Source organism: Anolis sagrei, chromosome 5 (assembly GCF_037176765.1).
Source record: "Anolis sagrei isolate rAnoSag1 chromosome 5, rAnoSag1.mat, whole genome shotgun sequence".
NCBI classification, from domain to species: Eukaryota; Metazoa; Chordata; class Lepidosauria; order Squamata; family Dactyloidae; genus Anolis; species Anolis sagrei.
The window spans coordinates 122,882,372-122,945,669 of record NC_090025.1 but is presented as its reverse complement, the minus strand read 5'-3'; the positions used below and the strand labels follow the sequence as shown (position 1 = coordinate 122,945,669).

The following is a 63,298-nucleotide window of genomic DNA, read 5'->3' as shown; positions in this document are numbered from 1 at the left end:
ATTGATTGGAAACAGCCACCTAATATTTGTGTATATAGCATTGTAGTTGCATACCCACATTGTGCTTATGAGTCCCTGCGTTTTCTAAGTTGTGTTTGTCACCCTAAGTTCTTTGCAGATTGTTGCCATTGGACTGCCGAACTGATACACTACTGGCCATAAATGAACATCGGTACATACAAATCTTAAATGATATCCAGATGTCACCTTTAATGCTGCAAAGCAGGTGTTTATAAATATATCAGACAGTAAAATAAAAATTATAATAGGTCAAGAAATTGGTTAGTTTCGTAACTCATTAACAAAACTTAAACTGTGTTGTATTATTTTCACATCACCCCTCTCCTAAACCCATTTCAAGGTTATCACCATATGTTTTCTATCTATCCACACACATACATATGTACATATATACACACACACAATATCTGAGAATCTCCTACATCCCTCTGCTGCCTTTGATTTTATGATTTATGTTCTGATAGTGTTAGGCTAATGAAAGGCTTCTGCTCTTAGGGCACCCCATAACTGTCAGAAAGGGTTTTGAGATGACAGGTGCATCTCCAGTAAAGAATTACTGCAATCCAACACCACTTCAACTGCTATGCTTAGCCCTATGCAACTGAAGGGGTTGTAGTTATAGAAGGGCTTTAGCCTTCTCTGCCAAATAGTGCTGGTGTCTCACCAGACTCCAGGTCCCAGAATTCCACAGTTCCACCACCAATACCCAACACTTGAAAGGAAATCATACTTGGCCACAAGTGATAGCCTATGATGATGTCAATCTGCATTAATTCTACAGTGATGTCCCCTTAGCCCAGTGTTTCTCATCCTTTCTTCTGGCACTATCTCTCGTTTCAGTTTGAATTGTCCAATCATAGAGTTTTCATGGTAAAATTTATTTATTTATGACATTTATATGCTGCCCTTCTCACCCTGAAGGGGACTCAGAGCGGCTTACAAGTCATAAATAACCTTTAAAGTCCTAAAAGTTTCTGGCCCAGAGTACCTGTCCGAACGTATCTCCTGCCACGAACCATCACAAAGTTTAAGATCTTAAGGAGCGGCCCTGCTCTCCATCCCACTATCGCAAACACGGTTGATGGGGACGAGAGACAGGGCCTTCTCAGCAGTGGCCCCCTGCCTATGGAGCACCCTCCCTAGAGATATCAGATTGGCCACCTCCCTCTTGTCTTTTAGAAGGAAAATCAAGACCTGGTTATGGGACCAAGCATTTGAGCAATGAGCAGCAAGTGGAAGATCACAAACTTATGGCAATGCATTGACCCGGACCGGTTTTTGGATTTCCATTTTAATGGATGTGTCTTAATTAATTGTTTTATTTTTTAATATTTTGATTGTACTGTGGTTTTTATTATGCTTTTGTTAGGCTGCTCTGAGTCCTCCTTCGGGGGGGGGGGGGGGAAGGGCAGGGTATAAATATAGGAAATAAATAAATATGGACATACAACACACAATATTGGCATACAGAGGTGGCCCTAGGTAATTTTCAATAGTAAGCAAACAGTATTCTTCCCCCCGCCCCCCCAACCAATCACTGATATATACTTTCTGTTCGTCATGGGAGTTCTGTGTGCCATATTTGGTTCAGTTCTCTCATTGGTGGAGTTCAGAATGCTCTTTGATTGTAGGTGAACTATACATCCCAGTAACTACAACTCGCATATGTCAATGTCTATTTTCTCTCAAGAACGCCTCAAGAGCACACCTGGGCAAAATCAACTATACTGCAAATGCTTACTTTGTGTAATGGGTTGAGCCGCTCCTGTTAGCATAGTACTAATACATCATTCATAATATTAGTATTATATAATATTACATTGTTGCTGGAGGAGGGGCTCTGATGTCACAGAGGGAGTCTTCCCAGCTATATGTCAGTGGTTCTCAACCTGCGGGTGCCCAGATGTTTTGGCCTTCAACTCTCAGAAATCCTAACACCTGGCTGGGATTTCTGGGAGTTGTAGGCTGAAACACCTGGGCATCCACAGGCTGAGAACCACTGGATTAGTCTCACCATTTCTAATTTTAGTTCTTGTCTACTACCTCAGTTTCCCCCCCCCCCCACCTTATCTTACACAGGGGTCCTCAAAGTAAGGCCCGGGGGCCAGATGCGGCCCCCCAAGGTCATTTACCCGGCCTTCGCTCAGGGTCAACCTAAGTCTGAAATGACTTGAAAGCACACAACAATAACAACAGTCCTATCTCATCAGCCAAAAGTAGACTCACACTTCCCACTGAAATACTAATAATTTTATATTTGTTGAAATTGTTCATCATTTTAATTGTTGTATTTTTAAGTGTTTTTTGCACTACAAATAAGATATGTGCAGTGTGCATAGGAATTCATTCATTTTTTCTTTCAAATTATAATCCAGCCCTCCAACAGTTTGAGGGACTGTGGCCTGGTCCTCTGTTTAAAAAGTTTGTGGACCCCTGATCTTACATGTACATGGATAGGCAATATGTGGCAATGCGTAACTGCAGCTTTTCGTAATGACTGCTTTCTCAAGCAGACACGACAGCCCTCCACCCTGATCTCAAAGGAAGCCTACAATTACCCTTTCCCAAACTGGTAATTTGGTTTCACGACTGCGTTCCAGATGGAGAAGACTCGGGATCCAGTGCCTAGTTTCCGGGGGGGTAAATTTGCTGACATTGTGGGGCACATTGCTAAGAAAACGGGAGCGCAGTGCACTCCTTTGCCTCAGGATCCCAGGGTGGAATGGTGGACCCTTGAGTTCCATGGAACTCCGAACGCCCACGAGCGAGAACTATGAAACGTTCCTTTCACTCTCCCAGGAAGGCGATGTGGAAGGCGCTGTTTCCGAGCCGGTGTTTTGAAAGCCTTCAAATGGTAGCGTAAGACTCTCCTTTTTGTTTGTCCCAACTGTCTGAGAAAAAGTCGAGTCCCTCCTCCTCGGGCCAGAAGCAAACAAAACTCTCCGAACTTGACCGGCAGCTTATTACAGCCGGCGGGGAGGCGGGTCCGCGGAGAAGCGTCCCGGGCGGGGATTGGCTGGCGGGCGGGTTACGAAAGCGTGTGGGCGTGTCCTGTGGGGAGCCCGCGCTGGCGCCGCCCACAGAACGCGCGGAGGGAGTCCTGGCCAGGCGCTCGTGCTCGTCGCCGGGGCTGGGAGGTGCCTGCCTGCCTGCCTGCCTGCTGCTGCCGCCTCCGCTCCCGCCCCTCCCCCGCTCCCTCCCTCCCTGCTTCCCTCCCACCCCTCCCCCGCCGGCGCGAGCGCTGTGCTGAGGCCGCCGCATTGTTTGTGCCGAGGGGGGAGGAAGAGGAGGAGGAGGACGGGGAGGGAAGTGGCTCGGCCTCGGGAAGGAGCCTCCGCAGCCGGACTGCGGCCCTTCGCGACGCGCTCTGCCGAATGCGCGGACCCAGCAACCGCCACCTCCGCCGGGAGCGGTCTCTCTCGCCGCCGCCGCCTCCTCTCCCTCCCCGAACTCGGCAGTAGCAGCGCCGCCGCCGCCGCCATTAGTCTTCGCACGAAAGGAGGAGGAGGAGGGCCTGTCAGCCGCGTCGCTGCGGCTCCCTCAGGTGAGCACAGGAGGCTCGGAGGCGGCGAGAGCGCCGAGGCAGCTCTGGTGTTGGGCGGGCGCCATGTTTAGGCCCGCGTATTATTGTCCCGGGCGGGGAAGGCGAGGGCGAGAGGGAGGAAGAAGGAAGGGAAGGCAGGCAGGCCGCCCTCCTCCTCCTCCTGGCTGAGGGGAGAGCCAGCCAGCGAGCGAGCGGCTGGGCCTGGCGCGGAAGGAACCATTCTGCGGGGGGAGGGGTGCGCTGGGCCTGGGCAGGAACCATTGGTGTGCGTGGGCGGGGCCTGGCAGGGGGCGGGGTCAGGAGCCCTCCAGCAACTGGGGCTGTGTCGCGCGGGGCGGGGCCAGGCCCCTCTCCCCAGGGCGAGACCATTCTGCCAAAGGGGGGTGTTGGGAAGGGATCCCCGCAGTTTGGGCTGCTACTGTCCTTTTCACGTATTTTAACTTCAATGTCGTGCCCCCCCTTTCCCTTCATGTTTATTTCTCGACTTCTGGGTTATCTCAGCTCTCTTCCTGGATTCATTCCGGTCTGATGACGTCAGGGAGGGCGGGGTCATTTCTGGGTTGTTCACTTTCACTTTTTAAGTGGAATGAAACTTTCTTTCCCCTCCCCTCCTGCCCTTTAAGCTACTGTTTCACTTAGGTGTATGGCAGTGGTTGTCAGTGTTTTTGCCTACAACTCACAGAAATCCCAGTCAGTCTACCAGCTGTTAGGATTTCTGGGAGCTGAAGGTCAATTATTTTTTTTATTATTATTATTAACTTTATTTGTACCCCGCTAGCATGACTCGATGCAGCTTACAAAGGCCAAGGTCAAAACATCTGGGTTCCCACAGGTTGAGAACCACTGGTGTATGAAGAGTTTTTTTATTTACCAAACTTTTTTTAGGTTTCATTTTCTTGAGTTCCCTAATCCAGAGATTTCCAAGCATTTCATCTTGCTGGCACACTTTTGAGACATGCATGGTTTCATGACCCAGTGATTCTCCCTTACAATCTGCCCCACTCACTTAGGTCCTCTTGGAGGCAGTTCCTCCAACTAGCCAAAACCCGACTGGCAACCACCACCTAGAGGACCTTTTCATCTGCTGCTCCATGACTGTAGAATGACCTGCCCGTAGAGCTCTCAACAGGTGGATCAGCTGTCAGAATTTAAGATAAAAGTGAAGACCTATCTCTTCCGACAGGCCTATTCAGACAGTTTTAATAGTGAATTTTAATTTCCACTGTATGCCTTGGTTTTGTTTTGTACATTAACAAAATATATGGCAGCATGACGTGTCTCATGAAAACCTTTTATTTACTTTAAAAAAATAAATGATTTGTGAGATAATATACAATTACAACATTTCTGTTATTTCTTGTTCACACCAACGCACTGCAGCAGTGTGAACAAGAAATAACATTTCATTTCATTTTTGTAAGCCCCTGTTTATTAGTGGAATTTGCAAAGTACTTTCTTTGTTTGCTGTGAGAGAAATGAAGTAAGATGGTGACAAATGTATCTGACTCATGTTATATGCTCATGGGAAGCACAAAAGCTGTAGATCTTATTCTGTCAGAAGCCTGGCAACATTAGGCATCTCAGAAGGTGTGAAATCTTCGGGCCGATGCATAAAATTTACATTTTCAAGAAGCCTTGGATACATGGCTTGCACATCAGGAAAGATTTCATTCTCACTATTAGAGCAGGAACTCAACTCTTCAACCAGATTTTCATACAACTGTTATGTTAATTTTATGATAGAAGATGATACAGATGAAGCTACTTTTTTCAGTAATGATGCTGAATATGTGATTCATGGTAACATGCAATTCATGTTACCTTTTTTTGTATTACCTCTGTTACAACTGTTCTTATACATGTACTTACTTCTTCATTTGTCAAGCATTGTTTATTTGGGGCAGAAGATTTTGGAATGAATGAACAATTGCCAATTATGATGTCACTTCAGTTAATAATATGTATGACAGCCTGGCTTGTTTGAGGAAGTGTTGTTGTAAAATGAGGACAATAATGACTGTCCTTAGAAAGTTGTCATGGGAGCAGACTGTGACTAAAGCTGCAGTACCATGTTGCACACATCTGGAAATAAATCCCATTGAACTCAGTTCTGACATATGCCAGTGGTTGTCATCCTGTGGGTCCCCAGATGTTTTGACCTTCAACTCCCAGAAATCCTAACAGCTGGTAAATTGGCTTGGATTTCTGGGAGTTGTAGGCCAAACTACCTAAGGACCCACAGGTTGAGAACCCTTGCATTATGTTATAGGACACCTATCTTGTACTGTACTTAAGTTCTTCACTTTTAGTGTAGTTACTGATATATAAATGCATGTATGTTATACTTTTTATTTCTGATGTTACTATTTTAAAAAGTAGTGTCTAATTTCTAAGTTGGTTCTTTGAACTTGGTCAGAGAGCCAGTAAAACACCACTCTTGTCTAACCATATTGATTTATATGCAGATTCAAATAGAGACACTCTTCCATCTCTTCCATTTGAAACATAGAAACATAGAGTTGGAACAGACCACAAGGGCCATCCAGTCCAACCCTTAGCCATGCAGGAAGAAAGCATCTAATTTAATCGATCAACTGTTTGCTAGTTGATGTAATTTCACTAGATCTGTAGAAATCCACACTATTCTACATACTCTCTTTCTATCAATGTCTATGGTTAATTATTTGATGAAATTAAATAGCATTTACAACAGTCTCTTTCAAAAACATTTTTGAAAAGCAGGGATTTTCCATTCTCTGGAAGCAGGAGAACTAGGGGAATAATCCCTGAATAAAAATGTGAGAGGAAATTTGTGTAGTCAGTGCATTACCATGAAAAGTTCCTTTTCATGCAAAATTCATTAGGTATCTGCTGAGATTTGGTTGTAGGAAACACCCCCGGTACTAAAATCCATGGATGCTCAAGTCTTATTTTATACAATGGTGAAATAAAATTGTGTCATTTACATAAAATGGCAAAATAAATGTTTTTTTAAGTATTTATAAAAATATTTTCAAGCTGTCATTGGATAAATTGGGTTGACTGTGTTATTGTTACATCTTGTGAGTGCACAGCTGTCCTACTGTTTTTCTAAAAACTACTACCATTAATGAAAGAGAAACTGGTGATTGCTATCCAGTAATCTCTTGCTCATTTTAAAAGGTAGCTGTTATCTTTTGCATTTGCTTTTACAACTTGTTTTGATAGTTGGTACAGCTGTCTGAAGCAAGTAGTATTCCAAACAAGCTTGAGCAATAATTGCCTTCTGATTATCTTTTGTATCATACTTATATAAAGTGTTTGTACATAAGTGCTTTTTATACATATACTTTTTATATGGAGATTCCTATTACGGAATTATTGTTTATAATGGAATTTGTACAACATTAACTAAAATTTGTAAGTTAAAATCATTTCATGTACAGTCCTAGTGTGACTTGTGGATGTGAACTTCTGAAAGTATAATATTTGAATAAGGACTTGCCTGATACATTCTGCAAATCAGAGGCAAAGGCCATGAATCGTGAAGGCCTCATGTGCCCCCCTCATGTGTCCTTTGTTTTGAAAGTTCAGAATACTTCACACATGTTTTGCCCATTGCTTAGGCTACAAAAGAACATGAATAAGGAAGCAAATGGGAAATTGATTTCAACAAGAAAGCGACTGAGCCCTCCAAGTCTCTTGAAGTTATGTATGTGTGCCTTCAAGTCTTGTTGTCTTATGGCAGTCCCATTGATTTCCTAGTGGTTGCTTACGCAAGGAATACTCGAGGTGGTTTTACCATTTCCTTCCACCTCATAAATGTACCTTGCAGCACCTGGTATTCATTGATGGTCACCCACCCAAGTGCTAAGCAGGCCTGAGCATGCTTAGCCTCCAGGATCAAACAGGATCTGGTGCCTTTAGGGTACTTACGCATTGCAGTTGCCTATCAGTATCTCTATAAATGTATGCTCTGCCATTTGTGTATATAATGTGTATTTGGGACTTTTTTGGGATCTTTGATAATTGTTATCTGAGTAAGTCTTACTAACTGATTTTGTTTATGAGCTTTAAGTACTTGGATGGGTGATACTAGCTTTCATCTGATTTTCCAAGGTAGTGAATGAATATTGGACAACATTCTGTTTAGCACACTTCCATTCATTTAATGAAAATATTGTAGTTCTTGAGGAACTAGGGTTCTTTAGATTTGTTGACTTACTGTGACCATGCAGGCTGAATTCTGGCAGATTGTAGCAGAATCTTTGAAGCCTTAAACAATCTTTGTAGAAGCTAGGCACACACTGTTACATTTGATATTGTTACAGTGTAATGCTAGTCTGAAAAATTGCATTTCATCGTAAGTTTTTTGAGGTTTTCGTATCTATTCAGCTGCTGATTTTACATAGACATAAAAGGTTCTTCAAAATGTTGGACCCAATTTCAAAGCAGTATATATATTTTACCATGACAATATTTTATAATTGCACAAAAAGTTACAAATTGTGAATGAGTTATCAAGTTATATGAACCATTTTGAGCTAAAAACTAAGTTCACAAATGGCCTTATTTTGCGGGAACCATCACCTTGTGAATGACCGATGCTTGGTGCTATCATTGTGGTTGGAAAGGCATCTAGCAATAGTCATTTGAAACTCTATGCCCAACACTTTCAAGTGGCAAGAGTTTCATTCTTAGGTGGCCCATCGTTGCTGAGATATAGCGATTTTAAAACTTTTTCAAGCACCCTGTAGCTTTGATATGATTTTCATGGGGCAAAATCAATCATATGACCTAGGCCAGCCTTCCCCAAAATTATCCCTTCTCAGTTGCCAAAAAAGGGATAACATATTTGGATAACATAAAATGTATTGAAAAGGTTAATATTTTTACTATTTTAGAATTTTTTGTTAAATTCTAAAATAGTAAAGAGGTTTGTACTTTGTATAATAAAGAGACCTTCATTATGAAAACAACTTCCTCTATAATAGAAAAATAAATATGAGCAGGGATTTCAGCTGAACTATGAGGTCTACAGATATAGACTGTACTCAGTGGTTTGGATGTAGGCTTAAGTGATAGTCTTCTGTTTTTCCACTTTCCCACTGTGGGCTTCCCTCCCCTGTCGCTTGTTGCTTTCCTTATCTAATCCCATGACATCCAAGCAGGTTCTTAACTCCCAGGATCAGTCATGAGAGGACTGAAGACTGCAGCAAGAAACTTGGTTGTGTGCACCATGTGCACACATCTTAACCTTTGTATCCTCTGTTAGATGCAGAAGAAGTTGTTAAGGGCTGTCACATAGTGTAGTGAAAACTAGGATATGATGGAAGTAAAGCATGGCTGTTCACTTTATTCTACCTTACATTATATGTTTCACTGTAGAAAGCTTGTTGTAACATGCACTAAAGAGTCACTGTAATTTGGAAACATGTAATAACTGTGATGGATATAATATTTATACTAGGAAGTATTATGCCCTGTGACTCATTTATCTGTCTTGTCAAGTACTATTATGGAGCTTATTGTTTTGAAGGACATTGTTCATGTGCTATGCTGAGAAAAACTGGATGAATTTGAAGATTAGTTTCATCACATTTTTCCTGTGACTTACCTTTGATAGGTTTTTGTTAGGCAAGCAGGGCTACTTCTACCAACATTCAGAATCTTTTCATCCATTTTTCAAATAGTTGGGGGGGGGGAAAGTATATATGTGATGAATATAAATGTCCACGGATGTGTTCTCTGTCTTCACTTTTCATTCTTTATTTAAAATTTTGTTTTTTTTTAATTTTTCAGCCAAAAAGACCAACTAAACCAATAAAAATCAGATATTAGAGAAAAATATTTCCACCATTAGAAGGGGCTGAAATTATTGTGATTGCAGTAGGCATTGGAAAAACTGGACCCATTCTTTCCCTGCTGAGTTCCTGAAATAAATAGTATTTCCTCTAAATTTCATTATTCCCTTTATTTTTTTATAAAAATCATTTCCTGTTCTAGTTACTGATAAACATCTCAGTGTTTATTATTAAATACTTTTAGCCGTGTTTACTCCCTATTTAATCCCAGACAGCATGTATCATTTCTGCAAGACTTGCAGTGTAATCTTATGGATAAGTATACTTACAAGTAAGACATATAGTCAGCTGGTTATTCATGTTTAAGATAGCAGATATTATCCATTCATTGCTCAAGCATGCTATTTAGGTTTTAAAAATTATTTTAATGAAGTAGGACTTCCGTAACCATGAAAATCAGACCTGTGATTTCACTTACTTGGGGAAAATGGTTTCTTTGAGAATTTGCTAGGTCCTTTTGGTCATTCTGTGGAATAGTTCTCCTGAATGTTACACAGTGGTTCCCAACTTTTGATCCTCCGGGTGTTTTGGACTACAACTCACAGAATTCCCAGCCATCTTACTAGCTATTAAGAATTGTGGGAGCAGAAGTCCAAAACACCTGGAGGACCAAAGGTTGTAAACCACTGCAGAAGCTCTGGAGAATCAAGTATATCCCTAGAAAGGATACCACTCTAGGAAATTCTGGGTACTCCGAGGGAGCTATGGTATGCAGATAATTTAATGGCATTCAGTCTTATCCACCATTTCTGGTAACAGGCCCAGGCAGAAATATATATGAAGGCCTTACTTTATCTTCTACTTGTCAATGCATATCCTATGGTTACTTTTTATAAATTATTTTTCATACATTTCTTAACATTATGTTTCATACTTTTGAAATACCTTTTCAAAATTGATTTATTATGCCTACCTCTTAGAAAACAATGAGGTGAAAGGTTAATAATAGATTGCATTTTTATTGCTTTTCTATTAAAAGGTAACATTTCATTGAATAATCATGATTCTAATTTTAGGTAATCGGTACCAAATGAGGAGGAAAGGAAGATGTCATCGGGTACCCTCAACGCGACACTCGTCTTCTCCATGCAGTATTAAACATTCTCCCACTAGAGAAACCTTGACCTATGCACAAGCTCAAAGGATGGTAGAAATAGAAATTGAAGGTCGATTACACAGAATCAGTATCTTTGAACCCTTGGAGATTATATTAGAAGATGATCTTACAGCCCAAGAATTAAGTGAATGCAACAGCAATAAGGAAAATAGTGAGAGACCACCAATCTTTCTAAGAACAAAAAGGCATAGAAACAACAAGGTTAAAAAGAAAAATGAAATTCTTCCAAGTTCACATGGCATTCCATCTACAGCAAGTACTCTTCCTGAGCCCAAAGTGCATGTTGTTGATTATAGTCCCCCTTCTGCACCTAGAAGGCCTCCATCTTATTATAAATTCATTGAAAAATCTTCAGAAGAACTTGATAACGAAGTGGAGTATGACATGGATGAAGAAGATTATGCATGGTTAGAAATAATCAATGAGAAACGAAAGAGTGATGGCATCTCAGTTGTGTCACAGAACATGTTTGAATTTCTTATGGACCGTTTTGAAAAAGAGTCTTACTGTGAGACTCAAAAACAGGGTGAACATCAGTCTTTAATTGATGAAGATGCAGTTTGTTGTATTTGCATGGATGGAGAGTGTCAGAACAGCAATGTGATTCTTTTTTGTGATATGTGTAACTTAGCAGTGCATCAGGAGTGTTATGGGGTGCCATATATACCTGAGGGCCAGTGGCTCTGCCGGCAGTGTCTGCAGTCCCGCTCACGTCCTGTAGACTGTGTACTGTGTCCAAACAAAGGAGGTGCCTTTAAAAAGACTGATGATGATCGGTGGGGACATGTTGTGTGTGCTCTTTGGATTCCAGAAGTTGGGTTTGCCAATACAGTTTTTATTGAACCAATAGATGGAGTCAAGAACATTCCCCCTGCCCGATGGAAGTTAACATGCTACCTCTGTAAACAGAAAGGTGTTGGTGCCTGTATTCAGTGCCACAAAGCAAACTGCTACACAGCATTCCATGTTACCTGTGCTCAAAAGGCTGGTTTGTATATGAAAATGGAGCCGGTGAAAGAACTGACTGGCAGTGGCACAACATTCTCAGTGAAAAAGACTGCATATTGTGATGTACATACTCCGCCGGGTTCTATTCGGAGACCTCTGAATATTTATGGAGAACCTGAATTGAAAAATGGTCTCTGTAGAAAAGAGGGTGCTGCCAAAACAAGATCTGCAACAAGGATCAGGAAAAAGGCTAAAAAGTCAAAGAAATCACCGACTGAACCTTGTACACCTATGCCTGCAGTATGTACTCCATGCATCCCTCCTCAAAGGTAAGAAAATTAAAAGACATCTACTTTATTTCAATTTCCTAGGTGTTCTTGTATTTTTAGGTTTTTCAAGGGGATGAATTTTTTTTTAACTTTCCAAGAAATTTAGAACAGTGGTGTTATTATTCTAACAGTTTTTTTTTCTCAGCCTACTGAAAGGTCACAAAAATGCACAAGCTTTTTCCTGGTTAAAGCAGATTTTTTAAAGGGCGGTGGTGGCGGCTCTCTTTATATTGGAGTAATGAAATATGCATGGTAAGAGTCTTAAGATGAGGTGACCATGAATTTTATCTCAAGACACTTTTTTTCTTTTTTTTTCTTCCTCTCTCAACATTCAACTTCCTGGCTTTTTGTAACATCTTTCCTGATGAGAAGATCTCAGAGGCTTACACACTTTCTGTGACCTTTGAGTTGGCCTCATAAAGGTATTATACGGAATTTGTGGTTTTTAATAAGCCTGATACGGCTCTCTTTTCTTTTGTATTCTTCCAAATTTTTATCTGTATATAAAAAAGAGGTTAATTTTCATGTTTTTGTTGATAGATCCACATTCAGTTTGATTTCATTCACATCAAACAAATACTGCAAAAATTATGTAATGTTTAACCCAAGTATTGCTACTTTTGCACTGTTGTTGCACTGAGTCAGAAATGACTTTATCTCCTAGACTTTTTGTTTTTCATTTTAATATGCTTACATAATAATAGAATGTTACTATTGTAAATCTCAAGTCTATGCAAGAAAGAGTGCTGAATACATTTATTTCATTACATTTACCCATCAATCTGATCACTATTTTGAAAAATATATAAATAATGATCATTTCCTGGACACAGATTTAGCATGAGATTAATGCTTTATTGTATTGTATATAATTGTATATTAAGTATCAGATAAAGTGAAAAAAGATCTTGAACTACAGTGTGCATTATATCAAAATGGGTTTATATGCATATTATTTAAACTATATTGCACTTATATTCATTTCCTAAAGAAGGTTTTCATCTATTTGATCAATTACTTCTGAAGACATCCTTGAATATGTTGAATGTATTTTCAATAAAAGTACTTTTAAGAAAGGTTGATTTTATGCCCAGTTTTATCAGTCATCTGACTACTTCCTTCTTTGTAATTATTAATGAAGAGAAAATAAATTGTGATATGTGGGCTTGTCCAAGGTGAATGCAAAAATCCTCCATTTTTTGGAATTCTGCAAATAATGCAGCCCAGTTTGAGCAGTATTCCAGTTTGTGAGCGTCATTTTCAGCATAAATATCGGGACGTTGAACCCTCACAATCTTGTTTAAATTCACCTGAGTTAGAGCTATATCTTGTTGGTCTAGCACAAAATCTGCAGAAGCGACATTTACATCCCATGTTTCTTGATTAGCTTTTATGCTTTTCTTGGCATGCAGTGAGTTTTCCAGTGCTGTGGCTGTGTGTATAGGAAAGCAGGATTCACAGGTTTCCAAACTTTCATAAGCAGGGATGATGTTATCTGCACATTCAAACACACCCCTTTCTGGTCTTCTCTGTTCCTACGGAGCCGGTACACTATTTCAAACAGTGGATGGAGGCAGTGGATTGTCCTAAAAATAATACATTGTTGCTAGTTGTCTCTGCAGTAATGCAAATATTTCCAGGTTGTTTGTCTTGAATGTCTAATTATAATTAATTTATTTTACAAAAAAAAATAGAATTGAGTTAGAATTCTTAAAAATGTGTATTGCTTATAAGTTAACATAGCAACCTCTATCTAGAGGTATAGTTGCAGTGGCTGTCAAACTGTGAACTCCCATACTTTGAAATTTGCCGCTATCTTACCAGATATGGACAACTACATTGCAGTTGGTTTAACAATGATGTAATATGTTCTGCAAATAATTTTTAATAATTTCGCAATAAATAGATCTACGAGTTGAACAGTAAACAATCCATGTACTATCAATATAAACCCATCATATATAGTAAGCACTAATATTCTTCCAACATCTTCAACTTAGTCTTCTCAGTTCCCATCATCTTCATGAGTAATCAAGTAATTTTGATATGTACAATGGGAAGGTCTAAACCTCAATATTAAATGCTCAAATGGGATGTTTTCTTTTAGAAATCTTGAAAACCAGTGCCACAGCATCCTTTATTTCAATCCTTAAAACAGTTTTCAGATTGTGCTTCACATTATTAAGTTTTAATAATTGGAACATTTTCTATAAATACAAATTCTAATTTAATACTGATGATTTATTAAGATTATTAAAAACCACCCTTTCAGTGCTTAAGGCCCAGGGTGCAGCTATAAAATGGAAATTCTGTGGTGTTGCTCATAATACAGAAACAAAAGTAACATGAAGCTCTGTCCCCAAGTGTAAAAAAAAAAAATCTTTTGGCACCATAAAGATTAATGGATTCATTGTGACATGAGCTCTTATGGATTACATTCTGCTTCATCAGGTGCATGTAGCTATCCTAACTATTCATGTAGTGAGTATTTCTTAGTGGTTTGTGCCCTCAGGGAAAAATAATTGTCTATTTCAGAGATGCTCCAGTTCAGAACCAACAGTAGAACCAATAGTGCTTGCTTAAGATTGCAGCTTTAGTAAATGTTTATAAGTAATATGGCATACTGAAACACAGTGAAATATTTCTGAGAAATATTTATTTTTTAAAACTTTTCATATATGGGTTTTCTTTAGGTGTTGTAAATATAAAAACACAAAAATTAAAGCTACCAAACATTTAAAAACTATGTGAAGAAAGCTAAACAGATACATAGTCACACGGTAATACATAAAGTACACTGTAGATCAGTGATTAACTTCTGGCCTGCCAGATGTTTTTTACTTCAGCTGCTAGAACACTTTGATTATTGACTGTGTTGAATTTAGCTTGTCAGAGGAAAAATCAAAGACTTACATTTAGTTTGATTTCAGGCAAACTAGCCTCACTGACCTAGCATAGTTATAGAGTTATGGAAGTGAGATAGAATGTCATAGGCTCCATCCAGAAAGATGCTTCCCCTAAATTTGCAAAGTAAGATGATACACATATTTTGGGTCTTTACAGTGATTAGTTAATGTGATGTGCGAAAGTGATATATATGCATGCCAAAACTCAATATCTCTGGTTCAAAATTATCTGAAAAAAGCCCTTTGTTATAAGTGCAGAAGGAAGACTTGTTGTAATATGCTGTGAAGCTGTTGTCTTTGCTCATACATTTGCTAATGGATTGGAATTTGTTAGTATAATGCAATCCAACAGTCATTCTTTCTAGCCTTCCCTTTTAATTTCCTTGTTTTAAGCCTAACACACAAAAGATAAGACAGGAAGAGTGGTTTAAAAACTTACTTTGAATTGCCCAATAACTCTGTGTTTATGGCTAGCACTGATGTTCAAACTTGTGTGCATCCTGAAGTTTTGGTACATATAAATAAACCTACATCAGTCATCTCGAGATAAGGCAGAATATAAATAAAGTTATTATTATTATTATTATTATTATTATTATTATTATTATGTGTATTAAATACCTGTGATCCAAATGCAGACAGCTTTGTATATGAGAAGAAGTGCTTCTTTCATGGAGGTGGGTGGGGTTGTTACTCTTGGTTTTTGGATTGCAGCACTGCATGGTGCATTCAATTTTACTTTAAAATGCTTCCAACTTTGAGATGCAGCTGTTGTGAGGGAGCAGTCTATGGAGCTACTTTGAGCAGAGTGATCACAAAAGCTCTGTGTGCATGCAGCTGCTTAATACTGCCTACTGTTCTGGTCTCTCAATTGATAGAGTTAATGATTTTTAGTACATGGTGTTAATTAAAAACACATTACATTACATTTTTATACAGAAAACTGTGAAGCAGGTCATTGCTCATTAGTGATGTTATATTCCCCCCAAAATATTATCACCAGCTACTAGGCTATTTATACCATATATTTCATAATAGTATCTCAAATTATTCAGTATAGTTTGCTGTGAAGAAATAGGAGAAGGAATCAAAGTGTACCTGTTGGATCTCAGAGAAGCAAGCACAAGCGGCATTGTAATAGAAGGAGACTAATACATGACCACTTAGTTTCTGTATGAGTTGAGAATTACCCTTTATACTCATGTGCAAGTTTAGACATTTAGTCAAAAAAATAGACCCCAATACCTGGATTGGCTTCTCCACAGGTTGATGTGAGTACTGTACCTTAACCTTATATAAAAAGGAACAATTCTCTTCTATGAGTAGTGTTGTGAAAGGTAAGAGCTTAGTATGTACAAGGAGGATCAAACGAAGCACTGATCTCCTCTCTTTGCTGTGGTGCTGCTTCTGGGCTTTTTGAATGCCTGCACAGGAAAAAGGAAGCTGCCCCCCCCCCCCCCAATAGTATTGGTACTTATCTCCCTCTCTGCATAATCACCTTCAACTTATCAAAAGCCATAATTTTGACCCCAAACCTGCCCTCGACTTATATATGAAGTCGACTTATACATGAATATATACAGTATCTGTACATAGCCTAGTGGACAAACTGGAAAGCTTATGTTTGAATATGGTTGTTTTATTGGAAAAGGGTTGGTTTTCTTTTCCTTTTCTTTTTAGGCATTCAAATGACAAATATGTCAACATGTGGTCTAGCAGGTCTTTTGATGTTGCTTGCAGGCCTGCACTATATGACTTCAGTGACAAAACAAAGACACCAAAGGGGGGGAAAGCTGTGATGGTAATAATATCTATGTTTTAAAGGAGTATACAGGCATCCCGAAGTTACAAACATCCGACTTACAAATGCCTCATAGTTACAAATGGGGGTGAGACAACAAGAAGCAAGATAAATTTACCCATAGGATAGATTAGCTGAAATTACACTTTAAATGCATCTGTTCTGACTTGCATATGAATCCAACTTAATAATCTGTATAAGGACCTAGTAGCAACAGTAATAAATGACCATGGAACAACAGACTGGTTCAAGATTGGGAAAGGCATACGGCAGGGTTGTATACTCTCACCCAACCTATTCAACTTGTATGCAGAATATATCATACAATGTGCGGAGCTTGATTAATGCAAGGCTGGGGTAAAAATTGCTGGAAGAAACATTAACAACCTTAGATATGCATCTGATACCACTTTGATGGCCAAAAGCGAGCAGGACCTGAGGAGAATTCTAATAAAGTGAAAGAAGAAAGTGCAAAATCTGGGTTGCAGCTAAACATAAAAAACCAAGATTATGGCAACCAGACTGATTGATAACTGGCAAATAGAGGGAGACAACATGGAGGCCATGACAGACTTTGTATTTCTAGGTGCAGAGATTACTGCAGACGCAGACTGCAGCCAGGAAATTAGAAGACGTTTACTTCTTGGGAGGAGAGCAATGACCAATCTCGATAAAATAGTGAAGAGTAAAGACATCACACCGGCAATGAAGATCCGCATAGTAAAAGCAATGGTATTCCCCGTAGTAACCTATGGATGTGAGAGCTGGGCCATAGGGAAGGCTGAGCGAAGGAAGATAGATGCTTTTGAACTGTGATGTTGGAGGAAAATTCTGAGAGTGCCTTGGACCGCGAGAAGATCCAACCAGTCTATACTTCAGGAAATAAAGCCTGACTGCTCATTGGAGGGAAGGATATTAGAGACAAAGATGAAGTATTTTGGCTACATAATGAGAAGACAGGAAAGCTTAGAGAAGACGGTGCTGGGGAAAATAGAAGGAAAAAGGAAGAGGGGCTGACCAAGGGTAAGATGGATGGATGGTATCGTTGAAGCGACTGGTTTGACCTTGAAGGAGCTGGGGGTGGTGACGGCCAACAGGGAACTCTGGTGTGGGCTGGTCCAGGAGGTCCCGAAGAGTTGGAAGTGAATGAATGAATGAACAACAGCCCATAGGATGGGAAATTTGCTCCTGAAAGAATTATAATGAGAAAAGGCGTCTCAACTGAAGCTTGATCACCAATTCTTGTATCTACAACAAGCCATTTTTTTTCAGAATCCAATTATCACAGGCACAGAAAGTGAGCTGAAATCTTCTGAACTGGGGCATAGTCAGGAAAACAAATACCAAAGATGTTAACCATTCCCTATGCTATCTAAAACTATATATATGTAGCTGAAGTTACACTTAAAAATGCATCTTAAAACAAACCTACAAAACCTATCTTGTTCATAACTTGGGGGCTGCCCGTATATGTTATTGATGTTACTAAGTAACAAGTAAATATGATATTCTCATTAGGTTTTGTGCAACTTATATAATTGTTTACAGTATTTTGAAAACAAATAATTATGATTATTTACACATCCTCATGTGTTTGGTGGATTGAGCAGAATATCTCCATGGTGTATGATAACCCTTTTGAAACTAAAGAAAGCTCTGGGACAGTTTGTGGTGTGATTGTTTGCCATTCAAAAGATACACTAAAAACATCGTCTGTGTATGTACATGCCTAGATTCACTCTTCTGATATTTCATCCTACAAACATGTCACCATTTAAGAACAACTTTTTAGTGTGAGAGAACTCTTCTGAAAATGTTTTACACTTCATTACAGAAATATCTATTATTTTCCCCTCCCATATTGTAGGTTGAATAAAATTATGAATCGGGTGGCTATTCAGCGGAAGAAACAATTTGTTGAAAGAGTCCACAGTTACTGGTTACTTAAAAGGCTGTCCAGAAATGGTGTCCCTTTACTGAGAAGGCTGCAGTCCAGTTTGCAGTCTCAAAGAAACACTCAACAGGTATGTATCCTTTCTAATTCAAGTGTAGTTACTTCATGATTTGAGTTGGTAAAGTATGCCACAGACAGCTAGATTCACTTTAACTTCCTCCTCGCTCTGCAACAAAAAGAACTGCAGTATTTTATTGGTAGTCAGTTCCCAACTTTGTTGGACTGTTTATGAAATGCTTGTTTGAATTAAACATAGGAGTAGAATAACTACTGAGATGTGTGGTAACAGTGTAATAGCACATAAAGTACTTTTTTCTTGCTTAAGAGGGAAGATGATGAAGAAACACAAGCCTTAAAGGAGAAGTTGAAGTACTGGCAAAGGCTTCGCCATGACCTTGAGAGAGCACGGTTGTTGATAGAGCTTATACGAAAACGAGAAAAATTAAAAAGAGAACAGGTATGCATACCACTGCTTTTGGTTGGATTTTGAAGGCAAGATTTAAATACACAGAAAAGGGCAATTGTGATATGAATCAATTTTGTGCCCCGACACCCCCATCCCCTCAATTGAAAAGTGACTGGAAAGTGATTAGTTTTCATTTCCTGTATGTTTGTGGGTCGAAGCATGAAATGTAAGTAATTCTAAATTGCCTTCTTAAATATTAAGTAAACTTTAAATAAAATCCTAAGAGTTATATGTATGGCTCATTTGAAGGGAAAATGTACTTCGTTTTTTTGAGCATTTCAAAAAATAGTAGAAATTTCATTAAAAATGAGTAGACAACACTTGGTGTTTCAACTGATAAAAGAGAGAAGCTGCCACCCTGTCCTTATTGTTGACTGTGCCGGTCAAGGTATTGGGAGTTGCGGTCCAACCGCCCTGCCTAGGATGATGAAAGTTGTAGGTAAATAACATCTGGAGGGCCACTGTTTGCCTACTTTTAGAAAATTCTCATTTAAGAATGCAAGATACTGTCCAGAGGTACCTGCGCAGGCTATACTGTAAGAACCAAATTATTTTGAATTTTCTGCAATGAGAAGAAAATGACAAGCATTGATATAAGGCCACAGATGTTTCTACAGGCTAGGTCTGTGTTCGGCTATCTGCATCTAATTTTGTAGTTGATCTGTTAGTGACCAGATGATGATTAAACAAACAGTGCTTCAGCTGCATATGCCACTGTACCTTTATTATATTAATGCCAGAGTCCTACACAAGAGAAAATAATTTACTACTGCTTTGGACTGAGCTGCAAGGTTGATGTTAAACCTTGGTTTGTGTCATCATTACAATAGCTAAGTAGCCTGTAGTCATATTCATTAATGATCTGTATTTCTCTTCTATTGTGTAGATCAAAGTGGAGCAGGTTGCCATGGAGCTTCAGCTAACTCCATTTACTGTTTTGCTGCGGTCAGTCCTGGACCAGCTACAGGAAAAGGACTCTGCTCGTATATTTGCTCAGCCAGTGAATCTGAAAGAGGTAAACCCTAAACGTTTCTATTTGGTTGACAGTATCAGTATTGAACAATCCAATATAAATAATATTGTTTGGTAAAAATGACTATTTTTCTTTTAAAAATATCATTGTTGTTTACCATATAGTTTAATAGCTTTAATTTGAAATGATAAATTGTTACTTCCATTCATTTTCTGAAACACTGTATTTTTTCTTACTATTATTTTTATGAGCAAATGTGTACTCTATCATAATAAAAATTTCTGAAATTTACTTTTAGGTCATGGATGAGAGTGTTAAGGCCCTGTAGCTGTTAAACTGCAGGTTCCGGCCTCCCTCTCCATTGGCTATACTAGATAGAGTTGGTTGGAATTTGCAGTTCAACATTTGAACAGCCACACAGTTCCCATCCACATTTTAATTTTCCAAAAAGTGTTGTTTAAAAGTAGTGTGGGAGAAAACAGAAAAAAAGAATTACCTTTAAAATTATTGTTGGAAAAAAAAGTTTCATGTTTTTCTGAAAACATGCACACATTTAGTTGGATCTTGTTGATTCAATTAATGTGTTTTTATGGAAAAATCAGACAAATTTGCTTTTTGTAGGTAAATAAAATTGGAGTCTTTGTGAATTTTTTAAAAGACAGATAATTTTTAAAACTTCATTTTTTAAATACACTTCAGGTTCCTGATTATTTGGATCATATTAAACATCCAATGGATTTTTCTACTATGAGAGAACGGTTAGATGGCCAAGGTTACAAAAATCTCAGTGAGTTTGAAGAAGATTTCAACTTTATTATTGATAACTGTATGAAATACAATGCAAAAGATACAATATTCTACAGAGCTGCTGTGCGATTAAGAGACCAAGGAGGTGTTGTTCTGAGACAAGCTAGAAGAGATGCTGAGGCAATTGGATATAATAATGAAACTGGAATGCACTTACCTGAGCGGCCTAAACTTGAATCTCCTCCACCTTTTACTTGGGAAGACGGTAAGGATCTATTGCAATAAATATTGATACTGTATGGTCAAGATATAATGGACATGCTGGCATTTTGTGTCCATATCAGTGTTCACAAGTTTCAACATATGTAGGCATTATGGGTGTGCATTTTTTTTCATTAGTCATATTAAATTTGTTAAATTCATACTTATGATGCAATATCTGACGCACGGGCGTGGCCTGTGCCAAAAACTTAAGAATTGAAACTTAACCAATACTTTTTTATTTGAATTTTGTAAATCTCAGAAGCCTCTTGAAGTCAGTTTTATTTTCAGCACAAGAAAGCAAAGCCAAGCCAAAAAGACTGCTTTTCCTCTTTAAATTAATGACCTCTCACCATTAGGAGAGGAAAGCAGCAGAGAGAAAGCAAAATTTGCTGGGAAAGAGACTAAGAAAGCCCTGAATTCTGGAAATGTATTTTGGGAAGGCAAGGAATCCTATATCAGAAAATTCAAAAGGCCCTGCCCTAAATTACATTTCCCAGAATTCTGCCCAGCATCAGAAGGCCCCAATCAGAAGAGGGGAGAGATTTGTCCCTCCGTAGCAGCAGCCAGCCAGAATTCCAACAAATAGTTGAATGTGCAAAGAGGGAGGACTAACCGATACTCCTAGTAAGTAAAACTCTGTGCTGGGCTGGGAGGAAATCCCTAAATGGAAATTCTACTGGTTAATATGAGAGACATTCAATGAGATAGCTGTTGTGGCTTTTTAAAAAAATGTTTTTGTCAAAACTTTTTTTAAAATCCCTAACATCTGTAGATTTATGAATATTTCTGAAAGTTGTGGGGATTTATCCCCTTTTATCCTTTGTCATTGTATAGAAAATTCAAGGAGATAGCTCTTGTAGTTCTTTATTTTTTTAAAAAAAATGATGTTTATAAAAACTTTAAAGTTTCCCCAGAAATCCGTGGATAAGTGAAATGTTCTGAATCTTAATGGGCTAACAGTGGTAAACATGTTACCCCAATAGCTGTAAAAACTAGGGAGAAAGGAGCCCTAGAAGTTTCTCCACTTGTACAATTACTATAACAAAAAAGTAACAAAATATCCTTGGTCTTGTTATAATAACAGAAATTTCATTATACTTTAGAAACACTTTAGAAATAAAACCCCGATGCCCCCTAATTTTGTAATGAGTTTTGAAAAATTTTTGTCCTCAGTTGCACAGCTCTATTAGGCATGTTTCAAAGATTGCATGTCCTTAAAAATTATCACTGCATGGAACTCTCTGCAGTTTTCTTTGCAGAAAACCTAATACATGTTTTCTGGATTGAGGCAGCAGAGTGCAGGTTGTGGAAATTTCAGTTCTATCTTCCATGATTCGGCAGTCAAATATGTGGGTTTTCCAACACTTTTGCATAAGATTTATTGTATCTGCAGCACATAAAAGGTCTACTTTTTCAATCAAGATCTGTAACAGAATTCTAGCAACCTCTTATGCAATCTTAGGAGTCAAGCAGACCTTACCGAGAAACCCTGCTCTATGCATTAGTGGAATCGAATCTTGCAATTTACTCAGTATTGGTGCCACAGTTAAGTCACACTGTGTCAGCTTTGTTCTCAGTGCTGTGGGAGAAATGCTGTTCAATCTCTTTCTCTCTTAACTGCAGTGGATAGGTTATTGAATCCTGCTAACAGAGTCCACATGTCTTTGGAAGAACAGCTGCGTGAATTGTTAGAAAAGCTTGATCTTACGTGTGCAATGAAATCCAGTGGGTCTCGGAGCAAACGAGCAAAGCTTTTAAAGAAGGAAATTAACCTGATTCGGATCAAGATAAGTCAGCAACAACATCAGCCCCCTCAGATTGAGTCAGGTATTGGAAGTTTCGAGGAAGAAAATGCAGTATTAGAACAAGAAGGTGAAGAAGAAGGTAAGAAATACATAGATCATTAAGGCAATATTAACTAGTTGGTAGTATTTATCACATGCGCTTGGAGAAAGGACGAAGTTTATTTAGAATTAGTTGTTCAGTTTCTTGGATTTTAACAAATTGTGTTGTTAACAAATATAGAAATTTGGAAGGTAACATTTGAGAAATATTAAAACTTTTCACCCTCTTTAGTTGATTGGAATGAAAATGTAGAGAAAATTGAAATACACAATTCCCTAATTTCCCAAACCTAAACTTATTTTCTTTCAACAACTCAAATACCTCATTTTAACCTTGTATGTAAATACCTTATATATCTCAATCAGGGAAAAAATACCAGAAAAGGAGGAAAAAATAGTTAACTATTAATAATAAGTAAAGTAACAAAATATCAAGTTGAAATTTAGAACGATATTAAAAGCATTGGATTCTTAAATACCGTATATACTCAAATATAAGCCAACCCGAATATAAGCCGAGGCACCTAATTTTGCCACAAAAAACTGGGAAAATGTATTGACTCGAGTATAAACCGAGGGTGGGAAATGCAGCTACTGGTAAATTTCAAAATGTGTTTGAATATTTACATAAAATTGTAATTTAAGGTATGACGGCCAACTCTGATTAAACTATTATTCTAACCTTATGCAATGTAAATGTGCTTACATATCTTTCAAATAATAATAAAGAGACTAAAATAATAAATGTAATAATAATAATAATAATAATAATAATAGAGTAAAATAATGGAAATATAATAACAGTAATAGAGTAAAATAATAAATGTAATATTAATAATAGAGTAAAATAATAAATGTAATAAAAATAATAATAACAAAGTAAAATACTAAATGACTTTGACTCAAGTATAAGCTGAGGGGGGCTTTTTCAGCCAAAAAAGGGCTGAAAAACTTGGCTTATACTCGAGTATATACGGTACTATATAGCATGTAACTCATCTGTTTAAGTTTTCTTGAGATGAAAAAGGATTAGTGTAAGTCCAGTCCTGCAGGACAGCAGATTCTGCGTACTTCTGGTATATCTGATTAAACCAGAGTTCACCAGCAGAGGGCATGTATTAATTCACAACCTGTTATGCTCATCTCATAAATTGGCAGTCCCTTGTAGGTGCAGTGTACTTTAGTATTCTCTAATGCTATGTACTGTTTTATTTTAAAAAAATTATACTAAACACTTCAATTGAATAAAAATTTGGGTTAGAATCTTGCATTGCACTAGAGAGAATTTTTAATGTGTGCTTTTTTAAAGGTACTCTCAAACGTTATATTTTTCCAGTGGAAAAATGAGAATGGGAACATTTGCGAGAGAAAGCACTTCAGTTTCTCCATTTTTTGCTACTTGGCCTTTAATAGGGCATGATTTTGAAGGAAAAGCTTTTTGGAATAAATCAGAACTCTTAATTTTTGGGAGGCATAAATCCTATTCTCTAGTATGTGTGTGTGTGTGTGTTTGTAGACACACAAACATGCATTTTTGTATAATGACTCATATCAGTTGGGTGTCATTTCAAAAACTGTACACCCAACTTGTAATGTCATATTTAAATGGATTATATAAAACTACACCATAGAGGATAATAATAAACAGGTTAATTGCTCATGAAGGCACTGCTTTTCAAGTGAATGTCCAGTTTTAATACCACCTGGAAAGCTGCACTTGTTCCATTCCAGACTTTTGCTATACTCTTTAAGAAAAATATCCATAGAATTCAGCTTTATGTCTTGGCAAGCCCTGTAGTCACCAAGCATCTAGCTTTGTGTGGGTTTACTTACTGTCGACAGCTCTTGGACTTCCACCATATCTTTTTGTTTGTGCCATTTGACTGGCATGAAATAACTTCCCCTTTCTATCTAAACTTTCTAAGAAAATTGATTTTAGGATTACGTTTTATGGATACTTCTTAAAGTACCAGTACAAAACAAATTTTAAAAAATCAAGGTTATGCATGGAAACATTTTATGGAATGAATGCTAGGTATTAGTTTTGATTTAGACCCATTGAATCATTGGAACGTATGCAATCATTGACGTATTACGTTCCTCAGTGGTTCAAACTTCTTTGGGACAAGCAATAGGGTTTAGGCCATTATGTTCTGATAGTATTTCTCAATATGAATATGAATGAGTTTAAAATCTGAAGTTGTGGTTTGAGTTATTTATTAGGGGTGTTTCACATTTGAATTGCACAATATCAGAAATCAATGTTAAATTGAAGCTGTTATCAAGGACTGTTGGGGTTGCTGACCACACAAAAGCATTCACCGAGTGCTGTCAGTTTAAGATACTGACAAAATGCTTTAGTAGAAATAGTTGTCATTTTTGTATCCTTATTCAGTCTGTATGGAGTTCCTGGGTATTGTATATGAACTGCAGAGTAAGGGAGATGTTTCTGCCAAAAAACTAGTATAATTGGCTTTCTTGACCAAAATATGCATAACCAATGCATAAATACTGTAAAGAATGCCTAAAATGGCATTGAAATAAATAGTGAGGGGGGTCATACACATTGACAGCTGGACAGGGTTTTTTTATATATTATTTCTTACAAATAATATTTTGATACTTATTTTTCATTAAGATTTCAGTGCAATTTGAAACCTTTAGCAATAATCCTAAAATGGGTTTGCAGTCCTTAATAATATTAATTTAGCAGAACTTTGATTAGCCCCATATTAATTTTGTAGTTCAAGCTGCAAAAAAGGAGAGAAGATAACAAATAGTTTAATAAATTAGTTATATTCTTACCATCTTCCTTTATTTAGTTGAAAGTACTCCCATAAACAATTTAAGCCATAAAATACCATTACTCGTCCCAGTATACAGTATTTTATTGGCTTAAATATTGTCACAAATCAGAATTCTCCAATTACCTCCCACAGTAGCACTGTAAGTCCTGTGGTCCAGTGAGACTTCCTAGTATGCATATTATGTTGAGGATTAGAAGCAATATTTTTCTATATCTATTATATTCCCATATAAATTCAGGCATTAACTAGGATAGTTTGTTTAAAGTTTATGCATGTGAGGTGTTATACTTTGTATCAAACAATAATAAATATTGTGGGCTACATATCTGATACTAAGTTTTATGTAGTAGCTCGTATAACTTATCAGTTTTCAAAAACCCAACTTTATTAATTTTTTCAGGAGATAAATCTCCCCCTAAACTTGAACCATCAGATGCATTACCTCTTCCTTCAAACTCGGAGACTAATTCAGAGCCACCAACCCTCAAACCAGTAGAACTCAATCCAGAGCAGAATAAGCATTACAAAAGAGTAAAATTTGACAATGAATTGTATAGTACTTCCATTCAGAAAGAAATAAATGGACACACTCCAGAAAACTTACTTGACAATAATCTCAGTGAGTCGACTGTTTCTGCTGTAGCTGAGTCATCAACTGATGTAAACAGACGTACATCCATTCTCTTCTGCAAATCGAAAAGTGTAAGCCCCCCAAAGTCTGCAAAGAACACTGAAACCCAGCCAACTTCTCCACAGCTAGGGACCAAAACCTTTTTGTCTGTAGTCCTTCCAAGGTTGGAGACACTACTGCAGCCCAGAAAAAGATCAAGAAGCGCATGTGGAGATTCTGAGGTGGATGATGAGTCCCCTGTAAAGCGTTTGGATACAGGTAAACATTTGGTTTAGTACTCTTTTTGAAGATGACATGGATAAATCTATTCAGTACTAAAATTTGCTAATATATTTGATAACAGAAATATACAACTCTAAATTTGTGGGTTTTCATATTGAGATACATTTTTTTAAGATTGAGATTTGTTTTATCCATGTTATCTGACTTGATAATAACAGGTGTGTCTTTGCTCTGATATTTTTGATCATTTGTTGCTCTTTAAATCAATCAAAGACTTTGGCATTCCTGAAAAGCTTTCCTACATTTTTAAAAGAAAATGTTTATTGTCCAGTTACTTTGTTGTAACTGCTTAGAATTGTGAGAATAATATTTTTGTTTGTTCAAAGATAACTATAGGATTGTCTTTTGTCATGTTCTTTTTGGCGCATGGACTCTGATTCAGTGTATTGGAAAGAAAACATTAGCTAGCAATATACATTAATTGCTGCATGCAGGCTCTTGTCATGTTAAGGTAGGTAGGCCATACCTACTCTCAAACTTACTCAAACTATCTTTGAACTTTTACTATTTTCACTCGGTATAAGGTATAAAACAGCACATGTGCACCTTTGTATCCAGCCTTGCATTATAATTTTAAGAGTATTTTTAAGTATGCAGAGATATTTCTTTCAGTGTTGAATTCTACACAATTGAAAATTATATGAGCACATTGATACACTTGGAGGTTTTTTGGATGTTAGAAATATGTGATAATGGTACCTGAAAACATGTTTAACCTTTTGTTTAACATTTGTTTTTACTCTGAAATAAGTGTAACCACAGTATGAAATGTAAATGGCACTTTATCAAGACACATCATCATTTGGGGGGGGGGGGGGTGTTAAATATTAAAGCTTACAGATTGAAATTTACCAGAATGTATGCCAAATAAATTCATGAAATACATAGTTTAGTGAACATTCATTCATTCATTCTGGTTCAGAGGTATTATTCTGTTTATATGATTGTACCTACTCAAATATTGTCTCAACCACTACTTCTTAAACTATGGATCACGACCCCAAATGAGGTCCCCTAAGCTCAATGTTGGGCTCCCGAATTTTTTTCCTGAATGTTACCCCATGGCAGTTTAGACTTTTACATGAATATGTTGTACACTGCCTTACAGTGGACTTTTCAGAAGATGCATCCACTTTACTTCATAAAAAGGAAAGTCACCCTGTTTAGCAAGCCTTGAAAATTCTGATTTGTTATCAGTAAATGTTTGATGTTTATACTATTTTATATACCTATCTACATGTGGTCATGTAAACTTTTATCAGGCCTAGGGAGTCTCAAGTGGAAAAGTTTAAGAAGCCACAGTCTAGTTGATGTTGCATATATGCAACATCAACATATATGCATATATGCAACATATATGCATATATGCAACATATATGCATATATGCAACATATATGATGTTGCATATATGCATATATGCAACATCAACTATGCAACATCAACATCAACTGTTGTTTCTGGTATAGTCTTTTAAGATTCTTTTTCAGTCTATGTGTACTCACAAATCAAATATGGAATTATATTTTGCAGAGATGATCATTTTATCTTCTGAAACAATATACTACAAGCTTTCCAGTTTCTTGAAACTACAGAAATATAATTTGTTAGGGAAAATCAAAGGAATTGGTCATATATAAAGGAAATTGTGATAAAGATGTATTCAAATAGTGTACTTTTCAGATAGTACTATTGGCTAAATGTCTAGATTTGTGGAAGTTGGAAAATGGATGTGGCAAAATGATGAACACCTAAAATTGGACAAACACTGTCCAATTAAGTTATATTTGATAGCATTATTTTATTATGGAGATAGCAGCAGGCATCTTGAAATTCTCAGGAGTTCAAACAAAGTGTCATCAACTTCAATTGATTTTAACATTTCTGTGTGATGTAATGTAATTGCAAAATAGCTGTCAGTCCATCTAGAACAGGCCTGCACAACCTGTGGCCCTCCAGGTGTTTGGGACTCCATCTTCTAGAAGCCCTAGCCAGCTTGTTCAATAGTCAGAAATTCTAGGAGCTGTAGTCCAAAACACTTGGAGGGCCACAGGTTGTGCAGGCCTGATCTAGAGTAAGGCATTCATCTTCTCCATCTCAGGACCCACCTCCTACCATTACCATGTAGCTTTTCCTTCTTCATTGTATCTCCTGCCAATATTTTTTTTAAATCTTTAAATCACCACAGCAGATATATCCTGAATTAATAATGATGATGTGGAAAACCAGAAGAGATTTAAGTACCGGTTTGAGTTTCCTAAGGGAGAGAAAAGCAGTATATAAATGCTGTAGATAAGAAATACTCTCCATTCCTTTCTGTGTTACATTTTGTGCCACTGTTTATTGATTTAGATCTTCTCCATCTGTGTGAATGTTCATCTATTTTTTTCTATTCAGAGTTTGCAAATTTAATTCAAGTTCTAGTGTCAAAGACAGTTTTGTCAACATTGATAATCCTTGGTTTAGGTCAGAGTATTAAGATCAAACTGAAGGAGAGGGGAAAATTGGTATGGGAGAGGAGACAAAACACTTGAGTCAGTAGCACATAGATCGTCTTACAAATTTGGCTAGATTATAGGAAACTGCATATATTTCTAAACATTTGTCTGGGGCTGTTATGTATTTACATAACATGGTTTCATTATGGCCTCTTGGATTTTTTATTTTAGTGTTTCAGGTACTCAGTTCCATGGAATCTAAGTGTAAAATGCGTGACAGTCTAATTTAATGTAAAATGTTAAGCAACTTAATTGATTTTCAGAGTAGAAGATGGTGATGGGGTTGTGCTTTTCTTTTCTGCTCTAGACTGCTAAAACGCCCATTATGCAATCAAAGATTCTAGTTTGTAAACTTAACTCACACCAATTAGCCGGTGTGACTAGAGTTCTTTTCCTAGTGGTACCCAACCAGAAACTTCAGGAAGATTCATCAGGTAGGATATAGGCTATTTCCAAAACATGAAGCACTGTGATGCATAGACAGCTAATATGATGACTTGGTGATGGGACTAACAATATTATGTCCTATTTATTTCTGTCTTCACATCTTCTCCTTTTTCTGGCCAGAACTTTAGTTGAAGGGTGTGTGATAAGTGTGGGTTTGTTATTCAAAGTGAGGGACTAGTAGAATATATGGGATGAATCTAGAACATTTTCATTTGCAGTTATTTCAGTAGGAAGAAAGAGGCTCCGGATCCTATCCACTATGTTCTATCTCTTGATTGTGGTCGGATCACTGGAAATACATCACATGACAAGCTGTTTCATGATATGCTCCAGCATGTTACTTTGACCCAGCTCCTTATGGACCTCATTTCAGGATATCCACCCAACCCCTTCCTATTGCAGTCTCCCATGGAAATATGTTGATAAAAAGAGAAACGTGTTGGTATTTAGATCATCATTATAACTTAAAACACACAAAACATTTTTCTTAGTATGTACTAAAAAGTTTCACATTGTTTTATTTATTTTATAGTTATCTACAGAAAGGCTAGTTTCAGAGGAAGATTTTTACAAATACATCTAGAGTCCTTGAATGTACCTAGAATTCCTGCTACTTGTAGCATGACGTTATCTGTTTGTTCCTCTACCTCGTTGTCCTCAATTTGGAGTATAGTGAACATCAAAACAAAGTACACTGCTACAAGATGTGTTGATTTCAACAACAGTTGTGGGTTAGGTTATGGTGTACATTCCTCTTTTCTTTTAAACAATGCAAGCCTGATCAACTTTTATCTGCCAGTCACACCTTAAAAGAATAAAAGTTCAAGCAAGACCATCATTTTCAAGTAGGAATTGTGGAAAGAGAACCTGGGTAATCTTGGTTAAAGCCAACCAATCACAGTTTAGTGAATCCTGTGAAGGGAGGGTCTATGGGGAGAAAGGCTTGTCAGATTGGGAAAATATGGAATATGTTAAGAGGAGTCAAATATGGGAGGTATCTGAATAAGGTTTGGGAGCCATGTACAAGGAAAGAGACTGGGGATTTCTTATTTATTTGTATTATATACATCTTGTTTCCCCCTTTTTAAGTGTTAATTGTGTATACTTCTCTCACCTTCCTTTCCTCCAGCACCACCCAAGTTGGGCAGGGAACATTGTAATCGGCAATACATTAATGTTCTCCTAAGAAGTTACAGTTGTCCTTTTGGAGAATAATGTGGTCATATAGATATAGCTTCTTGTAGTTCTGTTCTCCTTCCTCCATTCTTAAATACAGCAGAACCATTTATAACTTGAATACTACCCTGATTATTGACTGCATATATATTCATACTTACACACATATGCACCAGTATATTGATAGTATTGATAATGCCTGTTTTTATTTTGATTATTATTAGTTCATTTTTATCCTGCATTTCTCCTGGGACTGAAGCAGCATACTGTGGGTTAAAACAAATTTTCATAAAATACACATTCATGAAGACACAGTAAAACAACAAATCCCTAATTACCTACATCGTAAACAATAAATTACTAACATTACATTAAAAATTCCCTAGCCTCAGGCCACTGAGGTTATTTGTAAAACAAGGTTATATCCAAAATCCTAAAAAGACTCAATTTTCTTTGGGCTGTGTCACATTGCCAGGTCCGATATAGCATTTAAGAGGTAGATATTCCCAACTGCTAATTTGTATAATTCATCTGGAAATGCCTGGCTCCACAGGAAGATCTTAATTAGAGATCGAAAAGCCAGTAAGTAGGGGACCAGTCACGCCTCTCTAGAAAAGTAGTTCCAGAACTGCAGAGCCACCACCAAGAAGGCCCTCTCTGTCATTCCCACCAAGAGCACTTGTGATGGTGGTGTGACCGACAGAAGGGCCTCTCCTGATGATCTCATATTTTTTTCTCTCTGTCACCATATTTTTTGACACTAGCATTTTGTTGACCACAGAATATCCCAGTAGAAAATAAAGACAAGCAATCTGAAGGCACATACATATATCTACTTTGAAAGATGGCTGGACTGTAGTCCCCAAACATACTGTTTGCCTCTGATATTGATTGCAGTGGAATAAAAGTGAAAGTAAATGCTGTATAGCATTTTTATTTATGTAGGTTTCTGTTCAAGCCTCTTGCTTAGAGCTCTGTTTTATGCTAGTTAGAACTAGAAATCCAAAAATAGTTGAAAAATGTCAATAAAGTAAGTAGCTAAATATTTCCCTCCTTTAAAGTCTTCAAAACACTTCTGGGTGGTCTTCTTGTTGACTCTAACTCTGTAAGAGAGTTCTCAGTTGCAGTCTACTTGATTTGGTCACATATTGGTTTCAAAATGTTAGTTATTACCATCTTTTTCTGAGAGTGGTCTTGTTACATTATAAATGTAAAGTCATTTTCAAAAAATGGTTAAAAATGACAAATCTTCGCAGAATCTTTCATTTCCATGCATCTTTTGAAGCCTGCAAAATTGTGCTTCATATGTCTGTATTTGCAGAATCCTGTCTTAGTGTGTAAGTTGGCATGAATGTATATTGGCAGAATATGTGAATAGGCTGCCCCCTAAATTGGAAAGCAGTATTCTGTTTTTACTAAAAACTTTGAAAATGATAAAAGTTCAAGTATTTAGAAAAATCATAAAGCAATATTTTAGTCAAATGGAAACTTGATGTTTTTTTTCATGTCAGGAATGACTTGAGAAACTGCAAGTTGCTTCTGGTGTGAGAGAATTGGCCATCTGCAAGGACGTTGCCCAGGGGATGCCCAGATATTTTTGATGTGTTACCATCCTTGTGGGAGGCTTCTCTCATGTCTCCGCATGGGGAGCTGGAGCTAACAGAGGAAGTTCAACCTGCTCTCCCCGGATTCAAACCACTGACCTGTCAGTCAGCAGTCCTGTCACCAGAAGGGTTTAACCCGTTGTGCCACCAGGGGCTTACAATGATGATTCCTATTTTATTAAAAAAAAACCCAATGTCAAATGGTCCTAAATATGTTAGCTCACAATCCAAATTCCAGACTCTCTTGCACAAGATCCCCTTTTAAGTTTTCTGGGTTTTCTTTGCTTTGTTGAGGCATCTTCATATAGTTACTGAAGTGGACTCTATATATAGAAGTAAGTGCATAGCTAGTATTTAAAACATCTAGGATAGATTAATCAGTCGTCTTTCCCTAGAAAAACATTCTAGAAAAAACAGCCTATGATCTTTATTAAATCTTTATTTAAAAGATCCCAACTTCTCTCCTGCCACTTCTTTCAGTAATGAATATATGATTAAAAATGGAGACTATTTCAGTCTTCATTTCCAAATGTCACATTAAATTTGACTAGTAGGGTGGATACTGTGTACAGTCTTTGCTAATTTTGCTCTGGATATTGCTGGGAGGAGGGCCTATTTATTTATAGTTCTTTTTCCTTTCAGCGAGACTAAATGACTTTTTCACTGTCTTCCAGGTTCTCATATTAACTAATATGCTGAGTATTTATCTGTTTGGATCCTAATTATTTTCTCTTATGCTGAAAATGGAATGGAACTCAATGTAATGATCATTTTGGAAAACAGAAAGACAATTACATTTGAAGTAATTATTTTGGAGCATGTTGGAGACACCAGCCATCCTTAAAACAAAATCATTATCTTGAACACACTTGGAGGAAATCTTTGATATATACATGAACCCATGCTTCTCATTCAGTATATTTCTCGATCTCCGTAAGTCATAAAGCTGTATGTTGCAATCTGTGTGACATAAATTAGTAGCAGTTTTACTAATCCCCAGAAAGCCTACCTCAAATGTAGGTGTATTGGTTAAGAATGCGTTTTTCCATCTACATTCCTCTGCAAACCAGTCTATTCTTCCCTTGGCCAGGATTTAGACTTCATAGTACGTACTCCAAGCATGGTAACTATTTTTCTATTTACCTTTATTTAATTTATTAAGTAGAAACATATGTATAGTATGTAAAAGAAATAGACTGTAGTTGATACTAAAATCATAAATGTGATTTTACGCGAATAGTGGCAAAAGGTGTCTGTTTGTTTATTATAAACATTTGTCTTCTGTACCCTAAACTAAGATTAAGTAAGCTAGTTCAGAGCCAGTGCTTATGCTCTGTAGAAGTAGAGACACTTTATTGACTGCCTAGAAGAAAGGGATGTTAGATTTCCTAGATGCAGTCAGTTGTCTTCAAACTTTGTCATTCAAATGATCAGTTGAAATCAGTGGGATTTTAGTTAGTCTTGATTACAGTTCCGTCAAGTTTTCCCAGATCTACTTAGTAGTATCTAAGTCTCACCTGAATCTAATCCAGTGTCTTGGGTTTACATTTTTCTTACATTTTCTTTTCTTCTTTTTCTTTGATAGAGTAATTTAGAATGATTATCTTGTGTGCATCGGTCTGTTATAAGACTGCATGGCATCGTCACAGTAGTTTGTCTGTATTTGCAAATCAAGTATAATTTCAATTTGGTATTTAGGAGTTTCTTCAAACTAGTGAAATACCACCATTACGATTTCATTAGTGTGCATGTATCTTGTGTTTCCATGAAAAGGACAGTTATATATGCAAATGTCTCTTCTACTTTATTTGGTTTTTGTTTTTGTGTTTTTGTAGTGGTGGTTGGTTTTGTTTTGCTTTGCTTTGCTTTTTAGCAAGGATGTTTTTCTTCCTAGGTTTAGAACTTTTCAGTACTAACATGATTGGAACTTCATTTCATTGTAGACAAGGAAGCTTATAAAATTTGGAATTTGCACTAATGGTTAAAGTGCCTTTAAAGTTACATGAGATTGTCTAGAAATTGGAATGGTTTGAAAGGTGTTTGTGACTTGTTTTCATAACCATCCTAAATCTTTAGGCTGCAATAATAATAATAATAATAATAATAATAATAATAATAATAATACAACAGCAACAACAACAATAATAATTTATTTGTACCCCGTCACCATCTCCCCGAAGGGACTCAGAGCAGCTAAGAAAACACTCATGATACCACACATAAAGTAGAATTATATATTATCAAAACAAAACACAATTTAACTGAACACAAACAATGAACAACGTCTACCAATAAAATTAAAAATTAAAAAATTCTAAAACACAGCCATTCTTGTGGGTCATTGGGTTTCTTCAAACATGAGCTAAAGTGCTGAATAATGTAATATGTCCATAGTACAATATTCCAGGTCAAGGGCCCATGTAAATAGACATGTTTTAAGACTCAAATGGAAGGTTTGGAGATTTGGGGCTAATCTAATCTCTCTAGGGAGGACATTCCAGAGCCAGGGAGTCACCATTGAGAAGGGCCTCTCTCTTGTTCCCATCAACTACACCTGTGACAGTGGTGGGACCAAGAGAAGGGCCTCCCCAGCAGATCTCAAGGCCTGCACTGGTTCATAGAAGAAGATGCGGTCTCGAAGATAGGTTGGACCCGAAGCATATACAGTTATGGCCTGTTTTGACCTGCTGTATAGCAAAGATCCAAGTGTTCTGAGATTAGGTATTGCTTAGGACAACTTAATGAGAAATTGTAAATACAAAAAGTTTATGTGATGTCTAAAAAGTTGATAATGGTTTTGCAGAAACTTCAGTGCTAATAGTTATCCTGTTTTCCACATATTTCTGCAGCTCAGAAATAATAATTTTAATTGTGCAGTACTTAAATTAAGGAAATAAATCTTCTGCTGGCTATGATTTTATATCTACTTGCCTTTATGGTCTATGTAGAAGTGTCTGTACATAATTTTTAAACCCTCACTGCTTGTTCGTTTAGGTCTTCTATTTTGTGTTTTCTGCTTCACAGACAATAATAATAATTCATTGTACTGGTAGCTAATTGTCAAAGATTCCTATAATCTAATAGCCTGGTCTCTTAGAAATATGATACTGGTCCCTTCAACTTTTTTACCCTCTCCAATTCCATGTATGTACATATTATCTAGGATTGTGGCTAGATTTTTTTTCGTTTGAAAATCATTTATGTTTAACTATGTAATTGTGGTTTCCTCACATCCACAATGCAAGTTGTTATTTGGAGAAGCATGGCAAACTATTTTTATGAAGATTTAGCCTTGTAACTGTTGTTTCTAATACCAGTTTGTTCATTAAGATTTCTGCATATACTATCTTTTCTGAATAATGGAATCAACTTTGATTATGCAGTATCACACAGAAATGGCTTTTACACACTTATGGATTGGAATGGTTTTAATTGTGGAAGCTTCAGGAAATCTTCACAGGTAACATGCCTCAAACTGTACTATTTTATCCATTGATATCCCATATGAGGAAAAAAAACATGTCCTTAATATAGGAAAGACCAGCCCTACTGAGCTTTATGGTTGATATGTTATAGCAGCCAAGTAGTAAGATGACTAAGGTAGAATTTTTCACCTTGCTTCACCATCAGATAATATCAAAATTGTAACAAAATTGGTGTATGAAGATGGCACCTTTAGGACTTGTTCTGGTTGTCTCTGGGTTTTAATTAATGTATATTATGGGAATCGTCACTATAAATTGAACATCACATACCAGCTTTACAATATTTTTAGTTTCCTATTTTAACCAAATCATCCAGTGATAATATATATTCTCATGAATAAGTCAGCCTCATGTATGAGTCAAGGCCAGGTTTTGCTGCCAAAATTACAGATTTTGATTTGTCCTGCAAATAAGTTAAGGATCATTCCATCGAGAAGGGAAAACAGCAATGCTCTTGCAGGGAGGTGGCCACTCCTGGCTGTTGCTGCCATTCAGAAAGGTCTTTTATCACTCTCCTCACAAAAGGGGATGTATTATTTTTTTAGAAAATAATGTTTAAGACAGTGTATTACCTCTTGTCAAAAAAGGAACCATCCGTTTCTCCAACTCCAACCCAGCAGATCCTAAAAGAAGCACTGATCCCTCCTGACCAGTATACCAAGACAAATTGGAATGGTTTGAAAGGTGTTTGTGACTTGTTTTCATAACCATCCTGAATCTTTAGGCTGCAATAATAATAATAATAATAATAATAATAATAATAATACAACAGCAACAACAACAACAATAATTTATTTGTACCACCATCACCATCTTTTCTCTCTGCAAGATTCACTGCATCAGTGTAGTGGTGCGACTGCATCTAGGCATTCAAAAGGGCCACAGTGGATGTTGACTCTTTTTATTGGGGGGGGGGGGGTCGGGTCTGTTTTTTTCAACTTATACGCAAGTATATATGGCACATAATTCTGTGTTTATGACTACAGTATATCCCGGACAATCTTGGTTGGTGGTTAGCTGAAACATCTGTCAAATCTCTCCTTGTTTTATTAGTTCCCTCTTCTACAGTTTTAAAATAGGACAGTAGGTTTAAAAGCAGGAGCTGTGAAAACTGCAGTTTATGTTTGTTTATGCTTCGTTTGGTGTCTGTAGAGTCTTACATATTGGGTGGCTGTTTTTTAGACTTTTTAATGGATAATAACACTTTGCTTATCTGTTGATTGAGTCTGATTCAACCAAGTAGTGTGTGGACAGCAACTATATTTTCCCTTGACTCGTGAAGGAGCTGGACTTTCTCTCAATTCAAATGATTCAATATGTGTATGTTTATCACAGGTTTTCCAAAAAGTAACTTTGAAGATTTTAGTTCTTTCTGTCTCTTCAGACTTAATTTTCTTTTGTTTTTCCTCAAACTTGGTTCTTCATTTGTTATTTTAAGAGCAGTGCTATTTAATGTTTTGCAATCATTGTAAATTCATGTGACTTGACATCCTGGTTTTTCAATGGGGTCGACACATTTAATACTGTCTCTTGTTCACTCGCTCACTTATGTTGCAGTCTGATAAAGGCTAGAACATATACACATATGTATATGGAGATGTGCGTGAGAATAAAATGCACTGTCAAATTATGAATGTTTTTTGTGTTTTAAATGCCAGGCCTTTCGAACGGTTTTGGAGATGGTGGTAAAGAGTCAGAGACAGATGATACTCCAGGAAGAAAAGTTGAGCCTCGCCGCCGTTGTGCATCAGAGTCTAGTATATCCTCAAGTAACAGCTTGTTGTGTAGTTCAAGGTAAAACATAATGTGTTCTTATCATGAAAAATCAAAATAGAGTAAGTTGAGGATAGAATTCCAGTGAGCAGAAATCTAGAGAAATGAGTAAATATCTCATTGCCAACTGTTTCCTTTCCTATGCATCTCCAGAAAATGTACTCTGAAGGCTTAAGAGTACTCTGGAATAGTGTGAAAGTTGTTATAAGTAAGTCTAAAAGGGAAATTGGAAAGTTGCTTTCTCGCTTTTGTTACACAAGAGATTTTAAACTACATTGTAGGCTTGTGCAATTCGGCCAAAAGGCATGCTGTTTTGGAGTCCAATTTTGGCTAAACCCTATTTCTGTTTATCGGGAAGTTACTTGAATTGGGAGGAGTGTTGCCGTTTTCATTTGGCAAAGATTCAGCCAACCAGCTACAATGGGAGACTTTAAGGGCTCAATCCTCAGTCATTTTAAGGCCTATCTGCATGAACCATACTTAAGTTTCAGACCCCATTTACAACTGCAGGCCTGCCAACTTTCAGAACAATTCACCAATCTACTGATTTTCAAGAATTATTTTAAGTTTTTACCATAACGTTTTTAAAAATGAGGCAAAACACAAGAGAGGGTTCTGGGAATTGTAGTTGCCAGTTGTGCCCATTCTCAGCCAATCAGAGCATGGACACAACCAGGCCTTTTATTCACTGAGAAACACACACAGAGAGAAACTCCAACTCCCATTATGCTTCTAGAGAAACTCTGAGACTTTTCAATCCCCGTCCCATGCAATTGCTACTGAGAAAGCAAGTTCCCAGTAGCACCCTCTGGAAGAACCTAGGGAACTTTTCCAAAAGAAATGGACACTTTGGTGCCAGGGAGGGAGAAAAGATGCTGCAGGTAATCCCATCTTCACCAGGAGCCCCACAGCAGATCCCTGCCTCAGGTATATTGCAGACTTAACTCCATCCTTCCAGTAGCCGATAAATCCTGTTCTTTTGATCTGTTTTGCCCAGCTTTTTTGTTCCCTCCTCCCCGTTCTGTTTTCAGGAGATTACACAAAATGGACCACCAAATATTACAAATCACTTTCGGACAAACTGATCCAGATCAAAGCCTACTACATTGTAGTCACTTCCACAAATGGAGGGAAAACTTGCACAAATGCAAAATCACCACAGGCTTTAATCCATAGTTCTAATTTGAATGCATACAGGATATAGCTTTAAGATGAGTGTTTGCCATATTTTCTGAAATCTCTTACAGTGGTTTTGATCTATCTCACTTGGAATTGAAATTGTGTTTGTAATGCTAAGAAGTGGACAGCTCAATGTTAGCTTTAAATCCTGTGTAATAATAATTCTGACAATAATTCATGTTTATAATGCTTTAAGAAAAAATAAGATGATTACCTACAACCAAAAATGTATTTTGTTTTCTAATAATAGGTCACGTGATTATTGTCTATTTGTGTACAGTTTTTTTTCTTTAACGTTGATATGGCCGGTGGACTAATCAATAACCTTTGCTTTGCTTTGCTTAATAACAGGTCACGTCTTTGTAGTTTTAGCCTACCAAAGTGTGGAAAAGGCAAGCCAGCGCTTATACGAAGACACACATTAGAAGACAGAAGTGAGTTGATATCATGCATTGAAAATGGAAACTACGCAAAAGCAGCAAGAATTGCAGCTGGTAACTGGCATATTTTTATAGACACATGGGATAAACACCTGGCCAATTCTAGGAGTCCCCCTGTGCTCTTTAAAACTTTTTGGTGCCTTTTTCCAATATATGCTTGTATTTTTGCAAAATAAAGAGCCTTGCCCATTTTTTCTGTAACTGAATTATGCCATTGTGTATTAATAGACTTTCTACTTAGCCTCTGGCTTCGACATCTCTGATGTCTCTCATTTTGATCAAGCTTATTTCCTCCTCCAATCTCAAAGGTCATCTTAGCAAATAAAATTCCTCCCCCATTCGTATTTATTTCTCTGTATGAATCCCTACATTTATTACAACTGATCTATCCACTCTCATTGCTATATTTAGCTCTTATTTCCATGTCTTTTATATACTCGTCTCCTTGTTTATAAAGGTCCAACTTCACCATTCATTATGACATTTCCTTTTCAGAAGCCATTGTTTTACATCCTATTTTGCATTTTCTTTTCGTGACCCAGCTTAACCTTTTTCTTAGCTTGCTTGCTTTCACCTCTCCACTCTGGTGCTCTTATTATCAGTTCACTCACCCTTGAATAAACTGTAGAAGCTGAAAACGAAGAAGACCACTTTGTCCAGCATTGTTGTGTTGTACCTAAATCAGAATACAGCCTGGCTTTATGCAAACATTAATGCTGAGACAACTTCCATTCACAGCACACTTGTGTTACAAAGAGAATACTTGATGTCATTAATCTCATAAAGCAAAAACTATACCAGTTCATCTCTAGTCTTGAGAAATCAGTTGTGGAGATCCTAAGAATAGAAGACATACTTTGATCTCTGCTGCATCATATTAAGGACCTATTAGTTAATGTTCTTTGAAGTTCTGGGTTCAACTAATAACCTTAGCCACATGATTGAATAGTATGTCATTTAAAATTCAACCATTAGGTTAAAATATATTTAAAGCTATAGAAATATTTTAATTCTCCAGAATTGACAAAACAGTTCTGCTATAAAGTCACAACTGAAAAATGGAGAAACAGAACCACCACTTTTTGCAGAAATTGCCTCTGATTTTTTTTTTAATAGATGAGTGGTAGTTTTGCACCACCTCGCGCCGTATGTTGCCAACATGATTGTTCTTCTGTATGGAAGTTTATGTTTTGAAATAGTTCCTTTGTAATTTGAGATGATTTTTAACTATGCTGAAGAAAAGGAAGCTCACAGTGGACGTAACTGGTTAAAATTGGTCTATGGCATGTAGCAGCCGTTTGATGCTACCATCCTAATCAGAAGACACTCACAGGTGTTTCATTTTTAGTGATGGCCATAACATCTGTGCACTAGTTACATAAGCTTAAGATATTAACAGTATCGAATTACTTTCTGAAGTATCTGTTCTCTGGTTTTAGAAGTTGGACATAGCAGCATGTGGATTTCAACTGATGCTTCAAAATCTGTCCTTGAGCCGCTAAAAGTTGTTTGGGCCAAATGTAGCGGGTATCCTTCCTATCCAGCACTGGTGAGTTAGCAACTCTTGAGTAGAACCCATAGTAAATAAGGTTAGTTCAATTGATTTGCAGACTCATCTTTGTTCATAGGAATCTATTTGTATCTTACAGTACAGGTGAATTAAAATGTTACCTGCTTTAGCTGTATAAATTATTAGATAGCCCTCCAGTTATCATGCTGATCATTGGCATAGGTCAAGAGTTCCTAACTTGGAGTCACCTGGTGTTTGAATGTAAACTCTCAAAAGCCCCAGCCAGCTTGATCAACTCCCAGGAAGTTTAGGAACAGAAGTCAAAATACTTGGAGGATGAATAGTTGGAATCCACTGGCCTCGATAATTGGGATTGAACTATAATAACACAGCTGGAAGGCTTCAGGTTCCCTGTCCCTAAAATGTCATACCTTTTTGTTCACTGCAGATTGTAAACCTGAGGACAGTGGTCCCTCGCTCCTTTGTGGTCCGCTTATTGCAGACTCACTGTTCCACAGGGTTTTTTTTTTTAAATTAAAAAAGAAAGAATTTTGCCCTCATTACCACCTTCTTCCTCCTCCTCCTCTTCGCCGCCTGGAGCCTCTTGCTGCCACTTGGGCCCCATGCGGCATCATGGCAGGAGGCCCCAGGCGGTGAAGAGGAGGACGATGAGGAAGGTAAGATGGGTGAGGGGGGTAGAAGAACCGCCCCCTTGCCCTCCTCACCCTCTTCTTCCTCCTCGTCCTCTTCGTCGCCTGGGGCCTCTTGCTGCCGCTTGGGCCCCATGCAGCGTCACGGCACGAAGCCCCAGGTGGAGAAGAGGAGGAGGAAGAAGATAATAAGGAGGGCGAGGGGGGAAGGAGAAGGGGCTCCCCTACATTGTGAAATTTCACTTATCACGGGTGGTCCAGGAACGTAACACCCATGATAAGTGAGGAACCACTGTAGATTGTAAACCTGAAAACAAATTAACATTTTGGAAGCTGCTCTGAATGCCTTTGTGGCTGAAGATCAGGGTAAAAATTATATCTAAATAATATCTGCCATGTTCTGAAGCTGTAAGAATCACTTTCTATTAATTTGGCACACTAATTGCTTCTTTTGGCAACTTTTTTCAAAATAAATTATATTGATAATTTTAAAAGATGGCCCACTCTTAAGCATGATGGTCATAGATCCTGTCTGGAAGTAGACTTGTTGAAATAGTAGGATTGCCTGAACTCTAATTAATAAACAAAATTGCAAAACAAAAACACCTTTTTTTAATTTATCCAGAATTAAATTGATACTGTGAAATGTAATGCACAAGATATTATCTTGCACTCCTTTTTTAAAATACATTGTTTCGAGTTGATTATTTCAAAATGTTACCTTGCAAAATGTTACCTGTCAAGAGGCTTTGGGAACCACAAAAGTGAGGTCTAGAAGCTAAATGCTCCCTGTAAGTAGCACTTCCCCCTCCCTGATATTGAAGGATGTCTTGTATGGATGCAGTTTAGGAAGTAACCACCCTATCAACTAAATGAGAATTGTTTGCCACATTGTTTACTTAATGTCAAAATTGGGTCCAAAGTTATACAGGGTTAGTCAAAATGCATAGGCCAATAAGCCATTCAATTGAATGGCTTATTGGCCTATGCATTTTGACTAACCCTGTATTTCTGTTTCATCAGTCCCATAAAGCATGCCTAACTTGCAATCCTACCTTTTTGATTTCAGACATTTTTATTAGTAGCATAATTAATAGCATAATAATAGTGAAGAATTTTTAAGAATAGGGGTTATTAATTTAGTATTTTCCCCTCTTGCTTTGTAGATAATTGACCCTAAAATGCCTCGTGTTGCTGGTCATCACAATGGTGTAACAATTCCAGTGCCACCCCTTGATGTATTGAAAATTGGAGAACAAATGCAGACCAAATCGGACGAGAAGCTTTTCCTGGTTTTATTTTTTGACAACAAACGAAGTTGGTATGTACACTAAAAAGTGTTAACATATTTTATGTATCAGAGGAGATGAGAATGTGATGAATTGCGAGTTGCACAGCTTTTATTTTGAAAGTAGAGTCTTGCAGAAAGAGTAGAGTAGAGCAGTTCAAATTCACAGAAATAGAATTATGACTTCTTAATCACATAATCAAATCTGACAGAGAATGTCCAATTTGAATGTCTAGTATATCGTTAAAATCGAAGTGCATTTTAAGTTGCGTTAGAATTTTTTTCTAGAAAATACAACTCCCAACAAAAATTATGTGTGAGGTTTCAAACATTTATCCAGTTTTACTTTTTGTATTTGCTCCTGCACTTAAATGAAAATGTTCTGTTAGCTTTGCCTGATTATGGGAATGATAAAAAGTATGCTTTTAAGGGGAGGAAGTCCTTCCTGCCCTTTCTTCCCCTTCCTCTTCTGTTTTGGAGGCAGAAAGCGAAGGAAAGATGGGAAATGTCTGGATTTCAAAAGAGTCAGTCTTAGTCAGGATGAGATTGTGGCCGGGAGAAAAAAAAGTGTATCAATTAGACCCTGTATTGGCTACTCCTCATATATAATATTGGAATCCTAGAGTTGAAAGAGACCACTAAGGGCCATCCAGTCCAACCCCCTGCTATGCAGGAAGGCACAATCAAAGCACTCTTGATAGACAGCCTCTGTGGAAAAGGCTCCAGAGAAGGAGACTCCACCACACTTTAAAGCAGCATATGCCACTCTCCAGGAAGTTCTTCCTAAACTTTTCAGTCAAATCTCTTCCCCTGCCAGTTGAACCCATTGCTCCCTTGTGCCCTGGTCTCTAGAGCAAGAGAAAGTCAGTTCCCTCTGCCTCCTCCTCAGTGGGACATCCTTTTAAATCTTGAAACATTCTTATGTTCCTTCTTTACCTTCTCTTCTTTCAACTAAACATCCCCCAGTAGGAAAGAAGGAAGGAAAAAGAGAAGGAGGGGCGGGGGGGGGGGGAGGGAGGAAAAGATGGATGGTTGGTGGGTGAGTGGGTGGATGGATGGGTGGAAGGGTGGAAGAAAATGCAGGAAAGAAAGTGAGAAGGAAGAAAAGACAAAAGTGAAGGAAAGAAGGAGAAAGGAGGGAGGAAAGAGGGAAGGAAGGTTGGACGAAAGGGTGTAAGGGAAGGAGAAAGAGCAAGGTAAGAAAGGAAAGGAGGGAAGGAAGGAGGAAGGAAAGAGAGAAGTAAGGATAGAATGGTGAGAGAGAGGAAGGCCTGAGAAAAGAGCCCAAGGGGCCACATACTGCCCCCGGGCCTAGGTTTGCCCATACCTGTTGTAGAAACATAAAAATTACCTTGGCATGCCACTGTATAATTGGAAAGACAGCTTTTATGTAGGCTTGAAACAATTAGCATTGATTTGAGTGGAAGGCATACTTGCCTGTCTTAAATGGGGCCATGTCCACCATCATAGTCTAGTTCAGGCTTGTCCAACCTGCAGTCCATGGGCTGCATTTTCCCCAGGACAACTATGAATGTGCCCCAACACAAAATTATAAATTTACTTAAAACTTTTACTGATTTATTTCTAACCCAATTACATAGCTCTTCAGTGCGAATTTTATAGACGATGGAATAAAATGGAACAATCTGTATCCATAAATACCAGAATATTACATGTATAATCCCATTATAATTGCAAACAGTTCAGCCAGAAGACATGCTTGACAATGTGTGTGTGTGTGTGTGTGCTCATCAGCTATTTTTAGTGTTACTGTATTTTATGTGTGGCCCAAGACAATTCTTTTTTCCCCAGTGTGACATAGGGAAGCCAAAAAGTTGGACACCCCTTCTCTGTTATTAACCAGGTGCATAATATAGTCACTACTTACCTTGTGTATCAAAATCTTCATAATGTGCTGTGTGCAAGGCTTTTCCTTAAAAGTATCTGGAAGCTACAATTTACTATCCTGTAGCTGGTGTTCAGCATATAGAACATATGGCACTGGTTTTGGTTGAGCAGAATCTGCTTTAATTTGCTTTCTGGTCCAGTTCAAAGTATGATCTAGTAAAGCCCTTAAACATTGTAGTCCTAGCCTACTTTAAACCAGTACTTCTCACACTATGTTATCTCGTGGCCATTGCTTTTTTCCAATTTGCCATACTTGTGCTATATATTATCATATTGGCATAGTTGAGTGGCAGTATGCTTCCGACCAACATTGGTTCAAGGACCACGACTTCGGATAACACTGCCTTGTAATGGTTTTCACCAATTCTCCATCTATTGTGGAATTTGTCAGTGGTATGCCTATTCCCCGTTCTTCAGAAAGCGAATTCTGAATTGAACACATGACCATTTGCTTGAAGTCCTTTTGAAAGTTGGCTTTCCAGAAATGTAGGCATTGGCCCGCATACATACTTAATATTGTTTTGGCCAAATTCCAGCCTCTGTAGTCACAAAAGAAAACAATTACATGTGCAAGATAATTCCAAATTATGTGCACACTGCGACAGGTCATAACTGTCTTCAAATAAGAAACACCTTAAAACCTAATAATACTGATAAAATTTACTAATAAGGTTTAACTAGAGAATTCCTTGTAGGAGATGGTAAAACATGGACCATTACTGGCTTAAAAGTACTTTATTTGATGTAGTCTGAAAGGGTACAATCAAGATTAGAACTGCATGGAAAGATTGAAGACATGGATGTTCGAACAAGGATTCGGTTAATCCGGTGCAATGAGTTTGATGATTAAGGATTGGTAATCATGGACGATGAAATTGGTTAAGAGATGCATTGGATTATATTGTTAAGAGATGCATTGGATTATATTGGTGGCCCAATATTATGTATTGTATGTTGTTTTTATGCTTTTTAAACTGAATATTGTTGATTGTTGTAGAGTTGTAAACCGCGTTCAGTCGCCAATTTAGGCTGAGAAACGGCGGTATACAAGCGCAGTAATAAATAAATAAATAAATAAATAAATAAATAAATAAATAAATAGAAAGTGTATTAAAATCAGAATAATGTATAAAAAAGCAGACGTCCTTGTAGTGTGTTTACTATGGAAGCACATGTTCAGTTGTTTCAGCCATGTCCAATTGACAAGAACAGATATGTTGGGAGCAAGGAATACATGAGTATTTCCCCATTAAGAGTGCTGATCATAAAGTACATTGATGAGCTAGAATGAAGTATTTTGGGACTTTTGGAGCATCAATTTATAATGTTCAAGAGAAAAATGTTAGTGTAAATTCAACATCTAAGTAGGTCAAAAGTTGATGCTTTATGAAGAGATATGTTATATTCTTTTTTTAATTGTCTCTTTGGTTTTTAAAACCTCAGATATAGCAGAGCTGAGGGAGAAAGCCTAAATCACTGTAATTTTTATTCAAAGTTTTTCCCCTAATTAGAGGAATGTTATATCCAATGCAGTAAGGAAGTCCAAAACTGGGAAATTTAGTTCGAAGCACTAGCTAATAAATGGATCCAGGCATTTAGTTCTAAAACAGGTATGTCAAACTAATTTTCACCGAGGGCCACACCAGCCTTAGAAGGGCCGACTATAATAGTAAGACTGCATCAATGTAACTATGCTGCCTGGTATTGAAAGCCTTGTGGGCCACATAAAATGACGTGATGAGTCGGATTTGGCCTGTCAGCCTTGCGTTTGATACATGTGTTCTGCTTCTACTTTTAGGGAAATAGTAATGCAACATGGACAACAATAATATTTATCAGAAATTGAGACATTTGACTAGACATATTTAATTCCACCATACATTTATTGGTCTTAGTGTTTTCTGATCAATTGCAAACATATGTTTTTTTTTCTTTGTACCATTTCTCCATGTAAATTTCCAATTGTTTGATTCTAGTGACGTTTTGTAAACTGCCTTTGGCACAATTTTATTTATTTAGTTACTTTATTTTATCCTGTCTTTCTATTAATACATGAACTCAAGATGGCTAACAGCAAACATGGAAGTGGCATGAATTACATCCAATAGGGCATGAGTTACATCAAACATTGAGGTTATTTTCAGTTGTTTAAAATTGTTATTACTACATAATAAGCCTTTTGTTTATTGAATTGCAGGCAATGGCTTCCAAAGTCCAAAATGATTCCACTGGGGATTGATGAAACAATAGACAAGTTAAAAATGATGGAAGGTCGGAACTCAAGTATTCGTAAAGCTGTTAGAGTTGCTTTTGACCGTGCTATGAATCACCTAAGCAGAGTTCATGGAGAGCCAGTCAGTGACTTCAGTGATATTGACTAATGTAGATTGTCATCAAGGCACTAAAGTACTTTGTATAGAAACCTGAAAATTAACCTCTTTGTCTACAAGAATGTATTGAAGATACAGTTTCATAATCATTGATCCAGTGGCAGAGTTCTGCAGACTTAACTTCTTGCACAGCTCTTCTGAATCACCATTGCCATACTGATTTGATTTTTTTAATCATTGTGTTGCCGTTTGGAAAAATTTCCACTAAAATATCTTGTTTATAGTGTTCATAAGCTGTACATATATATATAAATATATATTCAACTCTTAACTTATTCTGATTTTAATGTAGGTTTTTTATTTCTTTTATTTGGCTGGGAAAGGGATAGATTGTCATTTCCATTTCTTTCCGCATTTTTTAAAAAAATACTTAAGCACCGCCTTTCAACTTTTGGGGCTAAGTGAATTTTGAAGTAAGTAACATCAGATAGATTTGGCTGAATCATATATTATGATATGGTGCTGCTTATGTAATTTTATGTGATCTGTAGCTTTTAAACAAGACCTCTGAATGTTTGATTTTTCATAAATCATAACTGTTTGCACAAAGTACCAAGTGGTTAAAGATGTAAATTTCCAGCAGCAAATATGTATTTTAAGAGAAGAAAATTACAATATTTTGGAGGGTACTTTGTGAGAGAGACAACAGAAGTAAAGTTATGCTATGTACATCACTTGAAAAATCACCAAAAAACACTCCATTGTTGCCCAAAATTTCACTTCAGAAATTATTTACGTTTTACACAAAACTGGCTCAAAGCCCTTCAGTATATTTCTTGCAAAGACCATATCTCATCTATCTCCCCTGGATTTTATGTGCCTCCCTGTGTTATATTTATTGTAGAAAATGTATTACTTTACTTTATAAAGAGAAATAAATAAGAAAGTATATTGATATACATTTTTATACAGGCACATAAGACAATTTGCTTTGGGAGAAAAGCTGTCTTGGAAATGGTTGGATAAAATAACTTGATGGGTTGTGTGTAATTTGACTTTTTTGTAACTTGTAACCTTTGTTTCAATGAGGGGATTTCTGTAACTTTTAATTTTAGAACACTTTGGTAGCAATAGAAACTTTGGATACATTTTTGTATGGTACATGTGATGTATATAGAATTAGTACTTTATTTTTATTTCAAAGAGGTAAAAGCATTACATTTAGGGGAAGGAAAGTCGTAGGGTGGGTTTCCAGTAATAACTTTTATATTAAAAAAATAAAGTCAAACTATTGATTGTTGTAGCTACTTTATTTCTATGTTCACTGGAATACTGGATTTGTAACCATGAAAATGGCAAGTTTGTTTTCAATGTGATTTATAATGACTACATTATTTATAAGTGCACTGCGTTGGACTCTTCAGTGATAACTTAAATACTGTACCAAGATATATAATATGCAACACCAAATAATGCATATGAATGCACGAATATTTATGCCCAGCTTTTTTTTATAATGGGTTAGCAAATATGACAAAGCCTATACTTTGGAAATCTTTTAAACAGCTTCATTGGATAGCATTCTTCATTGTAAAACCTGCTTGGATTTTTATTTTAAAGCTACGGCCAATTTTGGAATAGTTTCTAATGTTTTTATTCTCTATGGTTTGTAATACCCCCTTAGAAGCTTGAAATAAAATTCCTTTCTCAAGTGATATTTTTTTGTCATGCATTTGACCCGTAGAAATGACTGCATGAGGTCCAGAATCGCTAAAGCATTATTCTTTGCGAACACTCATGATGGAAAATATTCCAACTCCCATACAAAGCATCCTGATCAAATATTTGCAGCATGACCCGTATTTTGGACCATCTAATATCAGTTTGTTATATACAATTGTGTTGAGCCTGATTTGACAGGCCTCCTATGTCACAATATTTGCATCTCCAAGGATCAGTTTTGGAAAATAAGAGATTGTGTCAACCGCCTTCTCTGTTATTGTATGTTCACAATCAAGAAAATACATACATTCTCAGAATAAAGAGCAGAGTCATGTCTGATTGGCAGAGAGAAACCGAGGGGATGAATTGCTTTACCTTTACAGTGAGTGGTGGCAAACTTAAAACAAGCTTATTAGGAAATTGAGATCTAACTGGGAAAAAGTATCAGATAATTACTTTTTTGGTCACATAACCAAATGGAGGATTATGACATGTTAGAATCATAACGTATTGAATTATGACCAATTGGGAAAACCATAAATTTATTTGCGTGTGGATGGGTGACACGCCTCCCACCAACAGAAATCAAAGATGACAAGACACCAAGCTGGGATAAAAAAACTGGCCACAATTTATTTGTTGATAACAGACAGCAGGGTTGGCTGCCAGGCATGGGTTCTGGATCAAGATCGATCAGCCCACTGCTGACTGCTAACGCTATACACAACAGGGTGCCACTGGCACAATACCGGGCTGTGTTACCCAACACCCCTGGGCCACTGGACGTTTTCCCCCTTCCACTGGGGGGGGGGGGGGAGAAGCCAGATCCATGCCACACGCCAATCAAGTAATGATGAGCAAACAATAACCAAACCAATGAAACAACAACACAAACCAAACTGACATGCAGGGTGGGGGAGGATGGCAAGCTGAAGCAGGCACAGTGCCTGCAAGTATCCCTGGCAGCTCTATTAAGGGCTGTTGGGCAAAAGAGGAGGCCGGCCCTGGCCAGGACGAGGGCAGGGCAGGGCCGACTGCTGGTTGGTCATCGGACCAACAGGCGTGAGAATGTTCTGCCACACGCAGGGGGCTTCTGGGAAAGAGAAGCCCCCTGCCTCCAACATGGCAGGCGGGAGAGCAACCGACTTTGTCAGGTGAGTCATTGAACAGACTAAACTAGTTGGATGTTCTCTGGATCCCTATTTTTAACTCTAAAGAGCAGTTGGGTTAGTACTTATGTAGGTGGATTATAGTTCATTTTATTTTGCTACAGCCCTAAGAAATCTGTAAAAAAAAGAGAGAGATGCTGCTAAACGATGCATTTCATGTTAAAGTAATAGTACTTATTTTAGCTCATGATTCCACCACCACCCCTTGGCCTACAACAGTGAAAGCACAAGGTATGAACTTAGTGGGAGTAATATATTACCGTAATAGTCTTTAGGGATTTAGCATGTTGTTCTGGTGGGTGGGGAGTTCATTTAGTGCAAATACCCAGATGCTGGAGGCAAACTGGCAGAATTTATTAAAAGCAAAAATGGCTTGCTAGCAGGAGGTCATTTGATCAGTGCAAAGTGATTTAAAAAACATCAAAGTAAGAAGTGCATTTACTGTATATTCATCTTTCACAGAAATAAAAATTCTTAAAGGTTAAAGATTCAGGCTTTAATGAGGATGCATAAATTGATGAAGATTAACTGCAGATATACACACTGGAGACTATAGGTATCTAGAGCAGAACTGTCTTGCAAAGTTGCAGAGTGCTGGCTGGAGGGAAACAGTTCTCACTAAAAAGTGACCAGAATTGATCCCAGCCACATTGAATTTGTAAATCTATCTTGCACTGGTGAAGGGGCACCGATGTAGGGACAATCCAAATACACAAGCTTAGGAGTCCCATCACTGGCCCAATGTAGCTATGCAAGAAGGAAGCCATAAGTTGGATTCTTACTACAAAGGCTTTATTTCATGGCCATAACAGCAATAACAACAAACAACAACAACAACACTTTATTTATATTCCGCCTTTCCCATTCCGAAGGGGACTCAGAGCGGATCACAGTGCACATATACGGCAAACATTCAATGCCGCTTTGTATAGACAGTACACAGACAGACAGAACAGAAAGGAGGTGTGTTGTTTCAATGCCATGGAAGGTTGGGCTGGAGTCCAGCCACAGGGGGTGCTGTTGCTCCATCTTCTATGATGAAGAACCATCAGGACTTCTTCCTTTTGGTTGCCCAGCATTTTCTGATCTTCCTTATGGCGTCGTAAAACACTCCCGCTGTTTACCTAAGCAGTCAAAAACAGCTTTAGCTGTAATTTCTCTAATTACAGCTAAAGCTGTTTTTGACTGCTTAGGTAAACAGTGAGCAGGGCTGAAAGTCAGCAGCTCATGCCAGCCCGGGGCTTCAAACTTGCAACCTTTCAGTTGATAGATCTTATAGTTGCTGGTGATTTACCAGCTATGCTATACACACAGGAATGCAGTCAAAGGGTTTGTCGCAATCCCCCAATGGGGCTACAGAGGGTTTTTAAAATCATTTTTGGCAGTAAATTGAATACACGTTCTCACTTATTTCCAAAGACAAATCATTTCATTGGTCTAAGCTAGCTACACAGTGGCTCAATAGTTGTTTATGATTTTGATTGACATTATAGCACACATGGGATTCTAACAATGGCACAACTATAATCTATTGTCAATCTTATCTGTTAGTCTGTTTCAAACATAACTCCAGAACGACTGGGAAACTTGGGAGTTCTAACTAGCCACAGGTAGCTGGTTTTGTCTGGATGTACTGTTATCCTTGAAAAGTAACTTCCTCTCTGCAGCAATGTTTTCTCAGACAATCAGCATTTTCTGTAAACAAATGCCTACTGCAGAAATAAGCCAATATGACAGGAAATCAGGACATATGGGTATTGGGAACATAGGCAATTTGCGTTCAACTCAGATACTATAGGGTTCTAATTCCCCTTAGTCTTAGCCAACAGTTGATGTATCATGAGAACTACAGTCCAACATCCTCTGGAAGACCACCTGTTGCTTCTTTCCCCACTTCCAAAGAATAAAATTTGATGACCCTTTCTTGTCTTGTGCAGGCATGTAGCCGGGGGGGGGGGGGGGGGCTTGAGGGGCTTCAACCCCCCCCCCCCCCCCGAAATTCTCATGGTGGTTCGCAAAAAGGCCTTACTGGTGCATTATTTAAACTGTTATGTTTATTCATATGATCTGATCACCATACTCAATATATCTCATATGCATGGGGGTATTGGGGTAATGATACAAAAGGTTTGCTAGGGTAGACCCTGTTTCACTCAGACTCAGCCCCCCCGAAACCCCCCTGAAAAAACTCAGCCCCCCCCCCCCCCCGAATCGAAATCCTGGCTACGGGCCTGGTCTTGTGTAAAGGGAATTTTAGAAAATTTGAAATTCTCAGATCTTAACAAGTAGGATTCCAGGACTTTTTCTTACACCACAACTGTTCTCATTCTACATTACATCCCAATTCCTTAATCACAGCTCAACATGGTTTACTGAATGCAGAGTTCTGGAGAATGCAGGGTTCTAGTGTTAGTATATGCAGAATTATACGTCATTTTATTTTACTACAGCCCTGAGAAATCTAGGATTTCACTTTAACTGTTATGGTTCCATCCTATGAAACTCTGAGATAAGAAGAGATACTTAAAATTCTCCAACAGAGAGCTGTTCATAACCAAACTACAAATCCCAGCATTCCATAGGATGCAGCTGTGGTAGTTAAAAGTGGATTCATAGTTCCTTGGTTTTGGATGCATCTACAGTGTAGAATTCATGCAGTTTGGCACCATTTTAACTGCCAGAGTTCAGTGCTGTGGATTTCCGTAGTTTGTTGAGGTGCCAGCACTTCATGATGGCATAGTCCTCAGATTTCTTTGTACATGCTGCAGAGTATGCATGCATATGTATTGCCTTAATCTTGCTTACTAAGATCAATGTATTTATTTTGTGTTAAGAGCATTGCATAAATCAGTTAAGTTTAAATCTGATAAAATAAAGGGATCACAAGAAGCTAAATGGTTTTAGACAAAAAACAAAAAAAAAACAGGCAACAGCTACTGTAGCTTTAAACAGTTTTTCCCCTGTGCATGAGGAAAGGTATTGTGAGCAAGCATACAGATGCTGAGTTGTTTGTTCTGCTTCACAATCACACAAGGTGGAGAATTTTTCTAGGTCAGTGGTGCTCAACCTGTGGGTCCTCAGGTGTTTTGGCCTACAACTCCCTGAAATCCCAGCCAGTTTACCAACCAGTTTACCAACTTTTAAGATTTCTGGGAGTTGAAGGACAAAACAACTGGGGACCCAAAGGTTGAGAACCACTGTTCTAGGTTGTGCCAATTTGACAAGTTGTCTTTTGATCTGTCAACTCTACTTCTGAGTCTAGTCTGTTCGGGGACTTCCAGGTTGCCCATTCTTGGTTTGCCCCTGGAGGAAGACCCTCGTGGGGCCATCCAGTTAGAATTGCTGGAGGAACATTAAGAGATCAATGACCTGGTGAGAGTGTGATCCATTTCTGGATAGAGACAAAAGCAATTGTTGGTAAACATAAGTCCTTTAGAGGAAGATGGAATACATTTATGAAAAGGTTATTTTCTTCAAGTCATTTCTGACTTATGATGACACAAATGCAAGCCTATTACAAGGGGTTCTTTGCCAGATTTCTTCAGAGGAGGGTTGTCTTTGCCTCCCTCTGAGCCAAAGATTGGGGCTTCAAATGGATTTCCATGGCTGAGCTGGAATCCAAACTCTTTTCTCCAAAATTGTAGTTCAGTGCTCAAGCCACTATACAATGCTGGCTATACATTGAAGCAAATCCTTGTAGGCTAGTGGTTCTCAACCTGTGGGTCCCCAAGCGTTTTGTCCTACAACTCCCAGAAATCCCAGCCAGTTTATGAGCTGTTGGGATTTCTGGGAGTTGGAGGCCAAAACATCTGGGGACCCACAGGTTGAGAACCACTGTTCTAGGCAGATGAGATGGTAAGTTCAATAGTCAGAAAAGCCCTTTAATTTTACGGGGGACAGCTGGTTTGTAGGAGTGTATTTCTTGAATGCAGCCTTTATGCAACTTGATGCTCGCTATTTATTGCTAAGTTGGACTTTGAAGTCTAGGACATCTGTGTCAGAAATGAGATACTTAGTGCTGTAGACTGCAATCCCTTATTGTCCAGTATAGTGCACTAAGTCTGCTTGCAGAAATACAATACAGCTGGCCATTCACTGATTCCCATAGTCTGCCATTAAATGATGACATCTGCTGAGGTTCTCCATAGGTCTCGTTGAATAATGTAATTATTTCTGTCTGGCTATAGGGACGTAGCCAGATGCTCTTCAAATACCCTCATAATTTACAGTAATCATCTTTCAACTTAGATGTTTACCATTCAACGAGACCTATGGAAATGTATATTTTTGATAATGCTCCGTATGAGAAAACTGAAATTAACAGTTATAAAATCAGATGTGATCTTCAATCCATATCAAACAGCACAGAAATAATTGTCCATCACTGACAATCACATGTGGATCATTCCCATCTTAGTGTTACAATTTTTTAATGGATTAACAGCTTGTATTTGTAATAGTTACTGTTGCTACTACTGCCTGCCCTGAAGTCATTTCTGACTCCTGGCAATGTTAAAGTAAATCTGTTATGCAGATTTCTTGGCAAAATGTATGAAGAGGTTTGCCATTGCTTCCGAGTCAGAGAGAGTGTGACTTACTCAAGGTCATCCACAGAGTTGCTACAGTTGAGGATAGATTTGAACCCTGGCTTCCATAGTAGTCATCCAGCACTCAAATGACTACCCCATGATGTCTTCGTGTTATATTGTATATTATTCAGGAATTACATGTTTTAGCTTCATGCATCTGGGAATTTTGGAAGCTGTTACAACTAAGTACAGCTTGTTCCTTCTCTACCTAATAATACAAAGTGCCTTATCTGATGAAACTGACACCAGCTTGGTTTGTTACTGTCAAATTTAGGTCGACCTGGCTCAGTTAGAATAGCGTCGGATATATTGTATAGTTGTCTTATCTTAAATAGCTTGTGATATCACTAGAAACTAATATCTTGGCACTCTCAGTGACATTACTGAGAAATTGTATGATAACCCCGCAGGGAATGTATTTCATAACACTATGAATCCCTGATAACCCTTAAGGGAGTTTATTTTTAATGCTATGAATTCTACCTTCCTATACAGAAGTGTATTTAGGAGGTTTGATTCGTTAGATATATGGTGGTGAGAGATTAGATAGAGTTTCTCTTGGGACTTAAGTGAAGAACTCAAGAAGAACTCTATTGGATCAAATCAAAGACCTATCCAAGCATTCTATTTCCACAGTGGCCAAGGAGATATTCTTCAGAAACCCACAAGTAGGATATAAGGTTGTGCTCCTTGACAACTAATGGATTGTGTTACTAAAGCTGATATATACTGTCAATCCTCCACATTCACTGGGGTCGTAAAAGCGGACAAACCATGTATGGAAAAACACATTTTTGACCTCTTTAGATCCTCCAACACCACTCTATAATCAATTTCTGCCATAAATTGACCCTAGAATCATACTAGAAGACCTACAAATGCATAGAGAACTTTTCTTTCTTAGAATCTTTAGGCCCTGTGGCAAAGGTTGACCATAGGGTCAAGCTGGAGGACCTAAAGATTCCTAGAAAACATATTAATTAAACTGGATAGTGAAATCTGCAAAAGTGAAACACACAAATGTGGAAAGCCGTCTGCAGCTATCATGACTAGGAACCAGTGACAGCTTTATCTGCCACAAATATCGCAAATCTCAATTCAAACCATCTAAGCTGGCCTCCATCACTGTCTGATGGAGTCCACATTTGGACAATACATCATATGAACAAACTACTTCCTTTTAACTGCTCTCAATCTGCTACCAGTCAGTTTTATTGGATGATTCCAAGTTCTCGCTATTATTATAAAAGGGTATTTCTAAAGGCTCCACACCATTATTTTAGAGGATGGCATCATTATTCTAAGCGAAGCACCAAACATGGTAACTTTTTTCATAGGGAAAGTTACCCAGATATGGAAATGTAGTAGCCTTAGACAACAACACAGAAATGCTGGACCACTCTGTCAGGCTACACAGAGAAGCCATTGAAATCCACAAGCTTGTGGACAATTTCAACAGAAAGGTGGAAACCATGAATAAAATCTGGCTACCAGTATTAAAAAAACTCTAAAATTATAACAGTAAATAAAAAACAAAACTTAAATACAGGGGAACTCCAGACAAGAAACAATCAGGAACACCTAATCACCTCTCAACAAAAAAAAAATCTCCCAAGGAGTAACAGGGCACACCTAAAAATTGTCAGGCCATCAAATGCTAATCAAGGTGGCCAATTGAAACATTCACCCTAGCTCCAACAGACAAGGGTTCTTTTTCCCACCCAGGACATTCCATAGATATATAAACCCAATTTTCCTAGTTTCCAACAGACCTCACAACCACTGAAGATGCCTGCCACAGATGCAGGCAAAATGTCAGAAGATAATGATTCTAGAACATGGTCATACAGCATGCAAAGCCTACAATAATGCAATGATTCCGGCCATGAAAACCTTTGACAATACAACAAAATGAATCGCTGAACAATTTCTTTAGCTGACATTTCATACCTGTTCTAATCCTTGGTTTGTTTTGGTTGCCATTCCCTGATTCTTTCCCCAGCTCCTCGTTCTTTTTAAAGTATGACAAGGCAGGGTATGCATGCTATTCCCAAAACAGCCGCATTTTTGAGTTATATCATGACAGCGACAATTTTATCTTCAATGTCTTAGGTCTTACATTAAAAGAAACAGGCTGATATTGAACAAAGCAATAGTTGCATGTATTGATTTCATATATTTAAAGGAACATTACATCCCAGCAGAACAACTGGAAGACTAGACACTCATTTTATCCAACTTCACCTTTTAGATCACAGGGAATTAAAACAGGGAGGGACTCACAAAAAGATCCAACAGATGTTCTACTAGTGATTTCAGGATTGCTGTTTATCCTGCATGAAGACCATGTTCCTATAAAGAGTTGTGTCCATCCCAAGGTATGGATGAGTCTGTGGTGTAGGAATGAAAGATTTATATATCTTAGGCCCGAAGAACATGCAGAGTAAGTGGAAATTGTATACAAATATAGGTTCTACTGTAATATCTAAGAACAGTCAATCAAATGCTTTCCAATCCTTTCTAGAAAACTAAATTCTTTTCCATGAAGTACTGGAATAGCTAGATTGGGTTTCTTCCCCTCACTACTTGGAATATGATTGGATTGTATCTGGAGACTGTTGCACAAAGCAGGCAAACCAGCATTTGAGCAGGACCATCATTAGTAGGTCTCCTCCCTGAGATTTACGCCTTCCTCCACTATTGACAGACAAAACTTCTCAATAGTTATGAGTTCTGTGATGTTCATGTCAATTATTTTGGTGGGATGGCTATTTAATGTTTAACTGTAATACCTTTTTTGTTAATCTTTGGTGGAACTGCAAAATTGTTTTTTAATTCAAATTTATGGAACAGTGGGAAAGTGGGTTTATGAGGGTATGCCAAAATATGATCATGGGACCTCAAATGGGTGATTTGGCAGAGATTACTAGGGCAAGCTATTTGCATGGCTAGGAGGATGAAGAGAGGTGTGAAAGTGAAGGTGTCCATCCCAATATGTACCTTCTATCCAAGATTGCGTGACTGCTGTGTAATAGTGGTTTCATGTGATAAAATCCTAATCCGATAGACCACCACTTTAAAAGTCATAACACTTATATAAAGTGTGTGAGAGAGACAGTATGATATAGTGGTTTGAACATTGGAGTCTACAGACAAGAGTTCAAATTCCTGTTCAGCTATGGAAACTGATAGGGTGTCCTTGGGCAAGTCACACTCTGTCAGCCTCAGAGGAAGGCAACTGTCCTTTGAACAAAGCCAAAAGAAGCTCTGGGTTGCCATAGGTCAGAAATAGTTTGGTGGCACTTATCAAATTGTGTGTGCGTGCGTATGTGTGCATTTCCTTTGTTGAGTTGAGAGAAAGAGGATGGGAAGGAGATCAAAGTTTGTAAACAGAGAGCAAAATAAGAGGGCTGTGAACTGAAAGCACCTGAACATTTCTCCTGCCTTGCCATTTTTGGATCTGATTCCAGGTGGTGAAACTACCTTCTGATAGTGCCAATGTTACTTTGCCTCCATAGTCGACAATTTTAGTGCACTTGGGGCCATTTCCCTTGAACTTTGCTTGAGTTAGATTAAATATATACAAAAAGTAGGTTTGTGCAATCTGGGTAAACCACAGATTGTTTGTTCTTATATCCTTCATTAAGACCTGGATTAAAAGCATCAGAGTTAAGATACTACTCTTTCTGTAATCTTTTCCCTTCTGTCTGTAGAGGAGACTGGCTTTAATGCTTTGTTAAGCTATTTCTACTCTAAAGGAGACAGGTTTTGCAGGCAGGCATGCCTGCAGCACACAGTCAGCTTTCCAAGACATTTTAAGAAGGCCCAGGGAAAGAAGAGCAATGACCTGGAGCTATCCTCCCTGGGCTTCCTTTAAAAAGCCCTCTCTTTTATCTACTGCAGGCCCTGTCTGGAGTGGCATGCTTCAATCTTCTTTCTGCTTTGGTTTTAATGCTTCCTTGAAGTTGTTTCTACTTTCTAGGTAACTAAGTGGTAGTAGTTTTCTGAGAATGAGCCTTCTTTCTTTATTTGCTGGGAGTACTATTATTATTAATAATAATTATCTTTCAGAATGAGAAAAGGAAGCTAAAAGGGTGTGCATGTGCGTACCCACTCACCCATCCCGCAGGTTCCCAACTCCTAGTCAGTCCCACTAATTAAAAAGAATCAATAAAATAAAGGAAAATGAAGGAAAATAAAAAAGCTTCAATTGTGATGCCAAATAGGGGAGGAGGAGCCATGGTTGGCTGCCACATGGTCACATTACGGATGAAAAAACGTGATGACTGGGCCCTTACCATTACGGCCATCTAACCAAGCCAGATTGGCCGAAGGGAACCAAACACTCCAAATCCATGCACAAGCCTACAAAACAGCAGTGATGTTATACTCACACACACACATATACACAATTACATGTTTTAAGTACAATGAATGCTCAGAAATAAAACCATTTAAAATCTATTTCAAATATAAGATAAAATCAACAACTCAACTCACCATTCCCTGCTCACTGTATTTAATTCATAAAAACCTGTTTTATATAGTTAAGGGCCAAATTTTGCATCACTGGATATTATGAAGGGAGGCTCAAATGCATGGATAACTATTTATTTGTTCTATCTTGCCTTGGCTCTTGCCTCCCCAATAAATGCGAAGATCTATCATCCTTTTTTAAATGAGTAATGCTAAATGGTCATTTTTGGTTTGTTTATTTTGGCCCACATACAGCTTGTTAAAACAAATTTAAAAAGACATGAAGATCACATTCTCTAGTCCCCAAAGTACTCTTAGACATATGTGGAGACAGGTGGTGAAGGCTGCCTTCTGGCCAGAAACAAGACCTGGAGGAATTCCTCTTTAACTCTGGACAAGTGGCCTGGCTCATTGTTGAGAATTATGGTGTATATTTACCAAAAATACCTGACATGCTTTTTGGACAAAATGATGGGGGATTTTTGGCAAGGAAGGTAGTCATTCTCGGACTAAAAGGGGTCTCCAGGAGCTTGTGTTTAAAAATGAAGGGACATGGATTAAGAACCTGGATGGAAAGCTTTTAATTACTTGCTTATTCATAAGATGCTCAGAGTGCTTTCAGCACAATTATTTATAAGGTTTTATCTCCAGATGGGATTCAGCCAATGGGCAGCTACCTTTATCATTAAATGTGATCCAATTTAATGAGAAAGGGCAGGAATTCCAGGGACAATACTTATCTGGTTCAGCTCCCATTGGAAAGAGTAATGAGCAAAAATGTAGAGTTCAGATAGGCCGAATCATAAAGCTCTAGAGCAGTGGTTCTCAACCTGGGGCTCCCAGATGTTTTTGGCCTACAACTCCCAGAAATCCCAGAAAGTTTACCAGCTGTTAGGATTTCTGGGAACTGAAGGTCAAAACATTTGGGGACCCACAGGTTGAGAACCGCTGTGCTAGAGAGAAGATATAAATACCAGCAAGTCATACCAGCCCTTCTATCAGTCGAGGAGGTACATTTCTGCCCCTCAAGCCCTCTGGAGCTTTGCAGGTACTACAAACAAAGCCAATAAAAAAAGAAAACCACATCCTGGAATATTTCACATATATTCAAGCAAGATCAGAGTGTAGTCAAGCTGGCAAAAACTATTAATGAGGAAGAACACATGAGCTAGGAGAGGTTGCAGCAGTTTACTTTTGTCTGAACATATTGGAAAGAGGAGACTACTCTACTACTGTCTTTTCCTTTCTCTCAGATGAGTTAACAAAATGCTCACAACTTTTTCCCTTTGAACTTGGTTCGCAGCAATTGAAATAGTCATGACAAAGGGGGAAGGTGGGAGGGAATGAGAGGAAATGGGACATTTCAAAAGCAGCTGGGGAAAGTGGAATGATAGAAGTTTAGTCAGAATTGTCCCTTCCAAATTGAGACAATTGGGAGCACAAACAAACAAACAAACAATAGACAGGGATTCAAATTCACTTGAGAGTTTGAAATGACTGGATTTAAAAAAAAACAGTTGACCTATTTGAAAGATGAATTGCCACATTTGGGGCCTTTCACACCATGTAGTTAGGCCATTATGATTTCACTTTAACTGTCACAGGTTGTGTCCCATGAAACTCTGGGATCTGTAGTTTGATGAGGCAATACGGTTTTCTGAATGATAATGCTAAGTGCCTCTTCTTAAATGGCAGGCCTCAGGATTCCTAGGAATGCTGCCAGGGTAGTTAAAGTGGCATCATAGCACTATAGTTCTGTAGCGTGAAAAGACTGTAATTTTCTAGGGAAGGCAATTCAAAGTCAGTCTGGGAGTCCAGTTGGCTCAACATCTTCAAAAGCATGAGAACCATTCCTGACTTAAAACCACTTTGTATGTCAATGGTTCCCTATCTTTTTGACCAGGGACCACTTGACCAGGGATCACTTTGACCAGGGACCACTTTCCAACATTAGTACTAAAAGGGTTACAAATCAATTTTGGGTAAACTTTACATTTTGGTTTGGTTATTTGGGGTGCTGATTCAGAAAATTGCATTGGATAGACAACATCAGCTCTAGTATCTGATACAGGATATATGTCATTCAACAGTCATCATCTGCTGACCCTCAGAAAATCATATTTAATAAGCCTGGGCACTATAAGAGGGACCAGTCAGTCTTGCTGCAACAATGTAGTATGGTGAGGCGGCAGATCATATTTTAATTCTTGTGGGCCATTGGTTATTGGGGTGTCCTACAATTTGGAAAGGTTTTCATGTGGGCCACTTTCTTGCATGAGGACAACCATTCCCATTAAATGATGAAGAAGCTTTTGTAAGATGAGAAATGAACAGAGAGATTATGCTCGCAATTCTTATGTGAGCAAGCAATGTGTGCCTCATTTCTTCACACAGTTCTGTTGATATTGAAACCTGAAAATGTCACTTTTTGGACTTTGCTGGAGGAATTCTGGAATTGTAGTTTAAAAAGTATTTTTACTTCAATATTTGCATTCACAAGAAGTGGAGGGGATGCCACTTGCTTCTCAGTTAAGCCAGCTTTTATTGTTTTCTTTCCTCGTTCTCAAATATGGCTCACAACAAACCAGGTTGCCACTTGCTGCAGGAGTAGCACAGGGTTTTGGCTCTTTTGTCATTGTTGTTCATTTCCTGCTCAGGCATGGTGCAAGTGAAAAGCCTTGAAAATAGTATACGTGTCACCTTCCCTCTAACCTCCAATATATTGTCAATAGCGATTAAGGGCTGCTTTTGTCAGCTGCTCCTGGATCCTAAAACAAATGTGGCATTTTGAGGTCTCATTGAAAGCAGTGTATTAATTGTACAAAGAAGACACTGCACAAGCTGCCGGAGCTTGGGAAACATGAAACAATACTCCTGGCTTTTATCTTGCAGATAAAATAGACTTCTTGATAGCAGATGACAGAGCAGGGAATATGTCTCCGACAGACTTCTGCATAATGAACCTGCATCCTCCAGATGTGCCCTTGTGTTGTGAAGCTCTGATTGCCTGAGAAGGTTTCCAGGCCCTAGAGAACAGACCAAAGGAAGAAGATCCAATTTTAGAACAGTCATTTTAGAACTGCCATGGCAAACACACACACAAGTCACAGAGAGAAGCAGGGTGGAATTATTAGGGAGCCATGCTAATCACACCAGATTCACTATTCCCAATCCAAATTACACAATAACTATAAAAGAAGAGGAAACTTCATTGCCAAGTAAGTTTAGTTTGAGAGTATATACACAAGGATGCCATATTGAAGATGGAGCCAGCTTGTTTTCTAGACTATGAAATAGAGCAATGGATTCAAATTACAGGAACAGAGATTCCATTAAATGGTAAGAAGAACTTCCTGAAGGTAACAGCTGTTGGTCAACAATGGAATATGATGCCTCAGAGCCTGGTGGTGTCTCCTTCACTGGAAGTACTTAAACAGAAACAGGATGGCCATCTACTTTGATTATTTATTCCTGCATGACAGGCAGTTGGACTAAATGGACTTCATGGCCTCTTCTAACTCTATGATTCAAAGTTTTCATTCATTCTCAACTCCAAAACTGAGGTCTATTGACAATGATATCTAAGCATGAGCTGAGTCTGGAGGCTGTTCTATGTATATTATTTTTCTTCATGTTGTAGGCTGTGGAATTCTTCCCATGTCTGTTATTTTTGGCCTTGGGTGATTCATCTAAGTCTTTGGTCCCCTACCTTTTTGACCAGGGATCACTTTGACCAGGGACCACTTTCCAACACTAGTACCAAAAGGGTTACGAATCAGTTTTTGGTCAACATTCAATTTAGTTTGGTTATTTGGGGTGCTGATTTAGAAAATTGCACTGGATAGACCACATCAGCTCTAGTTTCTGATAGAGAACATATGCCATCCAGTAGTCACCATCTGCTTGCCCACATAAAACTGTATTTCACGAGACCAGTTGCTCTTGTTACAGCAGTATAGTAATGGTGAGGCTGTGAGCCATATTTTAGTTCTTGCAGACCACTGGCAGTCCATGGACCACAGGTTGGAAACCACTGATCAATCATAAGCTATACAATTGTAGTCCTTATTATTTGGATGGGCTGAAGTTATAAGAGGCAAAAATTAAGAACTCCCCTCTCCTGACATAGACACATACCAGCTACCTTAGTACCTTCCCTGCTTTCTAAGGTGGGAGAATGGAAGGCCAGGTCTACATAGAGAAGAAAAAACAGCACTGTCTGTTCTCATGACATACACCAATTTTTGGTGCATATCCTCGATTTTCTTGTCTTAATTCAACTTTGTCATGTTTTAGGCAAAGCTGGGGAAAACTCCAGTGTTGGACATAAGGCATTCACACCAAGCTCCATGGTCAGCTAGAAGTTTCAGCTGCGAGGCAGTGACAAGTTGACAGCCGGTATCATGTGGTCTCAACCAAGCTGACAGTGGAATCTTCTCTGGAGCCTTTTAAACAGAGGTTGGTTGGCCATCTTTTGGGACTGTATTTTCCTACATGGAAGAGTTGGACTGGATGGCTCTTGTGGTCTCTTCTATGACTTTATGATTCTATGACTATGTGGATACCAACACTGTGCTGC

The 63,298-nt window shown here is 38.0% G+C and overlaps 1 protein-coding gene across 4 annotated transcripts; it reads left to right on the top strand.

The window, feature by feature from the left end:
- Positions 1-3,108: 3,108 nt before the first annotated feature.
- BRD1 (bromodomain containing 1) lies at positions 3,109-48,478 on the top strand. 4 transcript variants are annotated; one of them, XM_060777799.2, is made up of 13 exons: positions 3,109-3,565; positions 10,425-11,802; positions 18,377-18,533; positions 18,789-18,920; positions 19,816-19,944; positions 20,602-20,914; positions 22,537-22,797; positions 25,965-26,453; positions 37,344-37,479; positions 38,989-39,131; positions 40,517-40,626; positions 42,404-42,558; positions 46,631-48,478. In XM_060777799.2, exons 2-13 carry the CDS (start codon positions 10,439-10,441, stop codon positions 46,812-46,814), a joined length of 3,573 nt encoding a protein of 1,190 aa, XP_060633782.2. In that variant the 5' UTR covers positions 3,109-3,565; positions 10,425-10,438; the 3' UTR covers positions 46,815-48,478. The 4 variants fall into 4 exon arrangements, with proteins under 4 accessions (XP_060633782.2, XP_060633784.2, XP_060633783.2 ...); XM_060777801.2 differs by having other exon boundaries at positions 3,110-3,565; positions 26,349-26,453; XM_060777800.2 differs by having other exon boundaries at positions 3,110-3,565; positions 38,989-39,071.
- Positions 48,479-63,298: the final 14,820 nt, after the last annotated feature.

Bases quoted from the DNA above. Each gene is read 5' to 3' on its own strand.
- BRD1 (XM_060777799.2), top strand. From the start codon at position 10,439: ATGAGGAGGAAAGGAAGATGTCATCGGGTACCCTCAACGCGACACTCG. The intron at 20,915-22,536 runs GTAAGGATCTAT...TCTTAACTGCAG, and splicing joins ACCTTTTACTTGGGAAGACG to TGGATAGGTTATTGAATCCT. The intron at 40,627-42,403 runs GTGAGTTAGCAA...CTTGCTTTGTAG, and splicing joins ATCCTTCCTATCCAGCACTG to ATAATTGACCCTAAAATGCC.